A 72,089-nucleotide genomic window follows, 5' to 3' on the forward strand; every position below is an offset into this window, starting at 1 on the left:
TAAACTTTTACAAACCATGAGACAAAACAGACTTTTCTTCCTTAAATAAAGTTTAGCTCAGGTGTTTTGCCACAGTAGCACAATCCTGACTAATACAATAGCTTTGCCCAGAAGTCCAAAGGGGAATCCTGAGGGCAAACGTGATATAAATCAGAACCAGAACAGAAGGCAAAGCTGATGGCATTTGTTAAGTGATGTGAACTGAGAACCTAGGAGCTTGTGGTTGGAGAGGTAAGCCTTGTATCTATGTGAAGTTGGGAGAACCAAAGCTAACTCTGCACAGGGCACAACTAAAAATTTATCCAATTTGGGAAAAGATATCTTTAGGAACTTTTCTAATCAACTCAGAAAGAGAGAAAGAAAACTTACTACTCATCCAAAGACATAAGCAAATAGGAGAGCGAAGTATGGAAATTTTTAACCACATGTATGCATTGCCACATGTAGGTAAGGAAGCTGAATCTATTCAAGTAAGCAATACGGAAAAGTTAAGTCATAAAATTTGCATGAGAAGCTGGTTTTGTACTATTAAAAATCTTAAAGTCTGTAGTGGAAACACATTCGTAACAACTCCAAGACAGTTTCTGTTGTTTGTTTCTTTTTTTCTTCTTCTTTATTTTCTTCTTTCATCATTTCATCCAGAGAAATGAGTATCTCCAGAGAAAAGTAGGCCCTGCAGAATATGGGTTCACAAACTGCAAAGTTACAAACCACATGAGTAAATGAGCCACCATGAAGGAAGAGTCGGGACACAAAACAAATGAAAATCAGCTGTCCAAATCTTGAGCATAATAAATCTGAGATGGTGTAGATCTTAAAAAAAAAATAAATAGAACTCGTGGAAATGAAAATAACAGCCAGAAACATAAAAAAAATCCTAAGGAATGTAAGTTTTAGTGTGGTAAGAGTTTACCTGTTTTATTCTGTATAGTGCTGATAAATATTCTGAAAACAATGGAGTCTATGTGATATTTATTAATGTCCTGTCTGAGAATCCACACGAGGTTCCAAAGACATCAGTGTCAGTTAAGACCTATCCAATTCAGGACCTTTCATCCTAGAGAACAAAATTCCAAAAGTCTTAGTGTTGCAGCTGAACCAGGGTATGACGAGAGTTCCCATGGAGAAGTGACGAAGCCTATCTCCTGGACTTGCTTGGGCAGAAGCTGGTCAGCAGAAACTTTGTAAAACTATTTGATATAAGTTTTGAAAGAAGGATGTCATTTCTGATCCCTAAAGTGAGGAAGATAGTAAGTAGAAGGTACACAGTGGGCAAAATGCCACAAAGCTCAACAGCAGGATGTGAGAGTGAAGGAAGAGGAGCTGGGATGGACCACGAGCATCCTGTGGAATTCAGAAGGATGTAAAAAGGACACATGGTGATACAGGCTCAGGGGCAGGCTGCTTGGTTTAAATCTTGGGTCTGTAACCTATCAATAATAAAGCCTGTTTCAAGTCACTTAATCTCTCTGAATTTTAGTTTCTTCTATTGTAAGGGAAGGAGGAAAATCTGCAAAATTTTTAGGCATGGTGTAAACCCATGCCTAACCAATGAACATGAACACTTGTCAAGTTCCTAGGACATTTGAAGACCATGTATCTTACTTCTTGAAGTTTAATGTGAGATCTTAATTGAAGAAAAAAAAACCCACCCTGACAGATCTGAATGGAGTCATTAAAAATTAAATGACTTCAGGTACATTTATTATGCCTTCAGCCTTCCATGTATTTTTTTTTCCCTGAGACTAATTTAGGTTTAAAATACTTGCTCCTTAAATTGCATCTTGGTAAAATCTTAAGAAAGAAATCAATAGCTAATTATTGTATGTTTGATTTCCCTCTCTGTTACCTTCAGGGAAATAAAATATGTTCCTTCTGTAGCTAGCAAGGGACTCCACAATCATTCAAAGGACATGGAAAGGATCTCAAATTGCAAATGGAGACTGCAATTTTGTTTCCTGGCCTCCCAAGCCCGAATAATCTATATTAATTACAATACTGTCTGGCCAACGGCTCAGGCATATTCCTAGCTAGCTCTTATAACTTAAATTAATCCATCTCTATTAATCTGTGTGTCAAAACAAGGCTGTGCTTTCCTGGTAAGGGTCTGGCATCTTTCTCCTTTGGCAGCTACATGGTATCTGCCTGACTCCACCTTCTTTCTCCCTCTATCTCTGTTTGGACATCCCGCCTAACAATATTCTGTCCTGCCACAGGAGGTTTCTTTATTAACCAATGGTAATAAAACATATTCACAGCATACAGAGGAGCATCCCACATCATCCAACTAGAACCAAGAATGAGGGTCAATCATGCACATGGCCTCCAAGAACCCATCCTGTAGACAGCAGCCATTGCTCTGCTGCCTTTATACTTCTTAAAAGCATGGAATTGGGGAGTCAGATTGCACCTCTGGGGTATTTGTGCTTTCCTTGGACACACAAATTGGGACAATATAACCAGCAGTTTCCTATTTTAAGCCTCCTCTGAAGTAATACTCATCTATATATTGAAGAAATCAGTTAATGGCAATCCATTGCACAGTGTCCCAAATGATCAGCTTGCCTATGCTGCTATAAAGCCAGGCCACACCAGGGCAGAGGGTTTGCTGAGAGAAGACTTGGTCCCCCTATTGGTCCCCTCTCTGGAACTGCTCGCCTTAAAGAGTGAAACATAAAACTGCTAACCTAACCAAAATGTCAAAAATTGCTCTAGATGAAGGCAACATCTTTGAGACCAAGACTGGTTTAGAGGTGATTTCATACCCATAGTTTGTGTGTAAGGTGGTTTGAGAATAAATTTCCCCATAGCTATCTTCTTATCAGGAAAAGGAGGCTTCCAGGCCACTACACACTGTTTATAGAACGCCATTAGCAATGCTTCTTTAACTAGGCTTCCTCACTAACTGCAAAGGACACAAACTATTTCCCTCTCCCTCAATGACTCTTCATCAGTCTTGGAAAGACAACGATGGCAATGAAGATTGATTCCTTCAGTAAGGGTGGAGAGTTTTTACGTTTCTACATTTGGATGGGGTAAGAAAGGCTTGGTATAAAATATTGACACTCTGTCCTGGGGACTGTAGGCATTTGAGTAGGTAGGTAGAAGTGAAGGAACAAATTAAGTTCCAAAGTCACTTTAATATGTAGAGAAGAGCCACCTATTTAGGAAAAATTTGAATGTGGTCCTAAAGAAGTGGAGGAGCTGACCTTTTCTTTAGATGGGGAGCAAGAAAACATGTGGACAGAATATTGTAAATAAATATTCTGCTATAAATCATATGCACACTGGGAGTGTCTCATAGAACCAAACCACAAGGAGATGCCTCTCGTAAAACTTCCTCAGAAGCAGAGGGTTCCATGGGTCTAAGCACTTCCTTTAGTTATAGAGTCCAAGATCAGACCACATATGGGGTAAGAGTAAGGACTGCTTGCCACAGAGCTGAGGGATGTTTCATGACAACAGCCGACATCATTAAGGTTTAAAGCATAGGATGCTAAGTATTTGGGAAACAAAATAAAAAGAAAGACATGAATAATTTGGATATTTTGTGTGTATTTATGTGTGTGTATCTGTAAGGGTGTGTGTATATGGGTGTGTATGTGTATGGGTGTGTATGTGTATGGGTGTGGGTGTGTGTATGCGTGTGTGTGTGTGTATGGTATGTGGGTGTGTATGGTGGTGTATATAAATGGTTGTATATGTACATGTATATGTATCATGAGTACATGTGTATGTAAGTAAGTATATGTGTATGTTGTGTGTGTGGTGGTGTGTGTGCGTGTGTATGCATGTAAGTGTGTGTGTGTGTGTGTGTGTGTAGGTGTATGCTGATCTCACTGTGTGTATGGAAGTGAGAGGATGACCTTGAGTACCAGTCCTCACCTTCCACATTGATTGAGACACGGTCTCTTTTTTCATTTGTCAGTGCATGGGTTAGCCGTCCCACAATATTATAGTGATTCTCCCATCTCTGCTTCCCATACTGCCAGAGGAGCACCAAGAAATGAACTACCATGTCTCATTTTCACGTGGGTTAATGGGGATTTGAACTCAGTTCCTCATGCATGCACAGTAAGCGTTCTAACTCACTGAGTCATCTCTCCAGCCCTAGTGAATGAAGGTTTAGTTCTTATGCTTCAAATGGTTGACTCATTGTTGTCCACACAATGTATTCTCTTAATGACTACAGCATCAGACAAGTACCAACAAAAACAAAGACTGCAGAGACAAGTCATTCAATAGAGGTCACAAAGTGGTAGAAGTGAGAATTGAGCTCAGACACTTGTACCCCAGAATATGATGCCCGCAAAGGCTAAGGATCAAGCAGAGGCTCTCATACATGCCAGTCAAGCCTTCTGCCACTGGGATATACTCTGGCCTTAAAAGCATGTACCGTGAATCAGCCAAATCCCTGGAAACATAATTGCCTCCGAGCCAGCTTGGATTTGTAGACTAAACGATGCTCCAGGCTTTTGTGTTCAGCCGTTGTGGTGGTTTGAAGGAGAATAGCTCTCATAGGCTTGCATATTTGAGTACTTGGTGCCTGGTTGGTAGGACTGTTTGGGAAGGATTAGAAGGTGTGGCCTTTTGGGGGGAAGAATGTCACTGGGGGTTGGACTTGACCCATTTCCAATGTTTCTCATTCTGCCTCATTGTTGTATCTCAGGATGGGAGCTCTTAGTTCCTGCTCCAGTGCCATGTCTGCCTGCCTGTTACCATTCTCCACACAATGATGATTATGTGCCCTAAACCTCTGAAACCATAACCCAAATAAACTCTTTCTTCTCTAAGCTGCTTTGATCATGGTGACTTATTACAGCAATAGAAAAGGACAGCTTCATTATTCGACAAATTTGGTACAATATACTGAAACCGAGAGGATGGATGCATTGATTTAATGAGAATGAACTTCACTGAAATGGTTCTCCTCTTGATAGTTAACTCACTGTCACTGTCTGTATTAGAGTGTCTAGAACCTTTCAATCTCTACATCTATGGTATCTTTATACATGTACAACAAGAAGGTGATGGCTACTGTGGGAGTGAATTTTTAAGAATCAATTTGTTTGTGAATGATCTTTAGCTTCTTGAGTCAAAAAGCTATATCAATGAAAACACAAAAAGATTCTGCCATTGCACCAGTAAATACTGGAAAAGAGAAGATCATGCCAGCAATCAGAATCATGGAGAGCAAAGAGTAAATGCATTTAAATTAGTGAAACAAATACATTACTGGAAAATGATTTTCATACAGAGAAAACATACTTATACACAAGAAAATTAATGCAGATTTTAAAAGAACATAGAATTTCTTACCCCGAAGCACAATGAAATCACCTTTAACTATTTTTTATTTGGAAAATGCCATTACAGTAAATTATACTTAGAATTTGAGTGTCTAAGTGCAGCAGACACACAGTTTCATTGATTTAATCGGATGCTTAAAGAAACTGGACTGCAGTGGTAAGGGCAGCAACAGACCTTCTCACAAATAGGATCAAGATGTGCACAGCAGGGTTAGAAGATCCTGCATCTGCTCACAAGCAGAGGCTGATAGCAAATCATGCTCCACACTGTACAGCACGTTAGGTAAACACACTAAGTACATGTGCAGTCAGAAATCCCTGTACATTCTAGAGCCATACTGCCTTTAAATCTGTTCAATGACACCTTAACAACTGAACAACAAACTTTCCCGTCTCATGTTCAGACAGGCTGAAAGAGTCTACAGACCTCATACTCGCCTTCATTGTTCAAAGCCTTCCAACTGCTTCCAAAATAAACTTCATCCTCCAAATCCCCTATCCAATAATATCTGTAAGTTCCCATGTTTCGATATCCTATTCTTATTATCTGATGAGCTTCAATTCCTCAAGTTAGACTCTATCAGTGAGCCAAAACGGACTGCGACTGTTCAGTTGTTTTTCTCCCTCCTCATGGTGACAGGTAGGGGAAGCACTTTTCAGTCTGGAGCAAGAAGCTTCCACATTATGTTAGCATAATATATAAAAGAGGTTTTGTGCATATGATGCCATGCTTTAAGTTGGGGAAGAACTGTCTGGAGAGCAGCGTGTGGATACTTTGATTGGTTAATCTTAACTAAAGAAATGGTTTCAAAGTGTCCAGGGTATGATAAGTGAAGTAGAAATGTCTGTTAAAAGTACTAAGTAAGAGCCGGAGACATGGGTTAGCAGTTAAGAGCACCTGACTGCTCAGTCATGAGGCTCAGAGTTGGTATCTCAACACTCACTTTTAGTGGCTCACGACTACCTGTAGCTGCAGCTCCAGGGGATCTGACATCCTCTGCACGGAGGTGCATATTCTCCAACACACACACATAACACATCATTTTTTAAAATTCTAAAAAATGTAAATGTATATTTAACTGAAGCCACTACTTAAAAAAATGTTAAGGTAGGAATGACTGATATGTTCAATGTGCCAGAGGGTGTTTACCATCTGCTAAAGGATCTTGATGGCATGAATGAATCTCTAGCTGAATAAATCGTCACTTCTTTTCTCATAATTAATTCATGTTAGCCAGATCCTTTAGTAGATGTATAAATCAACAATCAAATTCTAGCTGATTGGTGCCAGCCACTACCAAAGAAGCAAATAAAACATTCTGCTCTTTGCCTGTGCTTTGGCCTCACTAAAACATCAAGTGCAACATAGCAAGAAGCAATTTTATCAAAATATTTAAGAGCTGAGAATCATTACATAATGCTCATCTCTTTGAAAAGTTGTATATTTAATTTCTTCAATCTGTATTGGACTGATTGTCAAAATTAGATCCAAAGCAAGACTGAGATAGAAACATGATTTACTTGAAGAACTTTCCAACACAATCTTAAATCCATCAGGAATCAACCCCCCTCCATTTTCAGTGTTTTCAATTATTTACTTATGTGTGATATATTTAGGGGGGAATACTACTTATTGCAAAGAATTTGGCATTGCATATGAATTCTGTGCATAGATTGCCTGCTGCTGAGTCACTAGGAGGCTCTGGGGAGAACTAGATGGCACTGAGTTTGATCAGAGAAGACAGATCATATTTTTAAAGAATTCTCCCAGCAGTTCAGCTCCACAACAGAATCTGCTGTTTTTGCTTCCAAGCTTTTCGGTTGCTGGTGCTCTGAGGGTTTAGGGATGGATAAAAACTCAGACAATGGGTTCACATGGAAGGAACTGTGTCCGACTGCAGGCTCATGGGAAGACATCTTTCCGGTGTTTCTTAGGTGCTTTTTCATATTTTAAACTCCCCAGAATAAATTCTGTTCAATTCCTTACATCGGAACACCACAGAGTTATCGTTTTTCTGAGGAAGTAATTGCATCACATCATAATGCCAACTAGAGGGGTAAAGGCGGCCTTATGTGTGGGGCCGGGGAAAAGTACAACCTAGATAATGGACAACCACGCCGTCAAGCCTGAATCCAGCCTTCCTCCTGCACCACGGTAGCCTCCTGGAGTCGCTACCAATTAAGAGGACCCACTTTCTAAAGAGGTCGCTGATGATGGCAGCCATCATCTATGCTGAGCTTTTGTGTTCTCGGCATCCCACAGGTACAGAGAAACCCTGCTAACTGGAGTAAGACGCCTTCCAACTTGCTCTTGCCTCCCTGAGAGTCTTGCTATTTAGGAGTTAATTGTGCAGTCTGCAGCGTGTCTCTGCTCCAGGAACTTGCTGCCTGCTCTCAGATCATTTGCCTGCCTGTTGTTTCTCTCAGCAAATGGAGGTCAATGACTGAAATCATCAGACTGTAGGCAGCTTCTTCTCCTCAGCTAGCACCAGCAGTGCGATCTCTGATCAGGACAGATTCCCGTACTTGGTTACCAAGAACCTAGGAATCTGGCGATTATTCAAGAATTTCATTATTGGCTTCTTTCCCACCCACTATTACCTATAATAGCTGATGGTTTACAGCCCGAGTGCGGTTGCAAATTTGTAGATGGGTCCTATGCCCTAAAGATATGAGCATAGTCACCTCATCATATATCCAGAGCAAAGAACTAGGAGCTTTAGAATACAAAAATAAAGGCAACTCTGTATGGTCAGGTGGGGTAGGTGGGAAGTTTGACACTGTAGAAAGGTCTCACTCTGGATAATAATCTTAAAGGTTCTTGTATGTTAGACTTAGAAACACTTGGTTACTTTGGAATCACCTAGAGGAGTAGCGGCTCCTCAGAGCATACTGTTCTGTGAGCTTTTTATGCAGAGCAGTGTGGTTCTGTGAGGAAATAATTTCCTCCTCATCTATCTTTCTTTTCTTTTCAATTTTTAATACATCTGAAACACCTGCATAGATACTTCCACTAAGATATTTTTCATTAGGATCTGGTGGATGAGAGAATTCATTCCCTCAGGGGAACTTTATAAACTACAGGGCAGTTTTTAGCTTCAAAGTTGAGAATTAGTTATAATAAATTGAATAAAGTCTTTCAATGGAACATAGCTGATTAAGTTCTACAGTCCTCCAATATTCCATATATAGGAGAAAAATAAGTGGGCCAACTTAAAGTATCTACTTGAAACTATATTAAATCTATTCATTATTACATTTATTTATATTTGTATAAAGAGGACTGTTTTGTTTAAATATTTTAAATCTGGTATCTTTGCGAATATTTGAATCATTTGCTCACAGAATTTTCACCTTGACTCAAACAATCAAAATAACTTCTTCTGTCACATCTTAACCCCTTTTGTTTATGCATCAGTTTGCTCTCTATTCTTGAACAAAAGCTTACACGTTTATTTCCCACTTTCCAGAGATGGTTCTCTCTTTGCTGTCTCTTGTGAAGATGACTTCAGAGTCGTAGTACAAACACAGAGTATCATGAAAAAATAAACTAGAGGGTTTTGTTTTTGTTTAGTCTTGTTTTAAGAACAGCAAATTACTTTTGCCTGCGGTTCGGGTTTCTCTTGGCCCACTGCTTGATATACCTTAGGTCCTTTCCGTGTATTTGAGCCCTTGCTACAATGCAAGAGCTAGACTTTCAGGCTAGTTTGTACCAGTTACGATTGGAAATGATAGTCACCAAAACAAGTCCTTCTGTCCACAGTTCTTCTCTGTTATAAACCCTATCATCTCGCCTGAGAATGAAAGTCATATTTTGGTTATGACTCCTTCCCTTGGACATGCCTAAACACCACTCAGAGAAAACCTGGAAACTCCTTTAATTGATCTTCAATTTTGAAAAGCCCAAGTGTGCTCCTGTATTGGTTAATGAGCTGCGAAACAGCTTAGGGGTGGTACAATGAGAGATGGGAGTCTATGGAAGTTGCTCGCCATGGTGGGCACCCATCCATCACAGCACTGCCCGGAAACACACAGTCTAGTCTACTAATGTGTACACCAGGCTCCAGAAAGCTTCCTGATCCACTTTCTCCTGAGGCCGCATTGTTAAAGAATTGACTTTCATAATCTGTTTTTAAGAATCAATATTTCTTTTCCTATTTCCCTCTACTCAGATATAATGTGATTTGAACTAAGAGTGGTTGTGCTTTGGGAAAATATCCAGTCACCCTTCCTCCACATTGCACACTGTTTTCCCTTCTGCTGGACAGAGACATGGTTGCCAGAGCTGTCACTCTAGAAGGCGCAAATTCTCGTGTGTCCCATCTTCACGGAGAGCAGTTTCGCTGTGATCACGGCTGAACTCGATTTGCTGTAACAGCCAAATGTCCCAATTACTCTCCGCTCTCTCAGAAAGTTATTTTTAGGAGATGGTAGGATTCTGCAGTTAAGTAAGAGACCTATTCCAAATATTTACATCTTCCACTTAAAGAAATACTGATGAAATACAGAGGTTGTCCCACTGTAAGAAAATAATAAGATGATAATAACAATTATGAGGGTGTTTGGTGGGTTATTCTTGCTCTAATTTCTCCTCAGGGGAGGAAACACACACTTGAAAATATCCACATTGAGTGGCCAGGTGGCAGTTGCTCGTAGTCACCCGCGTTAGATAGGCTGAGATTTAATGAGGCAGGCAATCAAAGGTGAGATTGTATGGCTAAAGGGCTGTGTCTGTCCAGAATAATCAATGATTTTGACTAAGGCACAAACCAGAAAAAAAAATTGTCACGTTTATAACTTCAAGTAATAAAATCTATTACAGTCAAATACAAGCTCTCATCCCTTAAAACTGCACACAATTTGCACACAGAGATTTTTGTGAATGTATGTATTTAAGAATGGTGAAAAGTTCATTAAAAGCATGAAATATGTGATCCATTTGGGAATGAATATCACAATATTTTAAAGAGATTTTTTTTCCTTCATAGGGCAACTCAAATATATCTTAACTTTCTTTCCTCTAGTTATAAGCCAGACTCCCCATTGAAAAGCAGTATATTATGAAATATTTTGCATTTGAGTCAGGTATAGGGTTGATTTGGAGGCCTTTTCTATTTGTTTTCTGAAGGATTTCCCTTCAGGCAAACCAGACAGAAGCAACAACAATAATCTTATTTACAAGGAGGCCAGGAGGGCAGAGGGTTTGAGGCCCCCAAGGGCTGTAGCTCAATAAGGTCCCTGTCATTCTGAGACCAAAGGGTTGCCCCAGCCCAGGTGAATAATGACCAAGAACACTTTGTGACCGGTGACAATACTGTTTGGGGGGCTAATTGATGTCCTTCTGTTCCAAGTGACTAATGTTCTTCTTGCAGTGGTGACAGTAATGTCACCAAAAGGGAAAATAAATGGCTAGCTAACAAGAAACAGAGAGAAGGAAACCCCACTGCCACTCCTGAGATCTCTGCTTTGCCTTGCAGGAAGGAAAACTTCTTTGTATACATGTGGTGTTCTGTAAAAACGCCTTTGAATTAGCATAACTACCAAAAGACTGGCTAAGTTTTGGCATTGTGGCCGGATACCGCGAATCTGCTGAAATGGATGTAAATTGCAGCGCAGGTCCATCAAGAAGACTGAATCCTCTCCGCATAAAGGCCCTGATGCAGTGTCCTGACTAACGAGCCCGTGTGTCACTGGGCACATGTGTCACTGGGCACATTATATCAGCTTACATCTCTTGCTGCTGTCCCATCCAGCCACTGTTTCTCTTCCTGCCGTTTCCAGCATGCCCATACCCATCTCCCCCTTCCAAGGCTGGTGGGCTCATTCTTCACTCCTCGGTGCCAGCATCACCCTTGCCTACCCCTGTTGCCCTTATTGTGTCTTACACTGTGCTGCATTGCGGTGGTCTTATTCAAGTGTTCTCCTTTTTACCAGATATCAAGTAATTTGATGCTTTACCATGGTAGATCATAAACATTGCTTGGATTAAATAAGAGAAATGCATATCTCATTTAATGGAAACTGACTGACTCGTCACTCAGTAACCTGGTAAGCCAAGTGCATGTCAAGTTATGCCATGTACTAGGTGCAGGTAATTGTCAAATAGGAAAAAAAAAGTACTTCATAGGGTAATTGAGAGGATTAAATGAGATAATGCATATTATAATTAATAAGCTCAGTTTTACCTACTGTTATCAGCGCCAGGTACAAGGTAGGTTCCTAAGTTGTTTATGTGGTTATCACAATCCTAAGGAGTCACATTTCATTGAGTAGTATAGAATATGTTTTCTAGATACTTGTGTACAGTTTAAAATTGAACGTTCATTTCTTTAAGTGAATTGAAGTGAAACAGTCCCGCAGTGAGTAAGGGAAGGCTGGAAATGCAGGCTCCTCTAGGCGGGAGTGGGGTGTGCTGTAGTGCAGTAAATTAAACTTGCCTTCAGCTGCTCTGTCTCCTCACCAAGGTGAGCCCTGCTTATGCTAGGTAGGCAACAAAGGGCACAGATTTAATTTATTTGACACCCAGAATAGGTTTAATAAAGCTTGTGAATTGTTGTTTGAAAAATGAAGGGAAAAAACTCCTAATAACTGGCTCGACTCATTCACCACTCTATAGCTCCTGGTTTTCTGCAAATTGATGTGGATAAGTGATCCAAAATTTAGAGCTCAAGGGCATAGTTCTCCACTCAAGAAACGCAGCTTCCTACTATACATGTTACCAGACCTCTTTAAGTCTCTAAATGTATGAAAAAATACGGAACTAGAACTTTGATGGCATTACTTACTGATAGTTAATCTTGTGAATTTGACAGGATTTAGAGCCATGTGAGAGGAAACTTCTGGACATTTGCATGTGGGGATTTCTGGGTCCTTCAAGGCTGGGAGAGCTATCCTAAATGTGGGTGGTACCACAGCATGGTAGGGACTGAATAAGGAGGCAGCATGCTAGCTGAAGACCAACATTCACCATTCGCTGTCTCCTGACTGGGTGCTAGGTGGCCAGTTACATCACACTCTTACCACCGTGATTTCTCCTCGATGATGAATGGTACACCTGACCTGGGAGGCAAAAGGAAACTCTCCTTTCTTCGATTGCTTTCGTCAAGCATTTGACTACAGCAATGAGAAAAGTAGCTCTCTAGTGCACCCGTCCTGCGGCTGTGTACAAGTGTTTTCATCTGTGCCTGTGAGGTGTGAGAATTTTAATAAATACGTATGTAAAGCTTTAAGTAAAATTGTGTCTGTGATGGAAACACTGATGTAAACAACGTAACACGAACTTTGCTATCAGAGGGGCCTTGATTCTAACCTTAGCCCTGTGACCCCACTAGGCTTTCTTCTCACCTATACCATGAAGTGGCGGTATACACAGCACAGGGAAGACACGAAGATAACATAATGTGTGGAAGTGGTGCCACAGTACCTGCCGTTCTGGACACAATAGAACACCGCTGATTCATTTCTGACCATTAGCCAAAGAACTGGTGTAAACCTGTGTGGCCATGCATGCCTATAGTCCCAGCACTTTGGAAGCTGAGACAGGAGGATTGTAAATTTGAATCCAACCTCGACTATGAAGTGAGAGCCTGTTTCAAGAACAATGAGGAGAGAGAGGAAGACAGGAGGGGAAGGAAAAGAGAGGGATATGTGTAGAAGTTAATTAAATATGATAACACAAAAATAATTGCAACATGAATTGGTTCTAATGGACTACATTGGTGTGTCTGCTTCAACACAACCTTCTACATAAATTTCAATACCGGGAACAAGACATGTGAAGAGAACCAGTTGGTTTGAGGTTTGGAAAATACTCTTTGAAAATACTAAAAGATGCTTTTCCTTTGAAGTCCTAATAAAAATTAATTTCTAAGAATAATGTAATGTACTTTTGTCAGAGCATTAAGATTTTGCATTATAAAAGAGGCAGAATAATTTAGGTTAGTTATTATAAACAAAGATAATCTAGTTTCAAATATTCACTAGTTCATTATTTCAAACATTTTAAAGCTTTTCTCAAAATTGATTGCATGCTTTTGTTCCCAACAGTTAAACTTCCTTCTAATGCCTTTTTAATACTAATCAAATAGAAATTTGGTTTTTGCAAGCTGTTGAAAGGCATGCATCCCTTTCATGGATCCAGGTATATGTTTACATGCTCTTGAAGATTTATGTCTTAGTATGGATGTCAAATTTTAACTTATATATTGCAATTGCTTGCTTTAATAAATTACAAAATCATTAGACTCCGTAATTAAGCAGTACTTTAATGGTACAATGACCGTATCTGCCTTACTGTTCAGTGGTAGAATTTTTGCTTTATCTTTCCTGTATTAAAGGTAGAATAAATTAAGCCAGGACACCCCCCACCTTCAAACAAACCCATGGCTTCTTTTGGGGGAATAAATCAGTTTTTCAATAATCTTAAAATATAAACCCTCCCAATACTTTACCATTAGAATTTGATACAAGGCAAAATTCAGAGGCCTTTTGTGTTTTTCATGATAATCTAGAATTTTTATTTGATTCCAGGTAATTTTAGACAATAGACATGATGAACTGTTTTCTCTTGAATAAATAACAATTAAATTACATCAATGAAATAAAATATACTGTAGGCTTAATACATTGTAAATATTACAGAAGTACTACTTTGCTATAGTAATTTAATGACTGAAGCTACATTTAATAACAATCTTACCAGTACTTGTATACAAAATATTATACAGATTACTGACAAAGACATCACAGCAGTTTCAATGATGCTACCAGCTTAACAAACATCTAACAGTACAATACTCTTTAAGAGGAAAAGGATGTACCATTTACAGAGACAAGAGAGAGATACGTTTTCCACTTGAAACACTGGAAATGAGAATCAAGATAATCTGTATCTTGGTTCATATTTTTACAAGAAAAGATTTCCTCCCTTGGGGACTTGATCCCCAGGACCTAGAGTTTAGTAAGTTTCCACAAAGAAAGCTTTTTATTAAGAGACCACAGCAACGGAAAGAAACTCTGTCATCTGAAAACCACTGCTTCAACACCTGACTGCTTTGTAAAACCTATGTACATACATTCAGTCCAAATCAGTAGATAGAATTTTTTTTTTGTATATTACAATAGGTGCGCTAACGTTTTATCAGAAGGCCAGCACAAAGCGACTGTGAATGGCCACTTAGGAGATCTTAAAATATCATACAAATATACAGTGAAGAGTATGAGAAATCTAATTTTTTCGCATGACATTAGTGATCTTGGTTATGGATGTGGAGTGACAGAAATTAATGAACTGAACAGTAACCAGAGACCTAGTTCTCACCTGGTAATTGGGCCTATTTCCTGTCGAGTGGGTTTAGGCAACAAAAATTCCTTGGCATTTGATACCAGCTAACCCTGACAGTATCCAGGAGCTTGGGAGTCACCTGTCACAGGCAAATGTCCAAGTTGCCCAGATTCATGCTTCTTTTAAACATATTTAATTCATAGTGGAAAATAGGGCCCTTGGCGATAGCTTTTCTGATCTAAACGATGCTTTTAGCTCAGGACTCAGTCTTTATTCTGAAGAAGTCAAGCAGTTAGGGATTCGACCCTCTTTGAAAGTGAGAGTAAAGGCAGAATGCATGTTCAGGATGAATGTCAGAGGAAAGCACATAACCCTGATGCCAGAGCATATAAGTGATTCAATTGGAATTAATGAATCTAATTAAGGGGCTGGTAAATGAATGATTCTAATGAATGTAATTCTAATGACTATATCCACTAGGGAGAATGTTTTGGTGGCTAGGGTTAGGAAATGATAGAGGAAACACCGAAGTGGATCTAACTAATTTTAAGTACTTTTTAAATGAAGGTAGTTTAATGCGCACACGATGATAGTTCACAGATATTTCTTAGAGTATCAATAAGCACCAAGTTTAGTGCTGTCAGCCCCATTGTCCCTTGGTTTATTACATATGAGTTAGGTCTTAAAAGTTCAATACACTATAAAATCTACCACTAAAATGGCATTTGCACAAACACAGTTTTAAAAGTGAATCTTGGAATATTTTTTAATACCTATACTCAGAATTTCTACCAGGTCTTTGTATCTATGAAAAGAGGTGGTAATGCCTGGTAACTAGAGACATGAAGATTGATATTCAGGTTGATGCAGGACAAGGCTGGCAATTCCTAGCCCCTGGTGATAGTCTGTCAATTCTCTTCTCTATGGAGTCACTAATCCTCCTGAATCCCCATCTGTGCACAGAGAAGGAAATCAAGAGGCTCGGCAGGCAAATACATTCCAGCTTGGTCCTCGGGTCACATCTGTCTTACTATCGATTACAAGAAGGGGTACTGCCCATTCAGGCTGGGAGCCCCAAACACTAGAAATCACAGGCAGATGCTAGCTCTCTGTTTCATGCTATGAACTCTTCAGGGTTGGTGAGAATCTGTACAAGGAGGAGAGACTCTATGTAGAACTTATCAGGAGCGAGTAGCTTTTTCAAAGCAATAACTCTCCTTACTGGAAAAGGGCCCAATTCTGAGCACCGTGGCAGAGGAGCCAATCAGAAGCTAGCCACCCCATCTCTATGCTTTGCCACATCGTGGATCAGCAAGTGGAGGCACTGCCTATTCCTTACCTAAACGGCTGACCTAAACAAAGTCAGGCACGGGTTGTCACCAAGTTTCACTACCTATCCTTTTGTCATATCCACAGACCTTCTCACCCTCTGAATCAAACGGCCTGGACCTGGTAACCGGCATGCTGTGTGTAGTTCTGCTTGGCCGGGGATCTCACTGCCCACATGCTCCACTGACACTTGTTCCTCTTAGGAGATTTAGAGCCACCTTCCTCTTACTGATTTTTGTGTCCATGAACTTGGCCCCTACTAGGTGCTCACCATCCCCCACACTCGCACGTCCCTGGAAGAGTCCTGTGCGTTTTTGCACCTCTTACAGACTACTCTGCTGGCCTTACGGAACACCTACAAGTCAGAACACTAAAATTCAGTTGCTTAGGTGGGAAGATTTTTTCTGGAAGGCTTTAGTCAGAATTTGTACAGCCACGATTTCATGAAGAGCTTGGTTTTAGAAACTGGATTCGTGTGCAAGAGTGTAGCAAGTGGTACAGTTCACACTTGGTCGGTTTTCTCATGTTATGACATTGCTGTAATAGTTACAAGATAGAACACACACACACACACACACACATTTACAATCACACTCACAAGGTACAATTCCACTGAATCAGACAATACTTCTTCTGAGTTAAAATGAAGAAGAAGAAGAAGAAGAAGACTGTGTTTTGGCCACCCAGGCCTGAAATCTACTTCAATCTGGAAGGTCACAATGCAACAGACTTGGCGCAGACAGCAACTGCATAGTGGTGACAGTGTCCATTAGCGCTGACACATGCTGGCTGAAGAGGTCCGGTGATAGCTAACAACTCAGGGATGCCAGCGATGTCAGCCTTAAAAAGTCAATATGCCTCCGCTTCTCCATTTTGATTTTAATCCATTACCCAGCTGAACAGCTGTGGTCCAGAAGAGAGTAAAGGTCCTCATGGCAATTCAGGCCTAACCCAGTTTACATCTCCAGCAATTCTGCTCAATACTTTGGATAGTCTTCAAATTCTTCTTGTTGTTTTAACCAAAAAAAAAAAATTTTAACCTTTATGGTTATTTCAGTGTTCACTTTAGATATGAATACTGGAAGAAATACTAAGGTTTCTAAAAGTGTATCGTGGACAATCATACCATCTAAACAGGGGTCACCCTGCTACATGCCCATCGCATATGACATTGTCCTTATGAAGGTCTACCTTCTGGTTTTGCTAAGCTAGACAAAATGACACAGTAAACACTGATAAGCAACTCACAGGACATAAAACATTTTACAAAGTATCTCTGTTGTAGCACTATACCTATTGTAAAAATGCACTTTTTAGTACTATGGACAGACACATACCACATTCTCATGAAAGTTGTGGTTACAAAGGCATTACCCATTTTGTGGTGTTTCTCTATGGATACTTAGACTTCAGATTTTGTAGTCAAAGGTTTCCCTTCTATTTCAGAGACATGAAAGGACTGTTGAGGAAATGAAGCAACAGGCTTTCTTCATTGTAAACCCCTGGAGGATGGGGTTTAAGTACCTAAACTATTAAAATGTCAACAAACTGAAAAATAAGCACAGTGACAGTCACTATTTACTAAACATGATAAACTTTAAAAAAAATAATGTAACCAAGGGGACCACAGACTTCTAAATTTTAAGCTAAAGAGAAAGAAGGAATTTCTTTTTCTGTGCAGCCACGAAAGCAGCAGGCTCACAGAGCCTCGGCAGACGTGTCTGTGGACACAGACATGGTCACCTTGGCGATCTTGACTGTGCTCTTGATGCAGCTTTCCGCGGCCCTGTGCATGCTGGCTGTGTTATTGGCGTGCTTGTGCAGGCAGTCCGAGTCCCCCATGCTGTTATCCAGGGGCTGTGCCGTGCCTTCACACGAAGGGAACATGCTGCGGAAAGCGTGCCTCAGGTCCTTGCTCCTCAGAGCGTAGATGATGGGGTTCACGGTGGAGTTCAGCAGGCAGAGCATGCTACAGAAGGCAAACACCGTCTTGATGAGCTTGTTCATCTTCCCAAAGACATCATACACCATGATCGCGAGCAGGGGGCCCCAGCAGATGATCAACACCACCAGGATCAGGACCAGCGTTTTGGCCAGCCTAATGTCCATGCGGGCTTGGTCGGGCCGGGTCACCTGCACCTTGCCGTCTTCTGACGTGTGGATGATGATGCTCTTCTGCGTTCCACGTTGGATCATGCGGACTGCATGGCTGTGAGCCTTCCAGAGAATGTACATGTATGCATACACAATGAACAGCAACAGCACGCTGGTGACTCCGATCCAGAACATCAGGTAGGTTTCATCAATGAGTGGGAAGATGTCCGAGCAGACAGATTGCAGCTTCTTGCAGTTCCAGCCAAGGAGAGGCAACACGGCGATTACTATCGCAATAGTCCACATCAGGCAGAAGGCCACTACAGCCTTGGGCCTAGTGACGATCCTCTTATAGGCCAGAGGCCTGTGAATGGATATGTACCTGTCAATGGCTGTGAGGAAGAGGCTGCCCACAGATGCGGTGAAGGAGGCCGTGACCCCACCCAGTTTGAACAGAAACACATTGGGGCTGTCTTTACGGTGGAACACATGGAAGTCAACAAAGCTGTAGACAAAAATGACGCTTCCCAGGAGATCAGCCACGGCCAGACTGCCAATGAAGTGGTAGGAAGGCCTGCATCGGAGACTGCGGGAATGCAGGATGACACACAGCACCAGCAGGTTCTCCAGAACCGTGAAGGTGCCCAGTGTGAGGGACAGCACAGCAATGGCCAGCTGCTGGCTAGGGTTCAGAATCATAAAGCACTCCATGTCCATAAAGTTCTCTCCACACTGAATGTTTTCCTCATTCTCCTTGTATGACGAGAGAGACTTGTTGTAAAATTCTGTAATGTTGGTGGTGTCGACCACCGGGACCAACTGGGGGTTGTCTCCTGCGGTCATCTTCTCTTGGAAGGGACTACCCCTGAAGGAGGTCAGAGGGAATTTCTGCGGGAAGTATCCTAATTTGGATGCCATATCGCCTTTGATGTCTTCGTACTGAATGTCATTGGAGCCCACGTAGAGGAGGTCTGTGGTGATGGTGCGGAAGGTGGTGTCTGCAAGGCCATCCAGGATGGACTTCATAACCTCAGACTTCTGATCAGGCCAGACTCACAGTGATGGAGAAAGGGGGGCCAGGAGGGAACCCTAGTAAGAGGGAAAATAGAAAAGCTGAGTGGTCAGAAAAGCAGGAGGGTAAGAAACAGAAGCACTGGGTACCATAAACCACCGTCACCTCTAAACACAGAGGTTCAGTCAACACAATGAGTCAGCTCAGAGAAGAACTCCCTTGCCCTGCAAAAACGAAACAAAAACAAAAACTACAAAGAGATGGGGAACCACACATCAGACCCATGTTCTTCTCATTTCTTAGCAAAGTCATTTGGTGCTGAATGAACCTGCGCAGCAAATTAAACCAAGCTCAATGAAAGAAACTTCACTGTGCACCTCACGGGAAGCGTTGGCCACGAGGCTTCTGCTATCAAGTATATGGCCGTCTGTGGTGAAGCGGCTGGGGGGCAGCCAGAGATAGCTCAGACTACAGTGGAAAGATGCTCCCCAGCAGGCATGCTTCCTCATCCAGAGCAAGGGAGGCTGGGGTCAAGGCATGGCTGATAATGAACTTATAAAGATGTCTCTGCTGATCAGTTCAGCGTCACAAAGGTTTGCATCGAGGCTTATGGAATCCCAGGGTTAGCACGAGGAGGGTGGTGGTGATGAATGGCGCTTGAGGAAAGCCCCCCTCAGTGTGCTGACAGGAGGGACAGGAGACAGCCCTGGCGGTGTCCGGTGATTTCCTAGGAGACTATGCTGGAAATGAGGATGAGTAATACAACGTGCCCTTCACCTCTAAGTTAAGCAGTCTGATGCTATTTTCAACATAAAGAGCAAGAGAATTGATCTCACTATAAATATTTAAAGGATGGCTATTTATCTCTTTAGTTATAAAAATTGCTACAAATACGGAATGATACATATGACAATTAAATAACCACAAATTTCAACATTTTACTTATCAATTGTCCTTTGTTGTTTCACGTATAACACAGATGAGAAGGATGTTATCTTTTGAAACAAAACTTAAAACCTTAGTCTTTCTGTTAAAAGACAGAGAGCCTACTTGTCACAACAGCTAAGTTATTAATACACAATCTATTCCATAAATGGTAGCGTGCCACGGCACACCATGCACTGTGCCAGACACAGATCAAGCCCACGGGGACCCTGACATCTAGCAGGGCAGATGGCCAGCTACCTCAGCACCTACTGGCAACGGTGGCTCCCCTGCAGATGACAGAGCTCTGGGGCATCAGCTCTACACAGCAAAAGGGACTTCCCCAAGGAAGTCATATGCATATGCCGAGCATCTAGGATGAGTGTGGGGGGGGACAGGATGCCAAGATGAGGACTTTTATAATTAATATCCGGGGTTTCACGATTTTTCAAAAGCAACTTGGGGTAGGCATAAAGTGGCGGACGTGGCCCTCCTTCCACACTCTGCTGCCTCCGAATCCAAGCCTTACCATGGCTTACCAGGGTCAGATCACAAGCCTCTGCCTCCGGTGTAGCTTTCCTGCACTGATAATGCCACACAGCTGCTGGAGGATTTTTCAGAAACCCATGAAGGTTCTATGACTCTCATTTCAGCCACTCTGCCCCGAAGACCAAACACAGCATCGACCCAAGCTCCCCTTCCAGGCTCACACAATCCAGACGAGCTTCTGTCATTCTGAACCTCAGAATGGACTCCGAGTCCATTTCTGCCTCTGTCCACCATACATCGGCATGCTTCCTGAGTGAAGCTCAGCAAAAACCCTTCCGCGATCCAACCCTCGTCTTTTCAGCCCTGCCTCTCCTCAGCCTGGTCTCCCCAGTTGGGCTGTACCACACAGAGTTTGGACACACAAACACCAGCTCCCTTGCTCCACGCTGTGATTTTCACTGTCCCAAATTCTCTTCCGCCAGAACACTCTTTACCTGTGCTTGCGCGAGACCCCTTACCCTCACCAATGTGTTGTTCCTAATTCCCTTAGCTCACTGCTTCCCATGCTCAGATGAAGCCCATCTTTGGGGTTCCCAGAATAATGAGACGGTTCCCTCAACAGCATTTACCTAGCCTGCTTCTTGTTCCTAAGCTTCAGAGAAAGCCCAATGAGGACCACACTGGGGAACTTAGTATTTAACTCGTAACTCAATGCACAGCACACGGAGAGCAGCTTAAAATTGAGTTGTCTGACTGATTTTATTTTCTTCAAATAGAGTCAGAGCAGTTCTTTTCTGCCTAAAACAAGTGAAGGAATCTCACCAGTGCAACAGGAAAGGCACACGCATGTCGCTGGAATCAAGATTTCTTGCCCAATAAGACAATCTACATGTGCTCAAAATAGAGTTCTGTTTTGGTTGGGGGTTATCAGTGTTCTAATTGTGTGTGTGTGTGTGTGTGTGTGTGTGTGTGTGTGTGTGTGTGCATTTACCACCTCTTTACTTTTGCAGAAAACGTTTGCATGTCCTGTATGGCTTCCCATTCATCAGTGCACACCAGAAAGGTCTGGTAGATGACTATGACCAGCCCCCTAGTGACAGGAGACTTGGGGGTTTTACCGTCTTTTGTTATTGCAGATAATGCCGCAATGAATTAATGCTAACCACTTTCTTTGTCATATTGTTTATGCTATTGTGAGCAATTTTTCTAGTCATCTTAACTCCTAGCTTGGACTCAATTGTGATACCACCTCCTTCTTGGCCTCTATAATCAGGTGTACCTCTTAAGTGTCCCTAATTCCCCCATTTCTAAGCACACAGAAAAAGCTTATTATGGGCAGGAGGCTCTTTGAGCCTTTTACATGTATCAACTTGTTTTATTTCTACAATGGCTTATGAGGCAATTTTTGCATGGAAGGCGCAGAGAAGGTAAATAATATACCATTAATGCATCTAGTAGGTGGTAGGGCTGGGGCTGAGCCTGGGTGTGGACCTCAGTTCCAGTGCTGAAAGTAACCAGAAGATGCACACTGGATGCTGTGAGTCTCGAGTTCCTGCTTTTAACCATCATGGTACATATCTAAGCTAAGACAGGGATCGATTACCCCTCAGTTTCCCTACTGATTCCAACCAGCAAAGCCCTAGTCTATGTAGAGAACACTGCTATAGGAATTGCCAGACAGGGAGGGTGTTAATTCATCCACTCTCAAGCAGTGGTTCTAAGCCTTAGTGTTTCATCTACAAGCTAAGGATAACAACCATGATAATGAAGCCTAAATTCCGGATCTGTTTGGAAAACTGACTCCAAATAAATCCTGCTTAGGCCTGGCACTAAAATAAGTCTTCAATAAACATTACTGTCCTCACCACCCAGTGCCACTGATGGCTCAGCACCATATACTACATACTAACTGCATTTCAAGAATATATAATATATACTAATTACTACATTATATACTAATTACATTTCAAGAAAATGCATTATCTTAATTCACTTACAGGCGGCTTATTCAGTTGTATCAGAACCTAAGCACGAGGCAGAGAGAAGATGCCAAGATGCCGAGGAGGAGCTCTGATGGCGTGCCAACTGCACTGAGGCACTGAGGGGCTTTACCTACATTCTGTGAGTAAACGAGTGCAGGGGCTTCCAGGCATGTCCTTCTTACCTGACTCCGCAGCAAGAAGGAGGCAACTAGATATTTAGTAAATTGTCTAGAGCACAAATGGTTCTGCTCCAAGGACTCCAGAATTGCCACTGTAACATTATGTCTGTTTTAAGGTTTAGCAGGAACTAAATTAAAGCTATTTTATATCTTATATTCAAGTCTTACCTACTGTTTAAACTGTCAGCATAGGATTGCAATGACAATTAATGACAGTTCCTAATAAATCACTATTTCCTGCCCCAGAACCACCAGGTAAATCTGCCCATTGGCATGATACCAAGGATGGAAACACCAAGGACTGAAACTGTTGCCAACGCTGGATAGAATCAAGACTTTTCAGGGATGGACAAGGGATGTGAACTAGAAAAATGCCATGGGATTTACTGTACTGATGACTGCCGCATATGACCATGATGCCTATGGCAACGCAGCCAAACACCTTCATTTTGGCAACAGTGTGTCCTATCTAGGCCAGAGACTGGTGGTTACAAGCTGTTATGCCTGTCTAATATACGTCAGAGAAGAGTTTAAAATAAGTGAACTTTGTGAATTTTGGAACGAAAAAGCACCACTGTGTATGGGCCTATTGCAGACTATTGATGAGAAACACTGTTTATCTTTTCTTCTGCCTTTTTTTCTTTTGCATCTTTAGAAGTCTTTCTTTATTTCTACATTTGGATTATTGCAGTAATTTCCACCTTATTATTTTTGCATGGAGAGTTTTCTTTGAGGGTTCATTAGTAATATAGTTTAGACTTTGGGGGGTGAAGCTGCTGTTAATTTTGTTTTTGTTTGCTAATGGGAAAATCATAATTGGAAATTCTAACAAGATGTGTGGATGTGCCTATTAAAGAAGCAGTTGGGGCTTATTACAGTTATAGTGAAAGAACTGAATGACAGCTAAAAGTTTCCTAACAACTTAATATAGAAATCATGCCTTTATAGTAACAATAATAAGAATGTTTAAATGTGCTGAATCTATTATTCTAGGAAAGCCTCCTTCAGTTCTCAGGTTAGTACCATCTGTTCTTGTCCCCTCTCTTTGTGCATACACCTGCACCTCTTCTCCCTCCTCCCCCAGGGGAAAAAAAAACGCACATTATCAACACGCAGTGGCAGTGGCAAAAGCATTTTATGAGGATGGTAATGGCATAGAGTCTTTTAAAAAATATTTATCCAGGGTCCATATCCTTATTTCTATAACTACTGAGTGTATAAAGCTCCCATGTGTGAAGCTGGCTGTGGGGGCTATTGCTTGCAATCCTGGCGCTCAGGTGGATGAAACAGGTGAGTCACGACTCCAGCCTAGGCTACCGCAGTAGGGACCTGTTACTAACTGCAAAAGCTAGCCATGCTTAGATTAGGAGGAGTGTGGAATGGGCTTGAAAGCCAGACCTCAAGATCCTGTCTATGTTATTTAACACCAGTTAAATACATACAGTTTTTTTTGGAGAAAGTATTGAGGGAAAAAAATGTTTTTTGATTTAAGCATATGAATGTTTCTGTCTGCATGTATATATGTATGTATACCAAGTTCATGATGAATATTCATGAGAGTTTGAAAAGGGCTTTGGAGCTACTGGAACTGGAGTTACAAGCAGTAGTGAGCCATGTGGGTGCTGGGAACTGAATTCAGGGCCTCTTACAAGCTCAGCAATTGCTTTTAACCACTGAGCCACCTCTTCAGCTCCTATTTGTTTTAAGAGGGGTATTTCAATAATTTAGGTGTCTATTGCTGCTGAATCTGAGTTAAAGTTCTTGTACTTATGGCCTGACTGGTCTCTCTGGGATAAAAAGTAATAGACTAGTATTTGTTCAATGCAGGATATATGTTCATGAGTATAGAAAGCCCCAGAACGCCTGGTATGGACATGGCTATAGATTATACTGGCACACTACTAATATTCCCTAATACGAACATAAATGCTTAAAGGAGAGAGTGGCAAGCTCATAATGTCTGAACTGACAGGGTTTCCACCAAGCATGGGAGTCCAGGATGCTTGCTTAGCCCTGCTCCTTCTCTGCTTCTTTTTCTGCTGTTCTGCTTGAACAGCCTCATGAAAGTGTCCTATGGAGTGTTCACAAGGGAAAGATTTCTTATTTTCCCGCTCACTTCTGGGAATAACTCCATTTTTTACTGATTTGCTTGAGAAAAATACCTTGATAATCCATTCCTCTGAAGTTATCAGGGAAAACTAGTTGACTACTATAGCTATATTACGTCTAAGTCATGGGTGCTCTCAATAGCCAGAATAGTAGCATAACCTAGTGAATGATGTTTTGCTGCCAGCTGAGCAGGCAACGAGTCTTTCCTACACTTACCACTGTTTGGTAGTCCTCTCCTCATCTTCTACAGTTAAGTAAATAAAGACTTGACTTAATCATGCTGATAATTCCAGCAAAAATAGATAATATTTCTTACTTGTATTGATGCCAGTTCCTCTTCACACACACACACGCACACACACACACATGAAATTATATATATATATATTATATACATATATACAAATATATGTATATATAACATATGTATATATAATATTATATATATGAATATATGTACATATAATCCATTATGCTGGTAATGCTTGACTGGCTCTGAAAGCTTCAACTCTTACATATTTTGTAAAAGAAAAATGAGATGTATTAAACACACCATTTTCCCTGGCCTATTCTTTACTAACAAAGGTATTAGGGTTTTTTTTTTTCTTTAAAAATACGTCAATTAGTATGAGCTGGAGACATTAAGATACTTCCAAGGCTATATTTTCTTACGAATCTAACGTGAAATCTGCCCTATTATTTAACACTTAAAGTCTTGTTAAAATTTAATTGCAAGGCTCAGGAAAACGATGCCTTGAGATAATACAGGCTTAAGCACAGTGAGGTGTCAATGAAACAAGAACAGTCTTCCGCAAAGGTGAACTAGGAACACACAGATATGACTTGTTGACTTGACCATAATGCCCATTTGCTACTTAATTCTACTTTGTGGCTTAGATGTTTGCTCCTACTAAGTGCTTTGACCTTTTCTGTGAAACAGATACATTTTCCACCATCTGGGAAGAGTGTGGTTACGGAAGCAGCCTTCTCCTGAAAAAAGAATATACAGTTTTCGATTCAAGAAAAACTTCATGGAGTTGTCTTTATCCTGTTCATAAAAGGAGAAAGCAATATATAATTCTAGGCCATAAAATATGTAGGGCCCAGTTAATGGGCTCTTATCTTCACAGTTCATTATCAAGGTCTCCACAGCAATGGTTTAAAATACTCTACATGATGTCAATTGTGTCGTGTAGCTTTCAGTTTTTCTTCCTTTCATCTGCCGATGAAGGGGTGTTTTCACTTTGAATCCATGAGCATATAAATGAAGTCTAAAGAAAAGCCAAATATGTTCTTTGGCTTCACATCTTAGATTCGGATGAATAAATGCATATTAAAGAAAATCTAAATTTCCCTATATTCTTGCCTCAGAATCATCTGAATAACACATTATTTTCCTTTAGTATTTGTGTGAGACAAATAAATTACAATCCCCATTCTGCATAAGGCAAAAGCCCAGAAAGGCAAAAGCTTTGCCTAAAGCCTCCAGCAGCAAACGTCTTGGGGAAGGTAATGTGGAACTTCCGCCCACATCTGCATAGCTAAGACTTCCTGCTTCTCATTCTGTGGCCCAGGAAACCCAGAAGCCACCCTTTCATATTAGAGACAGAGAAGCGTTGGTTTGGGCAAGAGACATCATAAGCAGTATATGATGTTACTCAGTGAACAATTAAAATCTGAAGGGACAGGCAATCCAATGACAGTAGAAAGTGTGTCCCACCCCAACTACCCACAAAGCATCCTGGACCCATGCTCTTCAGAGACAAGCATGACAAGCAGCTACAATTCTACATGTTACGATTCCTGATTCTGGATCAGCACCTTGGTCAAAATGACTGTCAGTCAATAGATAGATTTTATCTATCTATTATATATATTATATATATATTATATTATATATATATTATATATATATTATATATAGATATATATCTATTATATATATTATATATATTATATTATATATATCTATTATATCTATAGATAGATTTTATCTATTGACAAAGCTATCTTTGTCACTATTGTTTTTAATTAGGTATGATAGGATGTGTCGTGTGTGTGTGTGTGTGTGTGTGTGTGTGTGTGTGTGTGTGTGAGCGCGTGCGTGTTGATTTGCCTCATTAGTCAATTTACAAGGGATGATGGTGGTAATGACACCTTTCTTCACCACAACTGAGATATAAGAGGCCACCTTCGTGTCTGGCACCTTTCTCACACCTCCTCACTTTAGAACAAGGCATGATGACTATTAGTAAACAAGGGCTTGAAACACCGCTCCCTGCGTACGGGAATGCAATAAAGTTTTCTTAAACATAGAGTGAATCCCTAAGGCCGATTCCCAAGTTTTGAGCTAAATCAGCACAGACAAATTATATAAATTTTATGCTCCAGCAAAACGAATGACTTTTAGACTCTTAGCATGTGTCAGTATCAGCTGTGTGACTGCGGAATGTGGCTGACGGATGCTGCCCGCCTTCCCATGCCTCATTCAGCCTATCTCTATAGGGCATGTATTCAGTGCCTAGCACAGACATTAAACTCAAAGCCATGAACATTTTCTGCAATGTGTTACTATGCAATGTTTCACACTTGTGTAATAACTTTGCGTTGAGTAAGTAAATCAAAGGACATAATACTCTAACCCAGCCCACCCATCAAATAAAGCCTATGCATATGTCTGCCCCTTTCCAGCGTTAAAAGACTGGAATATGAGTTATAACAAGTATTGGCTGTGCCTTGAGAATTCTCCCAGAAGAAACTGTGGGCAATGCTGAGCCACCCTGCAGCAGGCTCTCCCCGAAGGACCTCTGCCTGTTTCGGTACCTGATATGGAGCAGGTTAGTGTAGGGATGCTACTATGCACTAGACACCCTGCAAATCTAGTTTAACAGAATGGCTTTCAAGGGCAAATAGCATAGCATAAAGACAACTGGCCATTAGGAGATGGTCCCATGCAACTGGCCATCTGCAAAGATGTAAAAGGTGAAAATGACATAAAATGTACCAATAATAATGAGCAACCCTGGTGATTCTTCTCTCAGAATCAGACCTATGCAGAAGTCACGGGCAATGATTGAGTCCTCACTTTGTACTCTGATTCTTGGTTCACTCTGCATTAAGATGAACTATAACAATTTAGCAGGTGACAGAGATCCTTGTAATACGCAGAGTCTTAAATGGATCCTAAATATGTTTCCAATACACCTTTAAAGACATATGAAAGTGTTCTGACAATAGACATTTTCCTTTCCCAAGTTAATGCTAAGCACTGATCTTTCTTGAATGGTCTGTCAAAAGAAGTTATGTGGAAACTCAGCCACTAGATAGAATGGCTTTCAAAGGCCCTTGGGAATCAAATTGTTGTTCTCTTCCCTGGACACATCTCCTGCTTTGGTTGAGTAACTTCTCCTGCTACAACATTTCATGGCTTTACTGCTGAATTAGTTAAAATATAAAGAAGGAAATATGTCATGGAGGTTAAAATTTGTTATTACTACTGCCTCCAAACACCAAATTCTTAATTGCTTTTCTGAGGTAAGACATTGAGAAAATTCAATATATTAATAAAAATTAATTGTGAATATTTGGAATTTTGACTCAAGAAAGTAATTAAGAGTTGGTAAAGTTCTACTGAAAACAAATATGCTTATGCCAAGTGATACTGAAAGCAAAATGGGAGGTCTCAGGAGCTCAGCATCAGTTCTAATAACAAACTCATTTCTATTTTATGAAGTATTTAGCTTTCTAGCTTACAAACATGAAATCATCAACACAGATCATAACTAATTCTGAGATGAAAATAAATGGAAACTATTTTCTTTTATTATTATGACTAATATGAAATATTTCAAAAGAGAAACAAATATTAGTTCAAATAATCATATTCATTGAGAACAAGGAGAATTTCTACATAATTCAATTTCCTTCCTATTATTCTCTCACTGGAATAACTTTAAATGAATTGCACTGTTATTTGAGTCCAGGATTTCCTTTACATATTATTTTTAAAACTACAATCTTAAGTATTTGGTACTTTAGTTCAAACACATTCAGAAAATATTCAGTGTGTACTAACACCATAAGATACAAACCAAAGACACTTTCAAGATGCAAATAATTACCTCCACATGGACATGAAAGTACTAGACTCCAGTGGCAATGCAACATACACCATGTACGTGTGACTTAGAAGCATGAAAATTGGATGGAAGTGCAGGATCTTTATGCCTTTGTCCACATTCAAGGTCAAACTCATTCTGGGGTTTGTGTGACACAGTTACGAGATTCTGAACGAACCTGGCCCTGGAAGTGTTTGTAAAGAAGAACATGAAGAGAAGGAACTAGGTTGGTGGTAAGACAGGTGCAAAGAATCAGGAAGTTCATCCAGCTGCACACACCAACAACAGTCCGAGAAGTTGCTTAGTGGTCTGTATGTGCAGCATAACATGCAGGTAGGTCAGTGGGTGTTCTTCCAGGCGGCAGCAGCAGCAGCAGCAGTAGCAGCAGCAGCTGCAGCCGCTGCCTCTGGGGACTAAGGAGGAATACAAATTCCCAGTTTGGATCTATGCCGATGGCAATGGTAGAGTTGGGCTGTGCTGTGAACAAGACTTCTAGGAAATATTTCTGGAATTTGAGAGCCACTGGTTAAAGTGATGAAACCCACGAAGAACATGGAGCAGGGGAGAGGTATCATGACGAAGCCTGAAGTTTAGGTGAGAAGGAAGAATATTTACAAGTGTAGGTTTTGAGATAACAAAACAGGGGGCGAGGAGAACTTGCTCAAGGTAAGAGAGCTTCCTCCAGCAAAGCACAAAGGCCAGAGCACTCTGGTCAATCTAGAATACAGGAACAGCAGCCCAGCCTGCAAGTGAGGGTAGACTTGGGGACCCTCTCAGGGGTTTTGACTCCAGTTCGGGACTCCTCTAGACTTTTTTCTGGAAACCTCCTGTTGTACATTTTATCCACTAAAGGAAAGTGACTTCAAGATGTAATGCAAACTGATCCAGTAGATGAACAGTCCTAATTCTATTCACAAACCTTCTGATCAGCTTTATATAGGACGGCTACGCACTTCTTTAAACAACACTGAGAAGAAACCGTTGATTGCTGAGCATAAAGGGATTTTTTAAAAGTCATAGAAATTAACACCTCAGCCTATTTTCCTGACTTGGAAACATTTGTGTCTGTTCGTTACTCCCAAGCCATAAAGTAATGGATCACAAGATATGAACATAGAGACTTTGCCAAGGCAGGGATTCTCTGTGGACTTGCCGCTTGCATCTGATAGCAATATAGTCTACAGCTGGTATCTTTTTTAAATACCAAGGAACTATAAACATGTAGAAATAGATCCAAAAATATTCAGATGTATAACTCTGAGCAATCGTTTCCCAATTATTACAATGAAAATGAATCCCAGGATACTTTATCATCTTTCCCTCTTAGCTTTATGAGAAGTTAAATGGTACTTCTAGATGTAGTTGAATATTTCCAAAGCCCAACTCCCTCAGAAGCAGAAATACAGAATTCTTTGGTAATTTTTTTTTCATTTCAGTTACGTGTTAAACTACCCAGCTATGGTTTGTACCTCTTCAAGTGCACTTGCTCATCACCTGTGCAGAAGATAAAGAAACATACAAATTCCAGCTAGTGACCCATTAAAATTAGTTGGAATTTTAACCAAACAAAACAGTCACACAGCACTCAACTGAGTGCCTCTTACAAGAATAAATTTGATTTTAAAAGGAAACTGAATGAAAAGCAAATATGAATGCCAAAGCCATATTATCTCAATTTTTAGAATATTGAGTTACTTGCTACAGAAATCAGTATTGTAAAATTACCAAGTACGAATTCCAAAAGGGCAAGGATTTATTTAAGACACAATTTTTAATTTCATTTTTTTTATGCGTCCTAGGATTTATCAACAGTCTGGATGCCCTGCTCCTTATAACTCAACTGTCAAGACTCATGGTGGCTACAACCTTGTCGTTTAAAAACATGACTTAAGATACTGAATCAGGAAATGGTAAAGAGTAGAGTGGGACCTTCCATTGAAGCATAAACTCTGAAAAAGTAGATATTCTAATTACGCTGTATTTTAATTACATTTAAATATACATATACAGTTTGTGAGAGCATTTGCCAGTATATTAAACCACCGCAACAGATTGCCTGGCGCAGCTCTTCGAGATGCCTCTGCTTTTCTTTAAAAAGCCATAGCATGGAATTTGTTAGTAGGAAAAAAATAGATATTACATTATCAAATATAGGAAGTTAAACTGCACCTTCTTTCCCAAAGCTAACAAATGTTGATTAAATACTACTCATAGTTGATAAAAGTAGTAAGGAATAAGTCAAAAGTATTAAAAAAAATCTATTCAGCTTTCATAACTATAAACAACTAAGAATGCAAACAAGAGTAGGAACATAACATTAAATAATAAAATTGTACTGTTAAGGAAAAAAGTTTCATTTGAATTAGAAAATCACTCTGTCAATCCCTCCAAAAATTGGAAAATCTGTTTTATGAAACACACTCAAAAGTACAAAATGCAATGCAAGTAGCCTAATGTGTCAAGAACAAACACTTGTCTGGAAAGCAAGAGTTCTCTAAAGAGGTCCTATACATTCATTCAGAAACAAACGACAAGACAATGAAAGCAAGACTTCAAAAGTATTCTTAAAGTGAGAGTGTTCAAATCTCTCCAGCTGAGACCAGAAGAGAATTCATGTCACTGCCAGGACAAATGTCAGGCCCATTTGCTCATGTTTGGGGAACAAACGGTAATTTAAAAAAGAAATCACACACACACACACACACACACACACACACACACACACTCAACTACTACTATAGTCCTCAAGGATTTTTCAGTGTCATGAACATAGCCTGTCCAAACGAAACTTTCCAACCAAAGTCTGTCCCAAGATTGTCCAGCTCTACGTAGAGAAGCACTCAAACATAGAGACAGCATCAGTGACAGCGACATCAAGAACGTTTCTTTTATACATGCAACGGGCTTTCCTAGAGAAAATTCTGTAGTGGAATGTATTCCATTCTGCCATGGTACCCTGTTCAGTGAAGAAACATAACCCAAGAAAGCTTTTAGTAGATATTTTCTGCTCCAAATTACAGGTAATCATATTGACTCACTTAAGAAATGGCTTTGACCTATTATTACCCATTGCTCATAAATACACCTATTATCCATGTAGCAAGCCCAAGGAAAACATTCATACAACATTAAGCAATTGAATAAGGTAAAGAGGTGATGGACTTTACTAAAACTAACCATTCTCTTCTGCTCTTACATATTTCCTATGATTTTAACATCCTTGTAATAACATAATAATGCTTCATTTATGAAGCAAGTGGGGTCATTTTAACATGCATTTTACGATTTTTTTTCCAATTAGTATATCCGAAACTACTCATTATCAAGACTGGCAAAAAGCTGCCTTAAACCCATTGGTGTTGATGATGAAACTGTAATCAAACATGCTGACGCTCATCCTGGTGCGTTCTCGAGATTCTTAGAACACACGAGACTGGAGCAGATCTCCACCTACTCTGGGGAACAAAACAGCCTGCTTTTGATTCAAGGTGAGATCTTCCTTTTGCTTGGAGTCTTCTGGGTCCATCTGTACAGTTGCTTAGAACTTGGCCATTTTCCCAAAATTGCAGTATTCATTTAAAATCAGAGTGGTATTCCCAAATATCTAAAAAAGGCAATGTACCTAAACTTTTATTTTACCTGTAATAGGCATAAAAAGTATGTTCGTGCTTATACACAGAAGTGTGTCTACACATTCATATTTTCAAATTATGCAGTATAGAGTTTGAGAGCATTGGTGTTCTGGGTGACATTTATCACTTCTTTTAGTCCAGGAAATATTTTAGAATCTGAAATGAACTTTTTAAGATGAATCTAATCTAACCTAAGAACATACAGCTAAGTGAATTAAATAGTTATTAAGGAATTAGCAATTCAGCAGTGAAGTGTTGAAGTCTCAACCCACACAAAAGAGAATCTGTGCAGCTATAACATGAAGTTTATATATATATATATATATATATATATATATATATATATATATATGATTGGGAAAGAACTGGAGATTTGGGATGATGGTACAAAACAGGAAGTTTAAATACATAAATGACGTTTTTATTCCCTCTTGATCTTCTCATAATCTACAGGCAGGAAGGAAAATATCAGCAGAGCTGCCTGCCTCTGCAAATACAGGTGCCATCCCTGACTTGGCCGTGGTAGCTTTCCAAAAATGTCCAGTCCAGGTTAAAAAAAAAATTATAAATAATTTAAACCCAAAAGCTGGTTTCACTCTATCAGCTCAGTTAGAAATGATGACTACCAAAATAGGGTAGACAGGGCTTTACCTGGGAAGACACAACATCCTTTAAACACTGGGGGCCCGGGCTCTGAACTGTGTTCCTTATGCAACTAAACTAACGTAATTACCTCCAAGACTAACAGACAACATCCTAAAGAACAGACTCCATCTCACTAACCAAATTCAAGAAGCTATCACCAATTGCACTTTTCTGTCTCATTGGGCATATCTAAATTCAATTTGCCCCTGTTTTATTCCTTACAAATTCCTGACTAGCTAGCTATGAGAAATTACTTACTAGGCCAACTGTTTTCTGGGAAGAAGCATTTGGTATCATGAACTCTAAACTGCAAGAATAAGCTCTATTTCATAATACTTGCTTCTGATACAGAAATTCAACTCTAGTTTCTAAGACCAATACAGGAGACAACCAAGGAGCCTGTCTAAATATCCTCGTGGTTAATGCTAATTCTGAGTCAAGGCAAAGGAGAATGCCATGGATGGTTTTTGAAGAGCTTCACAGGCTTTGCCTTCATAATTAATAAGCTGACACAGCATACTAAACACTTATCAACACAATCAATGGGGCTGCTTCCTTCTTGGGAAAATAGATAAAACGGTTCGTGGAGTTTTCCTGCAGAATTGCCTATAATACACAAATATGTCACAAATATCGTGGTTCTTTTGGAGAATTTCATCCCCAGCAGTTTCATCTGGGTAACATTTAACAATTTCACTATTTTAACATTTTGAAATGCCAAAAAGAACACACTGATCCTGCAGCTAGGCTTATTAGACAAGAGCAGTCTCCCAGGCAAGGCAGAAAGGAACATAGTCCGCTGGGAGATGGGTAACAGAAAAAAGCAGAAAACACCAGAGAGCAAACAAAGCCGAGCCCTGCTCCATGGTGAGGTCTGATTTCACCAGAATTAAAAACTTTGCACACACACGCACACAGACACACACACAATTAAATAACATAACCTATGACTTAATCAAGTTTCTAGTAACATCTCTTTTTATATACAGCCACTGATGTCATTAAAATTGGGGGGGGTAGAAATATCAGGTTTGTCTTCTTAACAAGGAGCATGCAAGCGTAGTGATTTGGAAAGGTCAAAAGTGAGTATTCCCACCATGTGGTAGTATCACACCCTCATGTAGGATCAGGAACACAATGACACCCCCCCCCCATTAGACACTTGATACATACATACCTCAGCCACAGTGTTCCTTGCTTGGAATGGGAGACATCTTTTGAAGCAATAAAAGAGATTCTTCACAGTAAGTTCTCCTAATGACCTCAGATGACTAGTTTTTAAAAACCACATCAACATCAAGCCTCTTTCCCTGCTACAGGAAGTACCAGCGTGCCTACAAACAACCGCCTGCAGTATGTGCTGCTTGACATTCTGGAGGTGCATGGATTCTGTTCCTGAGTGGATGCAATCAGAAAATTATTTCTCCCAGTTAAGAAACTATTCACGGCCTTTCATTTTGATAAAATTGCTCATAACTGAGTTAGAGAAGGGGGGTATGGAGGGAAATGGGAGGCAGAGGAAAATCAATCAGTAGATCTATCTCCCTTTCAAATTGCCAAAAGCTAGGGTTGAAAAGCAACACTTTAAACCAGACAGTCCTGCGGGAACCTCAAAGGTTGGCTGTTCCTACTTTCTCAGTTTTCTGCCAAACGGACTTAGGAGTGACCCCACAGATAATCAGTGCCCACTGAGTTTCCTCTAAGCGTGTGTATTTCCCCATTGTTCAAAGGAATTAACTTGATAATAAAAAGGAGAACTTATGGGACCCAGAGAGGTATCTTTCAACATCTTTAAAACCAGTAAATCTGCTCTAATCTCTTATTGGATTAAATGCCCAAGGAGGCTTAATAAACCAAGAGATAAACAAAGGCAGGAATAGCTAATAGCTCCTATTTGGAACAAAATTAAAAAGATGGGAAACAGAATGCTTCATAAACAGGTTGCTAATTTTTTCTCATTTCTTTAAAGCCTTTGAAAGATGAACCATGTACTACAATTAAAAACATGCATGTTGCTTTAAACTTTGAAATGACCAATTTTTGACATCTACCCCACAAATATTCGCATTCAGGAGATGTTCCCATTTATGACTTGTAAGCCTTACTAAGAAATATCCTTTTTAAATGAAGCATCAACTTGGTTCACCTGAAGACAGCTCTTAGTTGCATCGTATTATAACGTTCAATTACTATGTATATTAGCTTTTCCTTAAAGAGAAATGGCTACTGTAGCTACCGTTCTGTATCAGAAGTTCATTATTTGACATAGATTTCTTTACATGACATTTAATATCTTGGTTGAGTCGTTTCCCAGATTTTGGTGCAGAGACATGTATTTCCCTGGAAGACTTAGTTTCTGATATGGTTAAAAGACATCAAGCATCAACTCAAGCGCCTGTTTTTTCAAACATGCACAATTACACATTTTCTACAAACAGACATCAGTGTATACAGAGCTAGATGCACGTTCCGTATTTTGTAAATGGTAGAAGCCTCCGGGAGTAGCTCAGACCACAGTTAACAAGCTGGGACTGTACAGCTAAGTAAACATCACCGACGCACGATTTACTCTCCTGAAACACGAACTCCGCGTAGGACACCTGGGGACCACTGGCCAGTACCAAGGGGGGCGGGAGGCGGAAACGCTATTCCCAAACGCCACTGTGCCAGGTCTTACCCTTCGCATCCCCTGGTCCACGGGCCAGAAGCTCCCTCTGCACCTGTCGCCCAGCCAAGGGGCTGGCTCTCCGCTACAAGAAAATCTGCCCCCCGACTCTACGAGAGCTCTGCAGACAGTCCAGGCTCCCGCCTGAGCCAGGGGAAGGCTCTGGCGCCAGGGGAGCCCGAAGAGGGCGGAGGTGGAAAAGAAGTGGAGAAGGTAGAGGCAGAGAGCGAGCTGGGGAGGCGGCGCGGGGCGCGGTGGGGCGGGGTGGAGCGGGGCGTGCCTGCGGCGATCGGTCAGTAAGTCAGTCGGTCTGCGCGCCCCGCGTCCCCGGCTTCCAGTACCCGTGCGCCGCAGCCCCTGGGACTGTCGCCCCTGGGCTCTGGCAGGCCCGGTTCGTTCCCGGGCTCTCTCCGGCGTCCTGTTGACCACGCTGGCCCGCGTGGGGCCGCCCGCCTGGGCCAGCCCAAGCGCCTGTCGCCTCGCCCTGCTCGCGGTCCCTGCCTCTCCCTCCGCTTGCGCGCTGTCTCTGGCTCGCTCTCGCTCCAGTCCCATTTATGAAGCGTGGTCCCATCACGTGTTAATGAGCCTTTGTCCTGCCCTGGCAGCGGCGGCAGCAGAGACTCCGCCAAGGGATCTGCGCGGGGAGGGACCGGCGCGCGGCGCCCGTGGCTCCAAACTTTGCTGCGCGGTCCCCGCCGCGGCGCTGGCCCGGGGGCCAGAGAGGGCCGGCCCTCGGCGCGTGGCGCCCACTGTGTCATCCTCATTCTCCGCCACCGCCGCGTCCCGGGGACCCCCGCCGCATGACCCTGTTCTGCTCCCTGGCGCCCTCCCACCCTGATGGGGCCAAAGGGGACGCGTGCCTCACTGCCCGCGACCTCGGGGCCGTTAATCACGAGCGCTGCTCAGTGCCAGCACCTCGCGGGAGGTCACGCACCGGGCGGGCGGCTGGGACCCGGAGCCAAGGCAGCAGGCATGCCGTCCGGGTGCGGTCTCCGCCCGACCCTCCCCTGCGCGCCGCCCCCGCTCTCTCAGCTACCTGGCCGCCGCCACCAGTCCTCCGCCCTCGGGGCGCACGACGTCGCCCGGGCGCCTCCCGCGCTAACCCGCGCGACCACTCGGGCGCGTCCAACCTCCAGCGGTGGCCGCACACACTCGGCTCCGTGGGCGGCCGGCGCCCCCTCCCCAGCCCTGGCTCTCCCCGCACCTCCTGCTCGCGGGGAGACGCCGCCGCGGCGGGCGGGGGCTCTGCTGGGGCGGGCGCCTGGGGACCGGCGGTGCGCCCGGCCGCCGCCGCAGGAATTAGGGGACATGCTCGTTAATTGGTTCCACTATCCGCCGCCGTCTGCCTCCTGTGTGCACGGATCAAACCTTAATTGGTCTTTACATTTATCACGGCGAATTGCAACCCTATACACGAGCGTCAGCCCGCGCTTCAGCCGAGAGGGCCATTCTCCGCCAGGTCCCCGGGGCCCAGCCGGTTGTGGCTGCGGCTGAATTGCGTTTTAGACCTCTTTCTCTCCTGAGATTTGGGTCCACTCGACCCCTCAAGGTTTCCACCTGATGGAGCCACATCCTCTCAGCTCCAGGGTCCCCGCTGTGGGAACAACGTTCAGTTCCAGGCAGGCGAAGTAGATGCTTGGCATTCATTTTAAGACGCCTTGTTCAGATTCGAGGACATTTAGCCCAAACAGCATCCTACAGGTTTTTTGTTTTTGTTTTTTTTTCCCTCATGTCCTATCCCTCCTCAGTGCCAAAAGCAGTCATAACGTGTGTCTGGGCCCCTATTTTGAATCTGGTGACAGGGATGCCAGAGGGCGAGCCTCGGGGAAGAAGGAACATTGAGAGAGAGGAAGCTGCAGAACCCGGGGAGGATAGTCGGGCTCTGAGAAGGAAAGTCTGAGATCTCCCTACCTACAGGTCTAGCTGAAGAAAGGCTTCCTGCAGAGCTCCAGCTGTCTGAATATCCCTGAGACCACTTTCCACTAGAGAGAGTAGTTTCCGTTTCCTTGTCAGGAGACGTCCTTTCGAGATGGAGTGCACAGCTGAAGCAATCAAGTTGTAGGTAAATATAAACAAAGATCTGACGGACGGGCCCATGGAGGGAGAAATGACAGCGAGAGATGGGTGGGTGGGTCTGGGATATCTGTTGAGTCCAAACCTGCAGCCAGGTACGGGCTCTGCTCTGCTTCCTCCAACCCACCTAGGGCATAAGGACCGCTCCTGGCGATTTAGAGAAGGAGGCTTCTGCCCCCCTCTTTCAGACGTCGTGAATGTTATTGTTTTGCCCTCACCTCAGATCCCTAGCAGAAGCAAACATTTGCAAAAAAAAAAAAAAAAAAAAAAAATAGGGGGTGGCTTTCTTTGCACCTCCCGGCCTCTGGGTGTCTCACCACTACCTGCCACAGCACTAATTCAAATGATGGCCAGTAAGTAAAAACGGGGGTCAAGTCGTTCTTGCTCTCAGTGTGGTCAAGTTGGGGAGCTGGGCTCCTCGGCGTTTCAGAAAGCATGCTTTCTTGTGGGTGTCGGTGCTATTTATGCACTTGGGTGGCTCAGCACCTTTGTTCGGCGTCATCCAGATACCCAACACAGGCACTCTCTGGCAGGATATAGAAGACTTTCTTCCCGATATTGAGTCACCTCCTTGCTGGTCAGTATCAAATCTGGAGGAAGAAGTCATTTACAACCTGTGGGAGGGAGGTACTCTATGGAATCTTCTGTCAACAGGAGCTCTGTTTCCTCCTAAGACAGAGCATTCTAATTCCAAATGAAGATGCTGATGCTTATCCATGCCTCAGAATCATCCCAAAGCTCTTTGATCAGTGGTGTCCTTTTCCACTGAATCCTATGGAACATGAGCAAAAATAAATAAATAAGAATCTATGATTCAAATGGCTAGGAGTTAGTGTGTTAATTGACTAGCTGAAGTGATCTACAGACTCAAACTATCAGTATTAATCCAATCAGGGGGATATTCCTGCAGCTATCACTGTTCAGCTAGTGAATTTGTTGCTCAGAATGGGAACCTGGAGTCTGACAGCTGGAAAATCGCTGCCAACTTTATTTAGGGTTCAAAGATAACACTCAATAATGGAGTTAAACTTGGATGTGTGCCCTGGTGTTTTATCACCACAAAGGAATGCTTTGTTAAAACCAAGAGAATTATGCTGTTTGGAAAGTGCCCTTCTTGTTGGTATGCATGTAGGTTGTTCAAGTTCTGTCTGTCCCAAGCTCACCAGTCAAGCAAGGAACTGCTGTAACTCTCCTCCTGAGGTCGGGAGCTAGAAGAGAGGTGGGCAGCTGACAGTGAGAAGGCTAGGCATCCTCTGACACCTTGGCCTTCACTTTGCAAAGATGGCTTTATTTGGGAGGAGATGATTTACATCCCACATGTGACTGAGTGCATCCTGTCCTCCCAGAGGAGACAGCGGAGCTGGCAGAGGCAAGCTGTCAGGCATCTATGCGGAGGACACGTGCAAACACGACACAAAACGTGAATGATTCGTGGTCACTACAGACCAAGGGGGAATTAGAACCCATGTCCTTCTGAGGACAGACCTGACAGCTCCTTAGCCATGCCTCCCCAGTTCCTTCAGGCTTTCTGCCTCTTCAGATCCTTATTCTTTTGAAATTGTAACAGGGCTATGATGAGCCAATGTGCTGCTGTTCTATGTAATTTGGGTTATTCATTCAGAGGAATGTAGAAGATAAGAACACAGTTAAAGTGGCCTATTTCAACTTCAAAGAAAGATAGAAATCTTAGCCAGTCGATATGTCCCTAGTTACACGAGAGACAGAACATTAAAGAAGCAATGGCTTCTCTGTGAGATGACCGTTAATCCCAAAGAGACTGCACATCAAGGTTTCCTTTTTAACTTCTCCTGGCTCATCAGACCCTCCCACTCTGAGAGTGATAGACAGTGGTTCCCTTATTTGTAAACAAGACAAAAACACCACGCTCTTTTCGAACTTGGAGTTTGGGGTTTATGTTTGGCCCCCATGTCAATTTGGTATATACAGAGTGATGGTCATTCCATGGCACTAGCATGCTGGATGATATTTTGGAAAAGACCTGGGCTACGTGATTTCATTCTAATTCAGAGAGTTGCTTTAGAATGTCAACAGTTGCTCCTGCCTCTCCTCAGAAGTGCTAAAGCATGTTTTGTTGCAGTGGCTCTGCCTTGGCCTTGCTTGGTGGCCTGAAGACCTGCGCCCAGGCTCTAGGCGCCACAGTGTGCGGTCTGAAATGCCTGCTTGTGGCATGTTCTAGCAGTGATGCCGCAGCCCAAAGAACCACACGCATCACTTCTGCATGCATCTCAGAACCACAATCTGATGATGAAACGGGAGAGAGTCTTTCTCATTCCGCACTAGAAAGTCAGCTTCCTGAAACTGACTTCACGTGGAGAAGCAGTCACCAGAGTAAGGGATGAAGGAAAGAAGGATGAGGACGTCTTTGACTTTGGGGATACTCTGTTGTATTTGATACAGAGAAGATGACTGCGGCTTCTCGGTGATCTTTCCTTGCAACTAAACACACGTTCCTTAGGGCTTTATTTCTTTTCTTTTTGTCTTCTCGCCTTCTTTCATTAACTTGCCTGCTGAGCAGTGGCAAGGAAAGCCAAGAAATGACAGGAAGAAATTTTTCTTTTGTTAATGTGCTGTGTTCTGTTTTGTTTTTGTCACCAAGCAGAGGATCGGTAATGAGGAGATGGAGCATCCTTACATTCAAACCATGTGTGAAGCATACTCTAACAGACCAAACAAGCAAATAGTATAAAAATATAGCAATGAGAAACCAGGTGAATACAGCTTTTGTTCCCCTTGATGAAACTCATACAATCACTGGAGCTCTGTAATTTAAAAGGCTAAAAACATACGTCTAAATATTTCATTATTTTTAAAAATGTGATAAGCGTGTCTAAATATTTCATTATTTTAAAAAATGGGATAACCCACAGTATAATAATGTCAGAACAGCAAACAATACAAAGCCAATAATAAAGACAGGAACCTCTTAGTCATCTGCAACCCTCCTTGAATAGCTCGTCTTCCTGGCTGCCTTGGTTACTTTCCTATTGCTATGATAAGATACCATGACCAAGGCAATTTTGTTAAGAAGAAAGTTTATTTGGACCTACAGAGTCGTGACAGGAACTATGGCATCAGGCAGCCAGGCATAGCACTGAGCAGTTGCTGAGAGCTTGCATCTTGAAAGACAACTGTGAGACAAAAGGGGAAACAGTGGGACTGGTTTGAGCTTTTGAAACTTCTAAGCCAGCCACCAGTGGCATACCTCCTCCAACAAAGCCACACCTCCTAATCCTTCGCAAATAATTCCACCAAATGGAAACCAAATAGTCAAACATAGGAACCTGTGGAGGTTGTTCTTATTCAAACCACCACACTTGTGTTTTTTATGGTTTGTTTATTTTGTTTTGTTTTGCTTTACAATTTTCAGTAGAAACATAGAAAAGAAAAGGAAATGATTACCCTTCTTGAGCAAAAGAGAACAAATGCAATATTGGATCTACACTCCCCACCTGGCACCTGGAACTTGGCTGCTTGGTGAATAATAGTAGCTTTCACTTCTCTGGCAGCTTCTGCTATGTTCAACGGCAATGATATTAAGTAGGTAGAGAGGATCGCAACAGCATGGCTGAAGGCTCTATATTCGCAAACCAGAAGGTGAAAAGCTGCAGATGAACGAAGCATTTTCTTACAGTGGTGGCTTGGGCACAGCTATGACCCCATTGACTCAACCCTGTTCTGAAGAGACTATGCTTTGCACTGTGATCTGGGGGTGCTACCACCTTGAGATACCCCTGTTACCTGCGCTTCACGAGACTGCCCTTGAAATGAAACTGCCAGCATAATTGAGAATTGGTAAAAGCCAACCGAGTGTGTGTTGTGGGATATTTGTAACTGTGTGAAGCTATATTGCTGTGATTGTTGTAATAAAAGCTGGACAGCCAGTAGCTAAGCAGGAGGTATAGGTGGCACTTCCAGGGAAAGAAGGAAAGAGGAGGAGGAATCTAGGTGCACAGCACACAGGCCAACCAGACACAGAGAGGAAGATGGAAGAGCAGTAATGTCACGTGATAAAATGTAGATTAATATAAATGGGTTAAGTTAAGTTAGCAAGAACTAGTTAGAAACAAACCTAAGATATAGACTGAGATTTCATAAATAATGAGAATTCTCCGTGTAATTATTTGGGAGCTGACTGGCAGGAAAAAGACTTGTTACATATGACTCTCAGCCTCAGGGCATGTATTTCCACATAAGGCCTGAGAACCCTTTTAAAAAATTGGCACAGCTTCCTAAGTAACCCAGTGCAGCTCACAGAGGTGTAGCTACTATACAGTGAACACTTGAGCAACTGGTGCTAGATAGAAACAACATAGGCTCAGCAAATTTACATAGCTGGGGCAAGTAAATGCTGTTCCAGGCTAGTGCGGTCAGAGAAGGCTGAAGGTGTGTAGTAAAGTGGTCCAGACCTAGAAAACCTTTAAATAGATACAGTGAAAGATGAATGTAGACAGTCAAAGAAAAATAGCTTAAAGATAATAAGGTCTTTAAAGGAATAAAGTAATGTAATAAGAATAAGCCATGTAAAAATGAGAAATACACAGGGGTCTAGATCCTGTATGGTACATTGTTGACTTTCAATTTTTTAAATGCTAATGTACAAAAAGCAATAGTTGCTGAGAGACATTGTATTATGGAAACTGCTAAATTGAACCAATCTATGTATTTTAAAGGATGTCTTAACCTCAAAATGGAAGTTACAAAGTATGTTGTGTTGGGGCAAAGGTTATGCTTTTGTTTCCATAGGAAACAAAGGATTATGGTTTTCTTTAAAATTAATGAAGATCAGATTTTATTGGGGGAGACCTCCTGAAAATCTTGGCTACAGACATGAAAAAGAAACCAAGAAAGACTCCAGGAGTAATGACGCCTGTGCTGACCCTCTACTGTGGGAACAACTCTGGCTGGATGAAACATGGTAAATCTTGTTGGCTACAGAGTCCTCATGACTTATTATTATATGCCATCCTTTCATATGGTGTGGATAGAGGTTTGGTTATACAGCTCAAAGAGACCATAAAGTCAACAGATGCCTTTTACCTGCTCAAATATAGAATGACAACAGAAAAACATCTTTAGCTGACTTCTGCACACTGCGCATGCCGTACTTGTGTTAATACAGATGTATATGTCACCCTTAAGAGTTTCTGTGTTTAAAAAAGAAAAAGAACCAGACACCAATAAAGAAAGTAGCCCAGGCAATCCAGCCTCTCAGAAGACCTCTCTTACGGTTTACTCAAGATTCTGCATCCAGAACAACTTCAAAGCTGCTAGCTAAAATGGTCCAGCCTCACAGACTACTCCAGCCAGGATTTCAGATAAACTCTTTACTTTCCCATAACACAGACACTAAACAAAAAACAATACAACTAACTCTCCCAGGACTTGAATATTATCTCAATTTTCTTGGGGTCCCCCTAAAGATACTGTCACCCCAGACAATAGGAAGCAATCTAGAGAACACTATGCCCATATTCCCAAAAGGTGAAGTGGGTGGTTTTTGGTCATTTGATGGATTACAGATGTTGGGAGGAGGTTGTTACAAGTTGTTATTACTCATGGACAGGAATAAAAGCTAAACAAATAAGATTAGATTCAGAGATATCTTTTTAAAAGAATAAGGGGAACTATAGTACAGAAATGATAGGATAAAAGGGTGGATTGTTGAGTCTACTTTTGAACAACCACTAGTCTCAAGTATCTTACATTGTCATGGATTTTTGTTTATTATGGATACAAATTTAATGTTATTTTTCTTATACTATATATATGTTTCTATTCTTGGTTAAGGTATTATACCTATGTAGCTCTTTTAAAAATATAATGTAAAATTTTAGTCCTTGAAAGCTATTTAAGATAATAAAGACAGGTTAGCAGTTAGTCATTTATAGCAATCAAACCTATAGTTATGTTAGGTACGTTTTCAAGGTCAAACAGAAGTATATTTTAGATAGATGTCCTTCAAACACCTCAAAGACCTATAGAATATGGCATTTTAATGTTTCAATAACATAATGCGTTTCATGACAGTGAGACACATCTGCTCGTGGTACCACCAATTACTTCAAAAAAGAGTGGTGGGCATCAAAGAACCTCCATATAGAGTTTGCTTTTATTGTAGCAAAGATAGCCACTGGGCAAGAAACTATCCTTGAATAGACTGATTTATTTGTTCCTGGTTCTTTTGTGTGAAAACCTAGAAACTTTTAAAGGTAACATATATATCTGCATTAACACAAACATGGAATGTACAGTGTACACAAGTCAGCTAAAGATTTTTTTGTCCTATGTTTGAGCAATTAAAAGGCATTTGTCAAATTTATAAGTCCATTTGGACAGTATGATCCAAGTATAATATAAATGTGCATCCATATGAAAGGATGACATGAAATAATAAGTCATGAGGACTCTATAGCCAACAAGATTTATTATGTCTCATCCAGTGTCAGAGCTGTTCCCATAGTAGAGGGATCAGCATGTATGTCCTCTGTCCTAGAGTTCTTCTTGGCTTCTTCTTCCTCTGTGTAGCCAAAATCCTCAGGAGGTCTCCCCAACCAATCTGATCTTCATTAATTTTGAAGAGAACCATAACTTTTGGTTTCCTGTGGAAACAAATGCATAACCTCTCCCCCAACACAACACCTATCTCAACTTCCATTTTGAAGCCAAGACATTTCTAAAGTATATAGGAGATTTAAGTCAGCAGTCCCTTTCATAATCCAATGTCTTTCAGCAGCTGCTGGTTGCTCATCAGCATTCAAAAAATTCAAAGTCAACAAAACACCATACAGAATCCAAATGCCCCACGGGCATCTTTAGTTTTAAAATAGTTATTTTTTTCTATGACTGTCTATACCCATTATCTTTATGATCTAAACACATTTTTAAACATATTGAGCCAATTTAGAGGTTTTCTGTTCCTGGACCTGGCTTATTAAGTGCCTGCCGCATCAGCCTTCTCTGACCCTGAGTCAAATCTTAAACTGACATGTAAGTTACAACATGGCTCAGCTTAGCACATGGCACTCTGGTGACCGACTCCAGCCTGCAGGCTTCAGCCAGTAGCCATGCCTCTGTATGCCAATCACTGGCCCACCTGAGAGACCGTAGATCTAGGAAGCCATGTCTGGCTCCTTGTCCAGAACTTTCTTACCTTTCTCAGGCCCTGTGTTTGGATATTCAAGCCTCCACATTGGGCACCATATGTAGCAAGTCTTTCTCTCTCCGCCAGCCAGTTCCCAATTAATGACACAGAGACTTATTATAAATTATGAAAGCTTGGTCTGTAGCTTTGGCGTGTCTCAACTAGCTCTTATAACTTAAATTAACCCATATTTTCTTCATCTATGTTCTGCCACACGGACCATCCATCTTAGACCTCCTGTTTCCTCTCCATGTCTGACTGGCAACTCGGTCGTTACTTTTCCCATACTTTTCACTGTTCCCAGAGATTCTGCCTGGCCTCTTCCTGCCTACCTGTTGGCCATTCTGCTTTTTATTAAACCAATCACAGCAATCTATTTCACACTGTTCAAATATCCTACATCTTCATGTCATTATTTGGGAGCTGGCTAATTAAACAGAAAAAAAAAGTCATTCTGGAATGCCAGGTGTGTGATTGGTCTGTGGGCATGTTGCTTTGCCTAGTATATCAGTCATTAAAGAAAGCAGGCACAGCTCAGATATTGAAGAACTAGATATGATATATGAAATGGCTTTCTACCTTCTTGTTTAAAGAATGATAGATTTATACAGGGGGGTGAGATTCAAGATCAGCATACAGAGCCGATCATAACCCTCTGCTCTGTGTTCTTGTTTAGCATGTCCAGACCTCTCTTTTCTAGGAGGCAATGCTAACACTAATCAGCCCTACTATCTTTATAGTCATTGGGAATGTTGAATAATAATAATAAACCGGGAATCATTGGAAAAGAATTCTGGAAAAATTCTTAACTGTCAACTGATTTCTCCTTGGATCAAATTACATAGACCATCTTCATTATTGTGCTTACTTTAAGAAAGAACAATAAATACATTGGGAATCTTAGACCAGTGATGGCATCATGTTGACTTTTACTGAGAGATGAGGCTGCAATGTGTGAATTGCCAAGCTGGTGATTCTTCAGCAACCATATGGGCTCGGTGTATAAAAGATGGTTAAATGGACGAAAAGGAGTATCAGTTTATGTTCCAAAGGTATCACTCTTCCAGGTGGGACATGCTGCTCTGTGTCAGTGCTAATGTCTCTCAGATACTATATCTTAAGACCTAACCCCCAAGGTCAAGATTATAAAGTAAGAACTTTTAAGGAGTCAGTCACCGTAGCTCTGACTCTGCAGAAGAAACTGAGAAATATTGACATGCCCCCTCTACCTTGTGAGGCTATGGTATTCGCCCCTTTCCTTGTGCCCCTATTTTGAACTTACTTCCCAATCCACAACTATGAGGAATAAATCCTAACGTTTATAAATTACCATATCTGAAGTATTATCGTACAGCAACCTGGATGAAATAAGGAGCTGATTCATCTGTAGTTATTGCTGCTACATGTCACAGACTATTGCCTGCTAAATGTGAAGCTCATAAAACTTTAGAAGATATGTGATTGATTATTCCTTTGAGAACATTTCTCAAAGCTGAATACTTAGTATTAAGACTGTACAACGTATATGCCTGTGTGGGAACTGAAAAAAAGCAATGGTAACGTCCTCTCTGTATTGTATTTTGTTCTCAGGTATCAGAAAACCAGCTTATGTATAAAAATCCAGTGCTTACACCGGTTTCGAAGATAGTCACGGTTTTCCAAATACGAACTCGTGTGGAAAAGATTGAGGTGGCAATTTCTCAGTGTGAAAGCTATAAAAGCATATGGAGAAAAATGTCATTGTAGAAAATCGTTGATTCTGAGGCTTTCTGTCGTATTGTGTTACAACTGTGGCTTCAGTGCTCTGAATTTCATCCTCCTCTGCATCCTCAAGAGGAACTCCTTTCTCTCCCCAGTGCCTTTGACTACTATGGAGCCCATGGAGATGGGAAGGAAAAAAAGAAGGGGAAAAAAAAGGGAAGAAACAGGAGAGAACTAGAGAGATATATTTTTTAGGAAGTTTCCAGAATATTTTTCTCTTTTCCCTTCAATTCTAAAAGGGAACAACTTAGGGTGGCATGTGACATCTTCGACCTGACGCCTCACCTAATCTGAAGGTGGTGCCGAGCTCATGCGGGTAACCCCAAGGTCTGACTGTAAAGAATTCCCTGCACATTTTGAGAAGACGAGCCTTTGGCTAATTCATTTCCGCCCCAAAAGATTTCAAGGAAATGAATGTGTCTAGGAAAGGGCATGAAAGTCAAAATAGACTGACACCAAATGAATATTTAACATTCTTACTTCTAAAGTGGTTCGCAGATAATATGGGGCAAAGACAGCAAGTTCAGTCTCATGGCGATCACACACTGGAAGGCTCAACTGAGTTGCCGAATTCACAGCTCAAGATGGCAATGCCATTTGTATTTTTTTATTGAGTAAATGTATCTTTTGAGATGATAAACAGTAAAGCATGCTTGTTGTAGCGAAAAACTATAGGAAGTTTAAATCAAAGTTCTCCCCCTACTCTCCCATGCAACTCTTTATATTATATTATACAGAGGGCCAATTAGTGGAGTGAATTCCCAATAGAATTTTGTAGTCAGACTTTTCTGCATTAGAGATATCGAAGTAAAATGCCCATTGCAAACCAAGTGCTTTAAATGGATCTGCCTGACTCATTTGAGTACTTGTCAGGAATCAAATGAAAGCCTGGCCTAGTCCCATCTCCAGGACAATGTTGGGCTAGCTTAAAGATGGTAGACCACGGGCAGTGATACCTGCTAAAGACTCTGCAAAAGTGAAGGGTGCAGGTGTCTGTTATTATAACTGGAGAATGAAATAAGGAGATAGGAGAGTACCTGTTGCAATGGGCAGGGCAGTTCCAGTCAATGAAAAAATGTCCTGCATTTCATAGGACTTACAGATGTTTTGGCCGACATTCATGTTGATGAGAACCTGTTTGTCATCTAAGCCCGTAACTTGACTACACTACATATACATGTACATATATATATTTTCCTGGTTTGTTGGTTGGTTGTGGCTTTAATATACATTGCAATTACAGGCATATAACCAGAGTACAATCACAGTTTAAGCATTTTGGAAAATTATTATTATTGTGATGTGTAAGCCTGAAACCATGATACAGTTTTCAATCTATTTTTATTTCTAGTGGATGCACTGCCATTCTATGTATAACTTGACCAGGCCACTGTTATATCTAATCTCATACATGATGATGTAGATAGTATATAAACAACTTTCTTCTTTTTTCTTCTTTGCTAATTTATATATTATCCAGGGTATTATATAAAAACTACATGTGAAGTGAATTATATTATCTACCCATTTATCCCACATAGTTTAGAATTACACTACAAAGTATTTGTTACAGAAAGGTGGATTGGAGTGTGGCAGTCTTGAAAGTGGGTGTCTGATGGACTGCTCTTCTAGTCTGGGTAGGCTTGCTAGTTCATGTGCCTTTGGTTCTCTGGCTCCTTTTGCTTTCAATGTGTTTGCCTGCTTTTATAGACTGAGAACTCACAAGAAAAGAGTTGCTCTAGTCTCACACTACATCAGCAGAGACCACAGCTCAAATGGACAATCTGTGAGCAGAAGAGCGTCTCTGCGCTTCTAATATTTTGCAAATCAGTCAATGTAGTGACTATGAAGCCCACTGAAAAGCAAAACAAAACAAAACAAAAACCCAAGGTACCTAATCTCTGCTTGTGCTATGTAGCTGACATTTTAAGAAGATTTGTAAGCAGAGAGTATATATGCAAGATTGTGTGTGTGTGTGTGTGTCTTGTTATACATTGTGCTAACAATAGCCTTGGACTCCCATATTTTCAGGCCAATCTTAACCATTATGTTAAATTTTGCAACTAAAATATTAACTATATTTTAGATTATTTTTCAATAATCTCCTCCTACGGTGATTTAACATTCTTTGTTGACTTTAAGTTTGCAAGTTCATATAATATGAAAATTTTTTCTCTGCAGGGTGGGCTATGTTACAAGACTCTGGCACTCAAAAAGGACTGGAGATTCTGAAGTCGTCATTAAGACATCAGCTCCATATCCTGTATGCAGGCTGCCTGACTTTACAGCTCCCCACTTTGCTTATTTCAGACCCAGCACCTAGAACAGTGCCTGATACATTCTCCAAATCACTGATGGCATTAATGAATTCTATAAAGCAAACACCCTTCCTTTCTTTATTTTGGGGTATAGAAGTTACTCTAATGCTTACCATGCAACTGTACTCAGGTTTCAAGGTCAGAAATCTCATGGACTCAACCAAGCACCAAGGACTAGGATTGTTCTGGGTCATTGTTAGACAGAATTCTGCCCACACTTGTATGTAATGATGGTGATGTAGAAATGAGGAAATTCCTCCTACAACAGTTCATGCTTCTTAACTTTTAAGAAACTTACATGTGTTTGTGAGTTTGGGCACATACGTGTAAACGTCAGAGGAGAACCTGCAGAAGTTAGCTTTCTCCTTCTGCCATGCACTTTGTTTTCATGTCTGTTTTTCAGTCTTTGTTTTTTGTTTGTTTGTTTGTTTTTTTGCGAAGTCAAACCTATTATTCTTGTTTCTTTCTTACAACACTGAAAAGCGAGCTACTGGTCCTGCTTGATGGCATGGATAAGGCTGCTGCAGGGCATGTAGAAAGAGGCTTTCACCAGACGGTGCTCAAGCGTGGGATGCCCAGCGTGTTCCAGCCATTTCCCTGTAGTGCAACTGGTACTTGTTTGCAGTTTTATATAGGCAAGGAGACTACAAGCAGTAAAAGACAGATGACTTGGCACCGTTCCCAGCCTTTCCTGTTTTTCTAAAGACACGTATTTGAAATGTGGGTTATCCAATCCTTATAGTAGGTGACATATCACACGATATTACTGCTGAATCAAAAAGGTCCATATGAGAATACTAATTGAGATAGAAAGGAATAGGGAATAATGGACCCCTTTCATGTGTTTCTTTATTTACCCACTTTGGCATACATCACCTTAAATTCTGTATCTTGCTTAATACTGAGGAATGAGGTTGATACAAAGACAAACAGAGGTTCCTGGCCTTGGAAATTTTACAGTATGGTAGGAAGATAGATACAGATGCAGATTTGTGCACACAACAGATGACCTCAGGGCACAGAATGCAAGAGAACCCGAAAAGGGGGAGTAACTAATTTTTCCTGGGTAAGAGTTAGCAGTCTCGGGGTCCGTTAGGAAAGGCTACACTGGAATTGCAGCTAATATTGATTGCCTGAAAGAGTAGGGAGTGCTCAACAAACACTCCCTGTACGGGTACGCCATGGAAGGCTCAGAAGGTTAAAGAATAGCAAACAGTAATCAGGAATTTCAGATTACTTAAAAGGAGGAATGTTAGCCAATGGAGCAGTTGAAACCAAACAAGGAAGTTTGGAAATATTAAAAGAATCTTAGATTTAAAGAGTTGTCAAATCGCTATATTGGAAGATAGAGTAGAAAGAAGACAGAAGACAGAGAACACTTGCACTTAGGAAAGTGTTGGGGGAGAGGGCCAGTGCCTCCTCTCAGGACAGTGGCCTTCAGTTGATGTGAAAACCCCCATAATGGTTAGGAGCCAGCAGTGCCCAGACAGAAGACCACAGAAAGCTATCAGGCTATAATCACTAGACAACTGTGTTCTTAGAGCACTGCAATTCAACTTAGGAAAGAAAAATGACATCTCCACTGGAAAAATAAAGTTCATCCAGGGATCACATTTTCTCAGCAGAATCTGCTCGCTGTACTTTTCCATCAATAGAGAAAGGTCTGTTTATTCTCATTCAAGTTTCTTGACTTCAAAGGTACCAGTTTCCATCATTCTGGAGGGAGACGACTTGGGTGTTTTTTCTCTCTTCGGCTCTTCCATGAAGCATGCCTCCTTTTGTTCTGTCTTGAGTGCACAGATCCTTTGGGGTTTTTGCTTGTTCATTTTGTCTTCCCCTTCCATTCTTAGAGCCGGTCCTACTCTTTATCTTCTAACTGGAACATTGTGCTGAAATCAACTCATGAAATTACCATAACCACAGTCCAGATTGCATCGTGCTTCCCCCTCCATATGCACATCAGTCCCCGTGTCTGAAGTAGGTGAAGCAGATTTTCACATAGGAAATCAGAGAAGTCTTCCGAATGGCATACGCAAGTGGAAGGGCTCAAAAGATGAGCAGGGACTCTGCTTCTGACTAAGTGCTCTGCTCTCTCTTGACACTGTCATGCTTCCCACAGCCTATTTGCAATTCAGATGGCTCATCTGCATATTTGTTCAGTCCACATCTAGAAGAAAAAAAAAAAAGAGAGAGCATTGGTTCAGAATGTAGGCAATAATGGCCTTTTAATAAAAATGGCTCTTTGTAACTTAAAAGACATTAATCTCACTTAAATCTACAATTTTGTTGAGTTGACAGTATGCTTAAAAAAAGGAATATTTAAAACTTTGATCTTTGCCTTAATGGAAATTTTCTTTTGATGACTACTTTAAAGATTCTTGAACTTTGAACTAATTCATTTGTTCATCCACCCATCCAAACTCTTATTTATTTAGTTTTCAAACAGATATTGTGCTGTGAATACTAATTGTTGAACTAATGCATTTGTTCATCTACCCATCCAAACTCTTATTTATTATTGAAACAGACGTCGTGCTGTGAATACAAAATGGGAATAAAATACATTTTCTGTCAGCAACTCAGACTCAAGGTTCTGGATCCCAAATCCCCTATCTTTGGAAATCTTTTTTCCCTTCATTTCTTTTACCTAGACCCCAACCTCTTCTTAAAGGAAGGCTTTGTACAGACACACCAATCCTTGTCATATTCTGCTTAGCTATTGTTTGGTTGGAAATGTCACCCCAGCACCCCTTTATCCAAGGAGTCTGGAATGTTTGGTTGGAAACGTCACCTCAGCACCTAACATCCTTATCCAAAAAAGTCTGGAATGCTTGGTTGGAAGCATCACCTCAGCCCCTGACATTTCATTTTGGAATGTTTTGTGGAAAGTTCCATTTCAAGCCCCCTCCCCTGGAAGTTGCCTCAGTCCAAACTCCACCTCCGAGAAAGCCCACCAAACAAACAGTGACCCCTCTTCAGAGAGGATCAAGACCACTCCCACAGGCTATTTAAACTGTCCACCAGAGAATGAACACATGGTCTCTCTGGTTCTCCTTCCCACCTCTCTGTGTTTTCCTGGAGGGCCTCCGGGGGATGCTGGCAATATTAAATCTGGATTTTTTTCTAATTTGGTTTGATTTGGTCTAATTTGAATCATTGTGTCATTGGAGAGGTTTGTCAGGTCAGAAAAACTTTACAGTTATAAGCAAATACTGGGAATTAAATAGCATCCTTTTAATGATAGATAAACAGAAAAATCACATCACCTACAAATATATTTTTAAATCAAAACAAATAAAAAAGACAACAGAGAAAAAATAAAATAAAGCAACCTTGAGAGTGGAGATGATCTAACTCTGGTTAGTCATTTTCAGTAGACTTTTGAAAAAAAATAAACGTGCTTGATACTGACCATTCAAGAGATACTGGAGAATTGATAATCATGAAAATATGATGCAATGAAGAATGGCTTAATTTGAAAAACATGAAAGCCAAGGTAAAAACTTGAAATGGGAGCAGTGAAGCAGACAATAGAGAACATTGAAGAAAATCTGTTACAAATGGATTATCAAAATTACTAAGACATAGGAGAAAAATGATTAAAAATATTGAGGCATTTGAGGACATGACATATACATGGGAATATATATACGTATGTTGGGGTCAGTAAGAGGTCCCCCAAATGATCACCAGTCATGATGCAATCAGCAAGAACATTTATTATACCACATGCATGTGGGGTCGCACACACCTGTACAAATGGTGACAACCTTGGGAAGGGCATGGTGTGAACTCCTTTTAAGCACAGCTTGAACTTGCAAAGCAGTGTGACCATTCTACTTTGGATTGGCTTATGCAAGTGGCAATCATATTTGTGCATTTCTAATTGGTTTGGGCTAGCAGAGGTGGGTCATGGCTATAGCTTTTCCATTCTGGGACAAGTTTGGACAAGTCCTAGGCTTTATCTTTATGTGGTCATCACCTGTGTGTATGGGCAGGGGTGGGGAGGGGCATTGGTCTAGGCCTATGGTCCTCATTCAGTGTCATGGATGTTGGTGATTGATTGTCCTTTGTGAACAGAGGCCTAGTTCTTAACTGAGTTATTAGGGGTCCGTCATAATATTTGCCTGGCCCTCTTATTATGAATATCCAAGCAAAGAGTCTACAGCTCCTGAGGGGGCAGAAACAAAGAGCCAAGTGTCAATCAGAAGAAAACTTGCTGAACCAAAGAAATTCAGTTTAGCACTCAAAAACTAAAAGTATAATTACAATCCCCAGGAAAATGCCATAAGGAAGCAGCACTCACCTGTGCATCATTATGAAGCTAATGTAGCGAGCCTAGATGCTCCCAGTCTCTCTGTTATTCCTTTGCAATCACTTTAAGAGCTAGCCACGCCCACCTCCAGCCACTTCTGACCTCCCCCGTGGCCATCTTTTCTCTCTCTTGTGTTTGTCTCTTGTTGTGTGTACATGTGTCTTTGTTTCTCTCTGTTTTTCTTATGTCTCTCTGTTTTCCTCTTCTTTAAGCAATAAATGTCTCCCTCTTCTTTAAATAATACTATGTCCTGTGAGCCTTTTATCAGCCGTAACCGCCCGCTTGACTCCCCCGGCCGCATGGCGCTGCCACCCTGGAGATCTTGCAGGGACCCACAGCCATCCTTGTCGGACTAGAAGCTGCTCTGCGAGCCGCCCAGGGCATCCCATCATCATATTCTTTTTAAAGAACAATACTCTCTGCCTAGCCACATGCACAGCAAAACGAACAACAACCATCAAGCCCTACTGGAAACAGGACACGACAAATACAAGAATATTGTATTGTCTTTGAGCCTTTCTTGGGGAGCCTGGCTCCTGGAAACTCACCCACTGTCTAAAAGAAAGAGATCAAAGAAGAGGAAAAGGAAATGTTACGCCTTTCTGAAAACATGGTTCAGGAAGGTGAAGAGATCCAGCCAAACCTTTAGCCATTCTCGTTACCTGCACTAAAGGATGGAAATCCTGGGGAGGAAAAGAACATTATCTCATTAAACAAATAATTATTCCTTCCTTTAACACTTCTTAAGATAGTTCTATCTCCCTAGGTGGGGTTCCTTCTTTCTAAGGAGGGGTCACTTAGTCGGGTGACCTGCTCAACTCAGTTAACTCTTTTTGGAGTACTATGTGGAACGTTGTGCCTGCACCTAAGCCAGGAAATGGCTGCTCCTAATGGCTGTCACAAAGTCCAGTTGATAGAGGTTATTCCACAGATGGCAATCTCTAATGGCTCAGGAAGGTTAGAACTTAATGAGAGGATTAGAAATGCAAACAAGGAGAGTGAGGCGACCTGAGGTTTCAACCAAGGGGAGCTGTTGTCTCTGGGCTGAGGAGAAGGCAGGACCTGGTGATGGGTTGCTCCTGGAGCAGCGTTTTTCCAGGCCTCCCAAAGCTGCAAAGGGCTTAACCCTGCCAGAGATGCAGCTGCTCAGGAAGACAGTGGGAAAAGGCAGCAGGGCCCCCTCTCCCTCCTGCTTTCAGAGCTCCTATGGGGTAGGTACCTCCCATCGGATGATCAAACCAGAAGGTAGCCAGCTAAGTGCGGCCAAAGCCGAGAATAGTCCTCATCGCTCTGGAAGGATCAGAGCTAGGTGGATAAATCCGAAACAGAGGAGGAGGGGAGGACAGGGACTTGTTTAACGAGAATAATTGGTAACACACCGATAATCAAAGACTTACAACTGAATCTGGTTAGCCTTGGGAAGGAAGCTGTTTTGGTACAGAAATTCTACATTCAATTAAATGGGTATTCGTGTGCAAATGAAGTGAGAACAATCACACAGTCAAGGCCAGGCCTGGCTAGCAGTCTTCTGGAGACTTCAGCGAGTACAAGACAGGGTCCTTTTCGCTGCTCTCCAACATAAAATCACGCTAAAATCAATTTGTAATAAACAGTGCTGCGATTTCTCTACCAATTTAGATTCTACTGGTTGCAGGGGTATGAAACTGTGAATTAATTAACAAGGGACAGGTTAATAGAAGAAAAAAAAAATGTATTACGGATGTAGGAGTACCCAGAGAGTTTTGGGTAGGGTTTGTATAGCAGCCTGCAGGAGGAACTTAGAAACAGGGGGAAGGCTTCGGGGATAGAAGGCTCTGCTCCGATGATAAAGATTATGGACACTGCATTTTTCCTTATTGTTAAGGTGCCCACGGTCAGTTTCCCACGGGTGTTTTTGTGACATCCGGCTCTCCATCTTGTCAGGTGAAACAAGTTGAGGCAAGACTGCTCTTCTCCCTCTCAGATGGTTTCACTTTGAAGTAATCTCTCAATGCCAGTTTGGTGGCTCACTGGCCCCTTGACATTGGCTGTGAAAGCAGAAACACAGGTGCTATGGGAATGCCTTAGCAGGGGATAGAATGGACGGGAATGCCTTAGCAGGGGATAGAATGGACGGGAATGCCTTAGCAGGGGATAGAATGGACGGGAATGCCTTAGCAGGGGATAGAATGGACGGGAATGCCTTAGCAGGGGATAGAATGGACGGGAATGCCTTAGCAGGGGATAGAATGGACGGGAATGCCTTAGCAGGGGATAGAATGGACGGGAATGACTTAGAAGGAACAAAGTAGGCTATCAGGGAGACTTCAGAAAGAGCTTAGTTGAGCCTGGAGCTTGGATGACTACTATTTATCTGGCAAAACAGCTCTAGAGGAATCCTGGGAAAAGACACTGAACAAGCATGGCACAGAGTTCATGGGATTATGATTTGCTTGGCAAGCTCAACGTTAGGGTATAGTGAACATACTCTAAAGAGATCCAAGTCTCTCTCACTCTATCAGATTATTAAAATAGACTTTAAAGAAATTGAAACAATAGACCTTAAAGATATAGAAATTTCTTTAGGAATCTCAGGCTGGAAGAAGAAAAAGGCCCCAACTAATGGGGAATTTGTCTCCCAGAGAGAGATCCCACAGGGTTCTTGTTGGAATACACTGCTGGCTGGTTAGAGGTTGCAGTCTGTCATAGCCTAGCAGTTTTTTCTAAGATCAGCAATATGGAAATTCCCTCCCTCCCCAGCAAGGCTTCCTGTTCTCTACCAGCTCTTACCTGGAGAATGTCCCTGGGCCTGGAAGACTGACCTTATCTGAAAGTTGTCTCCAAATCAGATGCCTGTCTCTAAAAGTAAATGCCTAATTCATCTTTAGCTTGAGCTTTGACACAGATTCCCGCTAGAAGATTTGTGCTAAAAGTTCTGCTCTAGGACCCTGCTGCCACATACTAAGGCTTGTGATAGGCACATTGCCACTTAATGCAAATGAGGGTTGGTCCCCAGGCTCCCCAGTCCTGTATATTCTTAATACTTTGGAATAAAGTTGAAATCTGTCTCCCAGAGAGTTGCCTCCCTTCGTGCTCATGGGCCATGTACAAAGCTTTCTATCACCCCCTTCTGCCTCTTTCCCCTCTCAGACTGATGGTAACTGATGGCTGACAGGCCAGAGGGAAAGAGGACCTGCACAGGTTCTAACTTGTCAGACTACTTACTGGTGTGGGAGGTATAATGTATAATTAAAAATGTAGGTTAACAGATAATCATCTATAAAAGTCAAGCTTGTAGTCATGTTAGTTAGATTTTTCTAGATGGGCAGATTTGTATTTCAGATGGATAGGCATTCTTTAAACCTTTCAAAGACTACAGAATATGCCATTTAAAAAGTTTTAAGAAGTTAGGGCTTTTCATGATAGTGAGATACATCTGCTCCTGGCAGCACCAACCTACTTCAAGAGGATGATGGGTATTGAAGAGTTGGTTAGCCATTTGGGCAAGAAACTGCTCTTTCCTGGACTGCTTGATAAACTGGACATGCAGGACCCACAGAGAAATGACTGCTGAACTTGTCTAAAGGTGACAAGCTTCATGAAAGAGGGTTCCTGCTTCATGAAAGAGTCTGATAGACATTCTGCAGAACACAGAAAAATGTGACTAACAAACTGTCAATATAGGCGGAACTGTCTTTAAAATTTCCTACATCATGGAAAAGTCTGACAGATACTATGGGCCTGTAGGCTGAAGATAGGTGCCCCAACTGTACAGAAGAACTTTGGGTGACTGTCCAGGCAGTGAGAGATGTCTCTGTCAATTCTAGAGTTTTGGATGTTGCTTACAATGTATTTCCTGTTGACTTAGGTGGTAATATATCCTTCTGGAGTCTTCGATGGAGTTGAAGAATTTATTGTTATAGTTTTCCTGAGTTATGATAAAAGATAAAGTAGATATAAATATTGTAACTGTAATTCTTGTTTGATACCTGTTTTGTTATGTGTAATTTTGCTATGTTAAAGTTAAACCCTTCTTTTTTGTTTAAACAGAAGAGGGGAAATGGTGTGGGAGGTCCTTCTGTTTATGGTTAATGAATAAAGAAATTGTCTTGACCTGTGATAGGGCAAAAGAGCAGAGATAGGCAGGGAAAACTAAAGTGAATGTTGGGAGAAAGGAGGTGGGGTCAGAGAGGCGACATGGAGCCCCCAGAGACAGAGCCCATCATAACTTTAGCCGGTAAGCCACAGCCATGTGACAATATATACAGATTAATAGATATGGGCTAAATTAATATAAGCATTAGCCAATAAGAAACTATAACTAATGGGCCAGGCAGCAATTTAATTAATACAATTTCTGTGTGATTATTTCGGGTCTAAGCTAGCCGGGTGACTGGGAACCAACAAGTGGCCCCCAATAACACTTTACAGGTTGAAATCAAAGCCCAGACAATGATGGGTCAATAGTAGCAGAATCAGATTGCTTAGATGTGCATATCCTTAGGCCTGTATTTAAACTTTAATCTCACTTTAGTACCCCATAGATGGTCTCAGTTGGTCATTGTATCTCTTTATCCCTTTTCCCAATATAACCACATGAAATGAATCCCCTTTTCTGATTTCCTCTATTTGGCTATTTTACTTGGCTTCTCAGGGATAGGTGGCTAAACTTGACATCTTGAGGTAGATTGTGATGCCAAGTTAGGTAACAAAAAATTGCTCAATCCAAGGGTCCACAAAAATTTTCACGGGTATCATATCTAAATTAAATCTACTTATCACCTACTATAGAACTGGTACCAGGGACACATAAAACAACAAAACACGTCATTTCATGTGGCCCGTAGGTGCTGCAGCTGAGCAGAGTCAAAGCAGCCTCTGATGGTGCTGTACGGTCAGAGCATCAAGGTCAAAGGGGCCCTCCCTGGCAGATACTTGGGCCTCCCCGCTCATCGTAGGTTTGAGTTGGTGTGCTGCTGGTCTGAACACTTAAGGCATCTTACCCTTAACTGCGCTACCGTGAGCAGGACTCTGAATAATGGGTCTAGTAAATTTCACAGAAGCCACCCTGCTAATGAAAACATAGAGTTAGTAGATTTCTCAGTGGGTTTGTGGGGAAGCCTCTACAGCAGAGCACGCCAGTCACACACATTTATTTAATTAGTATTTCCTGGCACAGAAGGCTTCAGAAATGAAAGGGGAAAACTTCCGTGTTGTTATGCTAAGTCTGACAAGGAAGTCCTCACACAGAGGTATCATTAAACAAAGAGGGACTCAGACAGCTTGTGACTGTGTCTTGAATTCAGAGAGGTTTGTTATTCCCAGGGAAGGCCAGAAACTTCCTTTCCATGTTTTACAGTGGGGCAGAGGGCAAGAGAAGACCCAAGCTCTCCAGTATCTCCTCTATGCCAAGGTGCTAGGCTTTGGGGTTCGCTGTCGGACCCTGTGGGATTTATATTCTCAATGCTGTGCTCCTGCCAGCTGCTTCGGTGTGAGGCCCTGTCCTCCCTGTTCCTTGAGGCCAAAACACAGGATGCAAGTAATGTTTGCTAAGTTCCGTCCTTGCTTCTGCTACAGCCTGGTACATTAGCCTGAGGGGTCTATTTTACTTTAAAATGGTAATTTCTCAACCTGCCTGAAAGAAGCTCAAGGCGCCAAGGCCCATCTAACCTGTCTGACATTGCCTTGAATCCTCGACCACCTGCCTGGGGAGAAGCTCTCACAGGTGCCAGTTTCCCCAGTCCCCTCTGGGTGGGAGGAGTTTTTCTTTACTGGGGCCAAAGGTATTTAACCCTGGATTAAGTTGAATAAATTGGGCATTCTCTTGAGGGTGACTCGAACTCTGTATCTGTGTGTGTGCGTCTTGTGTTTTAACCCCTAGGACAATATGGAACTTGTGGGAGGTGGGTGGCGTGGAATGGCGACCCCCACACTTCGGCTGGCCAGTTCTTGTTGCAGGACATTTGATACCCGGAAACTATGTTAATAATGTTAACCTTGAATTAGGGAGTGGGGCCAGCCACTAGCTGACCAGAATTAGCCATAGAGAAGTCAGGAATAGGAACACAGATAGAGAAGACACGAAGGAAGGAGAAGGGAGATTCTGTGGGCTCTTTGATCTATGAAGTGTGGAGAGAAGGTCAACCTGTCCCTCCTCTTCTTTGATCTATCAGGTTTTCACCCCGGTATTTGACTCCCAAGTCTTTTTAGGTAATAGAACAAGTTAGATAAACACATCAATGTCTCAGCTGTAGTCACTGCTAAGGTAGATCACGGCAGGAGAAATAGTACAGGAACACTCAGTTTCCCAGAGATTTAAAGAATTACTGAGTAAATGTTTCATTAAAAATCTATTTTTTAAATTATCTATTCAAATAAATACCAAGTCTTCTCTAAATCATTCTGCATGCGCGCGCGCACACACACATTCACACACACACACACACACAAAAATCTGTGTATTTATTAATTAAGATTTTTCCCATAGTCTGATTTTTCTCCTTTGATTGGGGGCTCTCAACCCTCAGCTCTTAGACCCATCTTGGGCTTCTATCTCCATTCTTACAGAATCCAGTTTTAGCAAAGATTCTATTTAGTTTACCCACAATTCACTTCCACCCCAATAATGAACCAAGTTTCATATTCCCCACTTCCAGCTTTCCATATCCAATCATCCCAGCATTGCCTTTGATGTAAAGTTAAGTTAATGAAGAACTCATCCAGCCTCTTAAAGCAAATTTCTAACCACGGATCCCTAACTTTGCTCTTCTGTTCAGAGCTACACTTATCTCTCTTCTTCACTACAAAATTTCATTAGAAATAGTTCCTATACTTATTGAAATAGGCCCAGAAGAAAGCCCATCTTGTAAAACCTGTTTTAATGTGTCAGAGTAATTTTTTTTAAAACATTATACATATTTTAATAGTTATTCTTAACAATCCTATTGGGTCACAGACTGTGTCCCAAGAGAGATTCAGTCATTCATCCTCAGTAAAATAGCCCAAGGAGACAAACAGTGGCAATAAGAAAAAGGAGATTCATTCAATGTGGCCACATTTGGAAGAGGGACAAAGAGATCTGGTGAGTCCCCTATCCAAAACACACACACACACACACACACACACACACACACACACACACACACACACATACACACACACAAAGTGGGTCCTCAGTGTTCTGAAGTGACATTAAAGTTTAAATAAAGGGTCAAAGTAAGTGTGCTTAAGCAGTCCCAGGAAGCTGTGGTTCCACCGACTACTGACCCACCCTGGGCTCTAGGTTCACTTGTAAGGTGGCTTGACAAGTTATTAGAACGATGAGAAATCTCTTTCTGGGGGACAAAGTTCCCTTCTAGCTGGCTGCTTTTCCTTCTCCCACCAAGAAATTCTAGGAGGAAATTTCTATTTCTTTGGGTTTATTGTTTCAATAGTCTGTTAGTAAGATTGAAAGACACAAGTGTCTATTTAGAATATCTTCATTTCTGCCAAGTCTGCTATAATTCCCCACATTATGTTTTCAGACATAACCTTGAAGTGAAGTATGTCCGTGTCTGAAACAAACACAATAAAGAGAATGGGAGTGGGAGCTGAGGTTAGAACACATCTCAGTTAGTGCCAGGCAGCATGCATGAGGATGATTTTTTTTTCATAGCTTCAATTGCTTTTGGAAGGCCTGGTACAAGCAACTGCATCTTGATGCTTTGAGACAGTATCTCATCATGAATCCTAGGCTGTCCTCCTGCATTAGCATCCCAAGTTCTGGGATTACAGGCCAGCACCACCATGGCCAGCATGACTTTATTTCAGTTCTGACAATGTTCCCCTTTGTCTCAGAACGATATTCTCTAATGATGTTGGTGATCGCTCTCCATTGTCCCATGAAGCTAGGACATAATTCATCCTGATTGATCTGATTTGATCCCATATTTTGGGTGGGGAAGAGACAGTGTCAAAGAGTTCATGCCAGCAAACCACTGAAGACTGTGGTAAGCAGCTGAGATTTTTTTTTTTTAAAGTGACTTTTAGGTCAAATACACTTGAGTTCCATTCTACTTGCCTTGTGGGTAATGTTCTAGCATTTCAAAAATGGTGTTCAGGTTTCTTTGTCAGCAGCTATACTTCTGTGAACAGTGCTACTTAGTATAGAGTATTTATAAGTATATTTCATACATAAATACATATGTGTATGTATATATATATAGTACACATATATAATAGGCAATTACATGTTTTGTCAGAGTAAATGGATACTTACCTAGATTTTGAATAGTAAGATTATATAGATGGCAAACTGTTTAGATGCCTTTAGTCTGTTATGACACTAAGAGATCCCATTCCCCCACACGTGTAATGAAGCTTCTCTGAAGTCCATCGTCATCCATTTTAAGAAGGTGCCCTTGGTTTCAAGAGTTAGTAGCTAGGAGAACTAAAGAAAAATGTTAGCAAGAGCCAATAGAGTCCAAGCAATTCCATCATTTGTATCTGTTCTTTCTTTAAAAGCTCAAAGTCTGGGGGGCTGGAGAGATGGCTCAGTGGTTAAGAGCATTGCCTGCTCTTCCAAGGGTCCTGAGTTCAATTCCCAGCAACCACATGGTGGCTCACAACCATCTGTAATGGGGTCTGGTTCCCTCTTCTGGCCTGCAATCATACACACAGACAGAATATTGTATACATAATAAATAAATAAATATTAAAAAAAAGTTCAAAGTCTGCTGTGTAGACAGTAAGAATGTTCTTGTTAGCCTCCAGAATTCACAGTCTCCATGAGTTATCTCCTCTTCTTATCCAAGTTACTGTCATGGGGATTTTTCTGTGTTTTCTATACTGAGTAGGGATATCTCAGTCTCCATGAATTATCTCCTTCTCTTCTCCAGGGTACTGTCAGAGGGTTTTCTTGTATTTTCTGTACTGAGGAGGGTTATCTCAGACCCCCTCAGTCTGACCAGCTTTATTATCAAGTTGGCTCTGGTCCCAGTCATGGACTCTTAAAACCCATTATGGTGTCTTCTTCATGAACTCCTCAGGCTGCTGAGAATACTCTGCATTGGGTGGTAGGCAACACCTATTGGCTACTTTGCATGTACTAACCTAACACACTTTCAACTCTGTCACTTTTGCATAACAGGACATTTAGATACATGCCTACAAATGTTTTTAGTCATGGATACAGACAGAATTAAATGTACTAAAGTCAGTTTAAAATAGTTGTTTACAAAGCAGTCATGTAGAAGAAGATGTCAACACAGACGGATCCTTAACCGACTCCTGACTTTGTTAAGACAGTTTCCTAAGTAGCCAAAATTATGAAACACAAACAGAAGAAAACATAAAGCAATTTTTCGACAAAACATAAATCTTGTCTTAAGTTTATGATAAAATGTTCAGAACAAAATAATTTCTTTAAGAACATATTGCTACTTTAGACATGGGAATTAGCTTCTAGTTTTCATTGGCATCTTTATATTAAGACATTAACAATTTTGAAATGGGTACATTTTATTAGATTAGTTCTCAACCTATAAATTTTTATAGTTGGGATGATTTACTAATTTCTCTATTGTACTTTGTAGCATTGTTTCTAAATGTGTGTTATAGACAAACTAAACTTTCTAAATAAGTATAGAAAGGTCCAACTGTATGAATTATATTATTTAAGTCTTTAATTATCAGAAGATGATAGATAGCCATATATATCACACTGTGGGGTGCTCCCTCTCTCAATTCCGTCTTCCTCTCCTTCCCTCTCTCTTTCTCTCCCTTCATCCCTCCTTCACAATTACTATGAAAGAAAATGGAAGGAACTCAACAGAGCTTCAGAATCTCTGAGACCCTTAAGCAAACAGGGACACATCTCCCGCACATGGGTACTTACCTTGACTAAGCCCCTGCTTCTTCCTCTTTTACTATGAGCTTCAATGCAGCTCACCTAGCACCTTAGCCAGCACAATCACAATAGAGTGAAGAAGACACCACAGTTTTAAATATATACTCTAGTGTAATAGCAAGCTTTTCAAAGAATGTCTCAGTACACCAAGGAACTACAATTATTTAAACACAAAGGAAATTTTAAAGAAATGTCAGGTGAAGAGGGAGAAAGGAACTCACTATATGACAGGGAAGGAATGGGATTTCCTTCCCAAAAAATGCAGAAAAGAAAAGGAAGCTTCCAAATGGATTTGATGTGAAACTGTCGTATGCTACTGGTGATAGTGAGTGTGTGTGTGTGTGTGTGTGTGTGTGTGTGCACACGTGCACGTGCGCATGCATGTCTGTGTCATCCAAAGTGAACAATTATTAGGTTGTATCTGTCTTTACACACTGATAACATAAATAATGAGTTTAATGATAGGGTGAACAGAGAGACTCTTAGTCTCACGTCATCTTTTGTGAATGGTACTGTTTTTTATGTTGATTATTTCACATTGTACATTTTCACCAAATTAAATTAGATTGGAGACAACCATTAGAACATTTAGAGGCTTCAGAGAGTCAGGCACCTCCTTCATAATCACTTTTAGACCCCATCTCTCATTTGTTGGCAATACACAGGAACAGGGAAGTGTCACACCCCAAGTTCTGTCTTGGTCCTGGGTGGAGACATGGCAATCCAGTCTGTTCCAAAGATTGTAACCCCTCCATCAATGCTGTTGTTTAAAGATTATCTTGCCTGCTTTTCTGACTCCAGGAAGAAAGTGGGGGAGCCTATCCTTCCCTTTTCCTTCTAAGATAGTGACTACAGTTCTAAGTGTGTCTGTCCTGACACTGGGTATTTTTACTGCCTCACTGAAGCCTGTTTTCTGTGTAGCTTCATACCGACTTCCATCCCTGAGCCTGCCTGTTTTCTTGGTTCTTAATTCCAAAAGAATGGACTTTCCTTTAGAATTCATCCTCAAATTTCCCATTGACAAGTCTATGTCCTATATAATATTTAAATGTTAAAAATCTAATTTTATATTATTTACATCAAAACATATCATCTGTTAACAATCATCCCAAGACAGTTGGCTCATTGTCTTATTAACAATCTGCATGTATTTTAAATAGACCAACATCTAGAAATCACATTAAAGTATTTCCACATGCAGCCTGATCCTAAAAATATTTTTTGTCCAGAAAAACATTTGCAGTTTAGAGATGTTTTCGACTGTTTAATAAATATGCATCTTTTCTCCTTAAGATTTATTTTTATATTATGTGTGTGAGTGATTTGCTTACAGACATTTAAGTATTCTACATGTATGCCTGATGGCAGTGAAGGTCAAAAGAGGACATTCGATCCCATGGAACCGAAGTTACACGTAGTTATGAGAAACCGTGTCGGCACTAGGACCTGAACCTGGGTTTTCTGCAAGAGCAGCAAGCTCTCTTAATTGCTAAGACGTATCTCTGACCCTAACGTTACCTTTTAAATGTAAGACATCAAGCTAACAGATCTTCAAAGAGACTGTTAGTAGATTATTTTTTCTGTAACTTTCATTAAAAATAATATAAAGATCTGATAAACATATAACTATCATTGTATACATTGTAGCAAGTCTTATATATTTCATTGAACCAAACAATAATCTAATAGCTATTTAATGTCTATTATTAGGAGTATCTTTACCAATGCAAACCATTTTAGGTGTTAAATATTTTAAATTTTAACTAGTTTTGTAAATTTTATAATTTTTTCCTGTTTTCAAAATTAACATTTGAGAGCATCAATCTCAAGCATTCTACCCAAAGAGAGACTCAAATTAATCTTTGCCCTAGTCACATCCTAAGGCCTGTAACCCACCTCCCTAAAGTCCAGTGTTTCTTTTCAGTTTCAGGTTTTTTTTTTTTTAATTTTCTGTATGTCAGGGAGAAGGCAGAAGATGCAAATGCAATGGCTGTTATATAGTACAAAAATCACCCCAGAGCGCTTATGCTCATTCATACACGCACTCCTATGTACATTCTTAAAAGGCCATGCCAATCATAATTTTCAGTACACAATGTTAGTGACTAGCCTCAGGTCAAGAGGCATTGATTCAGGATGTACTGGGAATAAGCCCTAGTCATAAAAAATGGCTTAGCCCCAGCCTGATGGGTCTGTTTCAACTGCAGAAATAATATGACTGGGTGTCAAAAACAACCTACCCTGTTTCCAGTCAACCCACAAAAAGTAGCTGTTACTTCCTGGTAGCTACCCATGTATGTGTGTGTGCATATCTATCTATCTATCATCTATCTATCTATCTATCTATCTATCTATCTATCTATCTATCTATCCATCTCTCTCTGCCTCATTTTTCCTTTTAGGGTCTTCTGGGCAGAGAGCCCTCCTTCCCCTTCCCTGGGGCCATTCATCTGGAGCATAGACACTGAACTCACTAACCAGGTGAAACGTCCACCAGTCTAATCTGAGACCTCTGGTCTTTTGTGTCCTCTGCCTTCATGAGTAGTGCAAGTCCCGTGGTCGGAACCTCTGTGTAAACCCAGTTTGACCCCAGCCCTTTATTCTCTCCTGCATGTCGGCCCCATCCACCTTCTTCTCACCCTTCCTCTACCCTCTTTTTTTTTTTTTGGTGGGGGACGTGGAGTGGGAGGGTACTACCACCCACACTCAAATTCTGTAGGACAAGGTAACCTTACCATCCATCCATGTCTGACTGAGATGTGCCCTAAACAGACACCAGAAACTGTGGGAGCCTCTCACTCCTGGGGACCACAATCTTGGAGGTTACAGGAATCTCACACAGTTTGATTAACTGTATGACCACTCAAGTCTTAGGAGCTTGGGGTGTACCCTTCTAACACTATCTTCTTCTTTACCAAAACCTAGGGTATACCTCAGGTGGGTTTGGGCTGAAATTCCCTTTCCTTTGGAGTCTATTGTTGAAAAACTCTGATAGTCAGATTGAGAGACACAAGTGTCTATTTAGAATATCTTCATTTTTGCTGGGCCAACTATATTTTAAGGGACACACAGACAAAAAAGAAGCACACATACACAAAAGATAAATAATCACAAAATACATACACAATAAACTTCATAGTTTCTGAAATTCAGCTAAGTCATTAATTTAAATTGTTCTAAATTATTTTGCTTTTAAGAAGGCTTTTATTTACAATTAAACATATAATTATTTGTAATCAAACATATAACTAAATTTTATTGTCATAAAGATAAGGCATGTTTGTGCAATGTGACTTCAAACAATTTTCGATTATTTCTCTACAGAGGTTTAAGAGAAAAAAAGCAAGGGAGCTATGGAGTTTGATATATAGATCTTGGCTTTCACAGGCCGTCTTTTTTGTGACCTGGTAGGATCAGAAACACACTCCTTTGAATAATTTTCAAGCTATTAAAATAATGCATGCAGGTTTTTCTTCTTCTGAAAATAGAGTAGTTTCTAATGAAATACATACATGGACAGAGCCATTAAGCCATACTTTGTCTTCTCTGCCTAAGATTATGATAAAATGTTCCCTGCTGCTAAAAAAAATAAGTGTGGTGAACTGAGCAGCTACAGTCTTTCCATCAATGAATTAAAGATTCTCCTGTTAAAATGTAAATGCAATAGCTTCGAGTGCTTTAAAAAAAAACGGTAACAAAGACTGTGGGACTTCATTAACTTGTCATTTCCGTGGCTTCCCACAGGACCATTAAAAGGTGGGAGCTAAACTCCCCAGTGTGACCCAGAACCACTTCCTGCAGAGCAGAACAGGAACCTAGTCTTACACTTTAACGTCACTGTCACTTCAGAATGGGCCAGCTAGTCAGCAAGAGCAGGGGCACTGCTTCAGAGGGCCATGTTAGACAGAAGAACACAAAGGTGACCAAGCCCAGTTTGACCAGGAATTTGTTAGACTGGATCAGTTTGGGGCTAGGATCAATCTGAAAGGACTTTCTTCCTCCAGAAGCAGCAGGAAGGGTCCTAAAGAAAAGAAAATGACCCTAGTACTGAGAAACAGAAATGCAAAAGAGGTCTACTTGACTCCCCTCCCTTCCTAGTGTACACGTGTGTGTGTGTGTGTGTGTGTGTGTTTATGTGTGTGTGTGTTTACGTGTGTGTGTTTATGCGTGTGTGTGTGTGTGTGTGTGTGTGTGTGTGTGTGTGTGTAATCAGGTTATCACGGTGTTGCTGAAATATCACCCCAGATAAGGAACCCATGACAGCCCAAATTATGGATACCACCAAAGTCCAACTTGGTGAACCTTGAGTTTTATTGGGATTGCTTACAGGTATATGAGTTTGAAGTTATTTACAGGAGGAAAAGTAACTCAAAGGCAGGTGTGTCACCAAAGCCCACCCCAGCATGGGTGATAGTTCACAAAAACTTGGAACCTGGAACACATCGCACAGCCTGAAGGCAGTTCATCAGGTGAGAGAGTGTCCTTGCCAGGCGCCCCACTTAGTCTAACACTTCTTCAGGCATCTCAGCTGCTTTCTGTTTCTCCCAGGCATCTGGTCTAGCCTGAGAGTCTTATTCTGCAGTAAGTGTTTGTCTCAGAGAGACTCTAGGGGCTTTATTACTCACTTTGAAAGGTAGGGACCTAGTAAATCTATTCAGTTTCAGCGACTTCCTGAAGCTACTTTGAGTTGTTTACCTCCCTGCTTAAAGAGTTCCCTTTCAAGATAGAATGTTTCAATCTCAGTGAAAAGTGTTACATAGCAACTTTAGCTGGCCTCAAATTTCCTATTTGGTCAACAAATACATTCTCCACTTTCCCAAAGGAAAGAATCCAAGCTGAAAGACCGGAAATGGGGAATGAAACTTCGCATTTAGAAAGTACTTAATCATCTACAAAAAAACCATGAGCCACGCCCCTGGAAAGGGCACACTGTTCTGACCTGTTGTAAAAAGCCTTACTAGCCCACATTTCATCTTCTTGTTTTCTCTTAGCTTTGTTTATTCCTTCATACTTAAGGAAATTGATTATGCATTTGCAGTGATTCTGAGTTAAATGAGTGGGTTCAATAGCATAATGGTGTATCTTCTGAGAAGAACTGAAAACAAACTTTGAACAAGTGATCTTTAATCTGTTGTTTTGGGTCCCACTCCCAGGCTCCAGCCCAGATATGATACCAAAAAAGGCAGGGTTTTTTTTTTCCCTAGTAGCCTCGTCCACCAGAATTCCTTTCATCTCCACTTATGCAATTCCTCTTCCATTTTGATATACAGAGCCCTGCTACTCTGTCCACAACCTATTAAATATACAGTGCCAATACCTGGGCAGCACAAAGGAGAGAGGTGACATTCTCACTGTGGCATCTGCTACTGGTACCAGGTGGGATTTGTTAGGTAGCTTGTCATCCTAGCAGCTGACAGATGCCCTCCCAGCATGCTTCAGGCCTTTGCCGTCCTCAGCAGCTTTCTTGGGAGGCAGAAAGGGTCAGAAGAGCATGGAGCAGTAGTGGCTGGGATAGACTCTGTGACTGGGCTCCTGTGATAATGTGCTCATCAACTCACTCCCTAACTATGAGTCTAAGCTAACGCCAAAATGTGTCCTTTTAATGACAGGATGAGAAGCCTTTGGAGATGTGAAAGCACTGGTGGGGAGGAAGAAACAGTGACAAAAATAGGGACTTTTATAATTTGTCTCTCCTCCACACTCCTGAATTAGCACGGATGGGAAAGTTGACTTTAGGGCAAAGCTGTTTCGGATCCTCTCTGCTTTCGTCCATTTGGTGCAAATGAAAATGCCAACACAGGGTGAACCTAGAAACCTAATGCACGGCAGAATGATTTTTTTTAAAAGCAGGAATGTAAACAAGTATTTCACTTGATGCCAAGTTAAAATAGCCAGTAAAGTTGATAAGGATGGAAGCTGCTCTGCCTATTTTATTATGAAGCAAAATGAATTAGATAAGGCTGTAGTGTTTGTTATAGAAAACAGTCTTTTCTCTTTTTGAAAACAGTCTTTCAGAGTACACATCCAAATTATAAGATAAAATTTGATTTAGAATTTTATGTATACATATCTTCTGAGTGATAAGGCTTTTAAAGGAAAACAGCCTCAGTGTGCTAGTATTTGGAGTGCCGCACAGATACTGTGATGCCACACTTAGCTAAAATTCCAGTCCATCTCGTGATATATGTATTTTCTACTTTGATTTTTATAAAAAGTGATTGTTTTTGTCTTAAGTGTAATTTAAAATTATATATATTTCTGTCTTTACAATTTTGTTTCTAAAAATTGTTAACATGCTTTTGTAAAGAGTCATCTGCTCAAAATTATCTTCAACCAATAGGATTCTGAAAGATTTCAATGTTGTGCCAATAAAATACATAAAGAAGTTTATTGTTTAAACCAAATCAGAATGAAATACAGAAAAACATTTACCATCATATTTACACATACAAATAGAACATTTATCTATTTATGAGTGTGTGTACCTGTGTGTGTACATGTACATATATGTATGCAAGGAAGCCTTACCCAGGTGTGAAGGTCAGAGGACAGTTTTCAGGAATTGGGTCTTCATTTCCACCACGTGGGTCAAAGCTAACAACCAATGCTGACAGCAAATGCCTTACCAAGTGAGCCATCTCCACAGCCTATATTTACTTACATATATTTTATGTCAATATAGTTTGTATTCCTCTCCACCAATAAAAAAGGTCCTAGATATAATAGCTGAGCTATAGCAGTAAATACTTCTGCCAATCAGACTGTGGTCTCAAAATAATCAAGTTCCATTAAAATAAACCAGAGTAGCTAGGGAAATGACCAGTTTCAGGTCATGCATCTTGGCATGATGTATAAGAAAACTAGGAGCCTATTGAACTCTATTGAAGACCTATCAAAGACCTCAGAAGTCATCTTGGAAAAGAGCCAAACATAGTTGATGCTTAAATTGAACCACATTGGATATATTCAAACTCTTAAATTCATAATGATGTTTGGAAGATAACGTAACTGAAAAATAAAAAGTCAGTGGTCAACTCTGGGAGATAAGAAAATGTATTCTTTTGAAAGCCTCTAGGTAAATGAAGAGAGCTGAGTGTTTGTTCTGATGACAGCACAGTAGGCAAGGGTTTGTGGAGGAGAAGTTTCTCTTTACAGAATTCCAAGCAACAGAGGATGTATCAGAATTGCAATGTTGCTTCTGTGTGGGTCAGCTCCCAGTCACGTGAAAAGTTGTTCTAGCCCATGGTTGGTCCTCTTGCTGTGGGCCGGCTGCAAGGCACCAAAGTACAGTGAAGATGAAGAGACCAAGCAACCTGTCCACCTCATGGTGTCCGGGAAGCTACAGAGAGACAGGGAATGCCTCTTCAAGGGCATATCTGCCTCAAAATAGGAATTCAATACTGTTTAAATAAAAATTGGCATTAGAATCTTATGTGCATAACAACAACAGCAAAAACCACAGTGTGCTCACTGAATTTTGTATTGATAACAAAAGATACTAAGCTAAGTATTTAGAGTAAGTATATTTATTTTATGCGGTATCATACCTAGCCAAAAATCATTCTGCGATACAGGTTGGTTGGTTGTAAAAAACTATGCACCCTAACTTGTTTGGCTAGCTTCCACCCTCAGTTTGAGACCCAGGTGTCAAGACATGAACCAACGCCATCTAGCGAACAGTTGATTCATGTAATTACTGTGAGATACTGAGACACCAACATCAAAGAGAGACAACCACACATCATTTGCCTCCTGATGGTAGCACACACCACTCACCACCAGCTATGCCTGACAACACTAAGCTGGGTCCAACTGGCCTCTATAGAGGCAAATAACAAACTACAGGACACACACAGACGTGGGGGCATGATAAAATCCCACCATGCAGAGTAAGTCTGCAAAACCTAGATCTGTCAAGAGCAAATAGATAATACACTGAAGTTCTTTTCGACAATTCAAATGCAAAGGAAGAAGAAAGCAAGAAGAGGAATGTCATTTATCTTCTTTGAAACAATATCTTCCATTGTCTCTCCAGTTAGGCCAGACTGGTTGGCCAGTGAGCCCCAGCCCCAGCACCACCAGATCCGGAAATTTAACACGTGTTCTAAGTAGCAAATCAGGTCTTCACGCTTGCAAAGCAAACCATTGTCCTGACGGACCTGCCTCTCTAGTCCCATGGCTAGTCTTCTGAAGTGTTCTTTACTAGTTCTGGACTGAAATAATTCCAGATGAAGTTGGCTTCCAAATCATCCAGGTGACCGGCAGAGTGAGATGGAGTAGAAATACAGATGAAACAGATTGGATCAAGAGCTGGTCACAGATGCGGAACGCTTGTCCTTGAAGACTCTATTTAATTTTCTCGATTCTTCTATGGACTTGAAGTTTCACATAATTTGAACTTTAGCAAATCCTTGGGAATTTTTCTCTTGTTCTGCCGTGTGGGTTCTGAGGATTGCCCTCACTTTATCAGGTGTGACTGTCGGTCACCTGGCCTGCCTGCTGTGAAAAGATATCTCAGAAATGAAATTTTTAAGTAGTGCTTCACTTACTACCCCAGAGCAAAAATATACTATAATATCATCAAAGAAGAAAATAATATGCCAATATTGGTCTTAAAGCAATGATGATCTTCATCCACATAGCCACAAATACATTCTACTGTCGTCAAAACAAAGATGGGCCTAGCTCTTTTCAACTTTTTATGACTGGAATAGAACATGCTATTATGAGTTGAAAATTTGCAATTGGGTTAATGATGAAGTAACATATTTTTAAGTACCCCAAACAAAATTAGTTGAAAAACTAGAATAAAGGGAAATTGTAAA

At 41.2% G+C, this 72,089-nt stretch overlaps 1 protein-coding gene across 3 annotated transcripts; it reads right to left on the bottom strand.

Annotated features, from left to right (window-relative positions):
• Nucleotides 1–13,794: 13,794 nt before the first annotated feature.
• Nucleotides 13,795–36,866, bottom strand: Cnr1 (cannabinoid receptor 1). 3 transcript variants are annotated; one of them, XM_085677261.2, is made up of 2 exons: nt 36,807–36,866; nt 13,795–19,104 (listed from the first exon to the last, which is right to left on the bottom strand). In XM_085677261.2, the coding sequence occupies exon 2, from the start codon at nt 19,039–19,041 to the stop codon at nt 17,620–17,622; it is 1,422 nt and encodes a 473-aa protein (XP_085533387.2). In that variant the 5' UTR covers nt 19,042–19,104; nt 36,807–36,866; the 3' UTR covers nt 13,795–17,619. The 3 variants fall into 3 exon arrangements, with proteins under 3 accessions (XP_085533387.2, XP_048276362.2, XP_085533386.2); XM_048420405.3 differs by lacking the exon at nt 36,807–36,866 and adding an exon at nt 35,783–35,981; XM_085677260.2 differs by lacking the exon at nt 36,807–36,866 and adding an exon at nt 34,283–34,537.
• Between the last annotated feature and the right edge of the window lie 35,223 nt (nt 36,867–72,089).

The sequence above is a fragment of the Myodes glareolus genome, chromosome 16 (assembly GCF_982192425.1).
Source record: "Myodes glareolus chromosome 16, mMyoGla1.1, whole genome shotgun sequence".
Taxonomy (NCBI): domain Eukaryota; kingdom Metazoa; phylum Chordata; class Mammalia; order Rodentia; family Cricetidae; genus Myodes; species Myodes glareolus.

What these genes read in the sequence shown, in the direction of transcription:
- Cnr1 (XM_085677261.2), bottom strand. Translation starts at nt 19,041, where the DNA reads ATGAAGTCCATCCTGGATGGCCTTGCAGACACCACCTTCCGCACCATC.